This window comes from Panicum hallii, chromosome 7 (assembly GCF_002211085.1).
Source record: "Panicum hallii strain FIL2 chromosome 7, PHallii_v3.1, whole genome shotgun sequence".
NCBI lineage: Eukaryota > Viridiplantae > Streptophyta > Magnoliopsida > Poales > Poaceae > Panicum > Panicum hallii.
The window spans coordinates 26,906,618-26,977,575 of record NC_038048.1 but is presented as its reverse complement, the minus strand read 5'-3'; the positions used below and the strand labels follow the sequence as shown (position 1 = coordinate 26,977,575).

General features: G+C 43.5%; 5 protein-coding genes, 1 non-coding gene and 1 pseudogene across 9 annotated transcripts; 3 read left to right on the top strand and 4 right to left on the bottom strand.

Annotated features, from left to right (window-relative positions):
* The first annotated feature begins 9,035 nt into the window (after positions 1-9,035).
* Positions 9,036-12,145, top strand: LOC112898812 (UDP-N-acetylglucosamine transferase subunit ALG13 homolog). 2 transcript variants are annotated; one of them, XM_025967111.1, is made up of 5 exons: positions 9,036-9,251; positions 9,330-9,450; positions 9,599-9,787; positions 10,944-11,040; positions 11,207-11,463. In XM_025967111.1, exons 2-5 carry the CDS (start codon positions 9,337-9,339, stop codon positions 11,461-11,463), a joined length of 657 nt encoding a protein of 218 aa, XP_025822896.1. In that variant the 5' UTR covers positions 9,036-9,251; positions 9,330-9,336. The 2 variants fall into 2 exon arrangements, with proteins under 2 accessions (XP_025822896.1, XP_025822897.1); XM_025967112.1 differs by lacking the exon at positions 9,036-9,251 and having other exon boundaries at positions 9,258-9,450; positions 11,207-12,145.
* A 2,834-nt stretch (positions 12,146-14,979) lies between these two features.
* Positions 14,980-20,445, top strand: LOC112898922 (oligoribonuclease-like). Its single transcript, XM_025967236.1, has 9 exons — positions 14,980-15,142; positions 15,240-15,372; positions 15,992-16,102; positions 16,696-16,772; positions 17,374-17,455; positions 17,555-17,610; positions 18,047-18,133; positions 18,933-19,023; positions 20,070-20,445. Exons 2-9 carry the CDS (start codon positions 15,255-15,257, stop codon positions 20,183-20,185), a joined length of 738 nt encoding a protein of 245 aa, XP_025823021.1. The 5' UTR covers positions 14,980-15,142; positions 15,240-15,254; the 3' UTR covers positions 20,186-20,445.
* A 1,063-nt stretch (positions 20,446-21,508) lies between these two features.
* LOC112898921 (tyrosine--tRNA ligase, cytoplasmic) lies at positions 21,509-23,333 on the bottom strand. The gene is made up of 3 exons (XM_025967235.1): positions 22,770-23,333; positions 22,254-22,460; positions 21,509-21,922 (listed from the first exon to the last, which is right to left on the bottom strand). Exons 1-3 carry the CDS (start codon positions 23,217-23,219, stop codon positions 21,779-21,781), a joined length of 801 nt encoding a protein of 266 aa, XP_025823020.1. The 5' UTR covers positions 23,220-23,333; the 3' UTR covers positions 21,509-21,778.
* Positions 23,334-24,912: 1,579 nt separating this feature from the next.
* LOC112898920 (G-type lectin S-receptor-like serine/threonine-protein kinase SD2-5) lies at positions 24,913-28,629 on the top strand. Of its 3 annotated transcripts, none has more exons than XM_025967233.1 (2): positions 24,913-28,008; positions 28,168-28,629. In XM_025967233.1, exons 1-2 carry the CDS (start codon positions 25,545-25,547, stop codon positions 28,206-28,208), a joined length of 2,505 nt encoding a protein of 834 aa, XP_025823018.1. In that variant the 5' UTR covers positions 24,913-25,544; the 3' UTR covers positions 28,209-28,629. The 3 variants fall into 3 exon arrangements, with proteins under 3 accessions (XP_025823018.1, XP_025823017.1, XP_025823016.1); XM_025967232.1 differs by having other exon boundaries at positions 24,913-25,412; positions 25,538-28,196; XM_025967231.1 differs by having other exon boundaries at positions 24,913-25,412; positions 25,535-28,196.
* Positions 28,630-34,634: 6,005 nt separating this feature from the next.
* On the bottom strand, positions 34,635-35,343 carry LOC112900558. Its single transcript, XM_025969408.1, has 2 exons — positions 35,037-35,343; positions 34,635-34,954 (listed from the first exon to the last, which is right to left on the bottom strand). The coding sequence occupies exons 1-2, from the start codon at positions 35,341-35,343 to the stop codon at positions 34,635-34,637; spliced, it is 627 nt and encodes a 208-aa protein (XP_025825193.1).
* On the bottom strand, positions 34,730-34,868 carry LOC112901760. Its single transcript, XR_003230349.1, has one exon. It is a non-coding gene; the product is annotated as a small nucleolar RNA Z247 (small nucleolar RNA).
* A 9,712-nt stretch (positions 35,344-45,055) lies between the features above and the next one.
* LOC112900557 lies at positions 45,056-45,952 on the bottom strand (annotated as a pseudogene).
* Positions 45,953-70,958: the final 25,006 nt, after the last annotated feature.

Here is a 70,958-nt window from a genome sequence, read left to right as displayed (position 1 = left end):
TAAGCTTCAAAGATGAAGAACTGGCTCTGATACCAATTAAAAGGATCTCAAGATGCCTAGAGGGAGCGTGAACAGGCTAATCTGAAACTTAAAATACTTTAAACACTATCAGTAACACACATGTCCGGATACTCCTTATATGCGGAGTTTTCAGAAATATTCTCCAGAGAGTCCGGGTATGAAACAATGTACACACTAACAAGATATTTATGCTAGAATTTAGATCGAGTAAATTTAAGCAAATAGTAGTACCTTAAGAGCGTTTTTACCGGTTGTCTTGCTTTAGAGACATATAATTGTAGATCGATCTCAAACCCTAGAAAGTTAGTCTTACAAGCAAATACCTAATAAAACTAGTAAGGAGCACAAAAGAGAGATAGAATTTATTTCCTGAAGTTCACTCCCAAAGGAGTTACGTCTCCGTTGAGGAAGGATTCAAGAGACGGTGCTCAAGAACCCCTATGCTCCTCTTCCAAGGGTGAGACCAACGCTCAAACCCAAGGTTACAAACTTCTTATGGTGCTCATAACTTGCTTGAACACTCACAAGCGACGCCTAGCCGTCTAGGAGCTTGAAGCTCCAAGAGCAATAAACTTGAATCCACCGGCTAGACAAGGATGTTGTGCTCAAGAGATGGAATGGAAGCTCACTAATATGAATCTTTGCTCTGGCAACAATCTCATTTGAATCCCGAAAGAAAATCACTCAAGAATGAAAGAGAGGAAGTGAGAAAGCTCTTCTTTTGCTTGCTGGTATGTTCTGGTTCAAAATGAGCAAGAGACAGATGAATGAAGGGGTATGGGGGTATTTATACCCCCTCTCACAGAAAACTAGCCGTTGGGTAAAGGGTACCTGGATACTCCGGGTGTATGTCCGGAGACTCCGGATACAGTGGTCCGGAGACTTCGGTCATAGAGAAACTTCGGATGGATAACAGTTACCTGGAAACTCCGGGTGTTTGTCCAGATACTCCAGAGCACTATGGTCGGACATTTCGGACTATGAACCGGACAATCCGGATATAACATGGAATTTCACAAGAAGGCTGTTTTTTAGTGGTAGGTTTGATTCTCATGGCTTTTATAGGTTCTCTTGAGCACAACTACCACATCAATACCTGTGGATCAAAATCCCTCTTGATAGTACGGCATTCCTATACTCAATTTCAAAATAAAATCTAATTCTTTAAGTAAATTTGAAACATCGCTTTTCATTTCCCTTTTGAGGGATAATGTTTTTTAATACATTTTGCTTCATCACTCTTAGCCCCTGCACACATGCTCGATAACATGATTAGATATATATGTGCTTTGTCATCTACCACCAAAACCCACTAAGGGGCCTAGATATCTTTCAAAAATAGAAAATAAATAAAGATCTTCTTTTGAGCTCCATCACCATCTATCAAGTAAATTGGTATCTTTTCATGCAAATATTTTATTTCATTGAATTTTAACCTAGCCATAGCTCAATAAACACACTATCTCCTTAATTATGCATGTCATCAACACCAAAACCCACTTAGGGGGCCAAATGCACTTTCAATCTTAGAATTAATGATGCATTTTGTGATGAATTGATCATGGAGAGTCTCTTTTTCTTCATTTTAGGTCAATTTTCTCATCAAAAGTCATCATGAAGGCTCATTAAATTTTGAGGGTTGGACTTCACATACTTGATTCAAGGTATAGAACTAGCTATTTATGATTTGATTGTTGTCAAAATTATGATGATCGAAACGTAAAGGATCTTTCTTAATTAGTTTATAGGGCAATTCTTAATTGCGGTGACCAGGATGTAAAGGCTCTTTGTTAATTTAGAGGGTATTCCTTAATTGTGATGATCAGGATGTAAAGACTCTTTGTTAATTTAGATGGTATTCCTTAATTGTGATGATCGGGATATAAAGGCTCTTTGTTAATTTAGAGGGTATTTCTTAATTGTGATGATCGGGATATTTTTATATTTATTAAAGTATGATATTTCTTATAAATCTTGACAAATTGAAAATCTATATGTAGAGATAATATTTTTATTAAATTTATATTTTTTTCGTGCATATAGATAAACCAAGGATGGATGTATGGTATGAAGGCTGGAAATTTGGATTTTGTCGATGGTGTTGACTCGTTTGTACAGACCGCAAAGGCGTACAAGAACCTACAAGATCATGGCTACGTGTATTGCCCATGCATTGATTGCAAAAATCAGAAGCAGTTTGGCAACATTGAGAAGATCCGCTTCCCTCTGCTGTTTAGGGGGTTTATGCCAAACTATCAAGTTTGGAACAAGCACGGTGAGGTTGATGAGAACGAACCTACTCAAGTCTCAATGCACTCCATCCAAGAGAACAGGCATAAAACAATGGAGGAAACAACTATCCTAGAAACAGTGGAGGTAACTGGACATGAAAGCGTTAATGAAACCATGCAGGAAACATTAGTTGCTGATGATGTTGAAGATGCGCTAGATCAGATGATGCGTGATGGGGAACTGGATTTCCTTGATGAAAAGAATTTGATGAAGTTGGAGCAAGTGAGAAAGGATACATAAACACCACTTTACCTAGGTTGCAGCATGTCAAAACTTGAAGCAGATCGGAGGCTATTGGAGATGAAGTCCAAGTGCTATGTTTGGGGTAAGATATTTTGACGAAGATTTTCATAAGGGGGAAGACATAGCGTGGGTTGAATTCAAGCACTTGTATACTTGTATCAGTTCTACCAAAAGGCTACCTCGACGTCTCAATCATGAGCTTATGGACTATGTATGTATCCTCACTAGTGGTCATCTGGTGTATTTATCACTCGTTAGCATGTTTAACTTTTCATCATTCTTTCTAGAATGGAGTCACACAAATGCAGACAAAGTGAGATTAACGATGTAGGCTTCTTGGACCCTAGTGAGAAGACAGTCCACTTACTAGTAACTGTTAACTACTTGTACGATGCTATGCTCGTCATGCAGAATAAAAGATCCATACTTCTTTCATACAATTACTTGTAAGAGCATTTTTTACTTCCATACCTAAGTTGTGCTCACCATGTTTATTATTAATTTGTTTGGTTGCGTCTCATATGCAGCTACCATCATGTCCTACTCGATATCCGTGTAGATACTAGCCAACTCTTTGTTTTGGACTCATGAAAGAGGCTATTGTCAGCAATCCAGCTCGTCATTGATGCCCTCAACAAGTAAGTAAAGCAATTAGTTTTATAGGATATTTGAATATTATATATATCTTATTCAAGCAATTTTTTTCATAATTTCGCACATAGGGTCTTCGCTAGGTACCGTAAGAAAAGCAAAAACTATAGATTTTTCGGGGATACATCCATAAGCAGTCTTCGGCAATGATCACGGCAGGTTGTATGTAATGCATTACATGCACACCTACACCGGCGATCACTTCAGCAGCCAATATGAAATGGTTTCATATTAAGATATGTATGTTCTTGTGTCTTGAATTACCTAAGTTGTCTAATATCATATTATTGTGTCTCATATTTTTACAGAAGGTTGAGTTGCATACTTTTGAATTGCTCTTATCTGAGCTAGTAGCACTTCAAGAGCAACTAGCCGGATGGCTTGTGCACTACGTTATGAAGCCAGGAGCTGAATACAACATACTCTAGGTGTAATGCACAGGCCGTATCGATCGTTCTTATCAAACATTATAATATATTTGGTGTATGGACTCTTTGTTTTAATCTTGACGTATAGACTCTTTGTTTTAATATTGATGTACGGATCCCTTTCGTTATTCTCGATGTATGAGCTCCTTGGTTGAATTTTGCTACTATAATTATATATGCTGTAAAAAAAGTGCAATATTATTATATGAATATTTTTTTATAGGAAAATGGTCTTCACCGTTAGTTCAAACCGTTGGTGATGAGTGTGAGAACCGTTGGTGATGAGTTCTCATTACTGCCGGTTTGTGTCTTGAACTGGCGGTGTTGAGGTCACCATCATCGCCGGTCGGTGACACAAACCGGCGGTGATGAGCACTCATCACCAATGGTCCGCGCACTCATCACCAATGGTCTGCGCACTCATCACCAACGGTTTATGAACCGACGGTGATGACCCCATCATCACCGCCGGTTCGCCCATTACCAACGGTTTATGAACCCCATCATCACCGCCGGTTTTGGAATCGGCGGTGATGCCCCCTCCCAGCACCGTCGATTTAAATCCGACGCCCTCCAAACCGGTGGTGATATTCTTTTTGAACAGACGGTGATGGGGGACGCTAGAGTAGTGTATGTAGATGTTGTTGTGAAAGGTAGGCAGCATTGTTGGTGTTAGAAAATTAGCCTTCCCGATGACGAGCTACCTGTTAATCTCCACCAGCGGAAGCGACCATTGAATCTACCGAGACGAACTTGCAAGATTACAGATGACACCGGTGTTAGAAAATTAGCCTTCCCGGAGACACGATCTTTGTTGATGAGGTTCGGCTAAAGCCTACATCCCTAGGGCATGACTAGGGGCGCTCCTCCCCAATACCGCAACACCGGTCGCTCCAGGGTCCTGGCATCGTGCCGGCTCCCTCCTGCGACCATGTCGCTATATTGTCATGGTTACAACAGCAGCCCACCTCTCATATTTATGAGGAAGTCCGGGTTACCAAGTTTGACACGAACTCTACCCTATACTGCTAAATACAACTCAAGTCCTATCATAACCGGACTCATACAAATATTCAACACATATTCAACAAACTCCACCTTGATGAATATTCTGCCAAATTGAAGTCGTCATGCATGAACCTCTATGTACACCGGACTTGAGTTGTCATCTTTGTCGAGATCAAGAACTGCCCGAAGAAGCACTGCTATCCCTGCAATTCCCAACTCCGGGACTCCACCTGCAATAGTGCACCTTCTCTTCTATCACCATAATCTCTGCCAAACAAAATTAGATTCTGTTCCAGCTTAACAGCTAACTGAATCTAGCTAGCACCATGCTCTGTCTGACTGCTTGATACTGAGAACCTGATTGTCGCTATTTGAGTCACATAAAAGAATTGCCATTAGCATTGCTCATCCGTTTCCGCTGCCATATATACTACGCCTGACGTCTTACATCATAATCTCCTGTAGCCCTGGCAGATTACTCTAGTTGCAAGTATAAATATTCGTAGTCTATACTTCCTTCCAGTTCAACCTTTGAAGCTTCTTCGCGCCCATCGATCCACGCTTAAGAAAAAACACCCATGGCCATAACTCGAATCGATCCGTGCCCTTGCCGATTTGGAAGCACACAAACTCGTCCCATACAAACCTGCATCCCGAGCTCGCGCCGCGTGTCACCATGCCATAGAGAACAACAACTCCATCAACCGCCACGCTCTTAGGCTATCTCCAACGATATCCCCTAAATCTCATCCTCTATATCCATCCTCCATATCAACTTCATTCTCTATACCAAATCGAGCTCCAACAATATCCTCTATTTGCATCCTCCATACCCCACAATCTTATTTTTCTTTACTTTCTTCCAACGGCCGTTTCCACCGCCCCGCCGCCCCGCACGCCTCCGCCCGCGCCGCCCCTCCCGCGCCGCCCCTCCCGCCCGCGCGCCCCTACCCCGCCGCCCGGCCGCGCTCCTGCTCCGCCCGGCCGCGCTCCTCCGCGCCCCCCCCTCCTCCTCCGCCCCCTCCTCCTCCGCCCCCCCCCCCCCCCTCCTCCTCCGCGCCGCCGCTCCTCCTCCAGCCCGCCGCGCCTCCGCCCCGCCGCCGCCCCTTCCGCCGCCCCTCCGCCCCTCCGCCGCCCCTCCCGCGCGCCGCCCCGCCGCCCCTCCTCCGCCCCTCCGCCGCCCCTTCCTCCGCCCCTCCGCCGCCCCTTCCTCCGCCCCGCCGCCCCTGCCACACGCCGCCCTCCGCTCCTCCGGCCCGCCGCGCGCGCGCCCCGCCGCGCCCTCCGCTCCTCCGGCCCTGCTCCTCCGCCGCCCCTTCCTCCGCCCCTCCGCCGCCCCGCAGCGCCGGCCGCCCCTTCCAACGCCGCCCCCCCGCCGCGCGCCCGCCGCGCCCGCGCCCCGCCGCGCCCTCCGCTCCTCCGCCCCTTCCTCCGCCGCCCCCCCGCCGCCCGCCCGCCGCGCCCGCGCCCCGCCGCGCCCTCCGCTCCTCCGCCCCTCCGCCGCCCCTTCCTCCGCCGCCCCTTCCTCCGCCCCTTCCTCCGCCCCCCCCCCCCCCCCCCGCCGCGCCCTCCGCCCCGCGCTCCTGCTCCGCCCCGCAGCGCCGGCCGCCCCTTCCTCCGTCCCTCCCGCCCCGCAGCGCCGCCGCCCCGCGCGCCGTCCCGCCGCCCCGCGCGCGGGAGCCGCCTCGAGCGCGAACAGGGCGGGCAGGAGCGATGGAGGACGCCGCTCGCCGCTCCCTCTGCGCGGGACGCATGCCGCTTCCTCTATTTTACCGGACGTTTTGGAGTACACCGATGGAGCGCTAGCGGGCTACAGTATCCTCCGCGCATACCGAACCGAACGATTTACAGCGCGTCGCTGGAGATAGCCTTATGTCGTCGTCGCTGATCCTGTCGCGCCTCTGACCCGCGGTCTGACTAGCCTGTCGCTGCCTGTCTCTCCGCCATGCACCACGGTATGTTCACCCTCCAAGCGAACTGTCCGCCAGCCATCCTAGACTGCCTGCCATGTGCCCGCGAACTGTCCGGCCCAGTCTATCCATCACAGGTAGACCACCAGCGAGATGCTCAACACCTCGACCATGCCAGGTTGCAACCTGACTCCGTCGCTTCCGAGCACCCACTGAAACTGCTGTCGAACTCCTATGAGTCGCCATGTGCACCACGACCGAACATCGTAGACAGCCACACGCTCGTCGCCAACGAGCCACAACCCCGGCCTGAAGGTCTGGTCTGCCAAACGCTACCTCTCCTCCTTCGCCTGTTGCAATTTTCCATCAGCTTCCGCGACATCCTGCCGTGCCCTGTAGCTCCACTGTACGCAACACACCTTGCCGCCATACGCTGAACCGATCGACGTGGATTGCCGATCACCAGATCGACTGTCTCTGTCACAGTCCCATACATCATCGTCAAGTCATCTTGCGAGATCCTTGCTTTATGCCTGCACAGCGCCACCTGCTCGCCAGTCCGCATGCCCACACGCCAACAGCTGCAACTGATCCCCGGGAACACCGCTTGTGTTGTCCTGTTCCTCCTTGATCGATTTGCCTCGCTGCCCAAGAGTTATGTCTGTCCCCTACACACTACAAAAGACCACGCTATACATAGCGTGCCTCGTCCATCATCCAGACAGTGCCTCGCAGCAGCCCGAGGCGTCGCCGCACCGCACCAGCACTCACGTCCTCAAACTGCTTTGCGACGACATAATCTTCACCGACCTCGACGACAAAAAAACACGTGGCTAAAACTCGCAGCTGCCGCCGACGCTCATCGTCGACCCACCACGACGTATACGGACGGTCCCCGCTAAATTACTATAGTTACAGCAGCAGTCCTCCTCTTATATTTATAAAAAAATTTAGATTACATAGTTTGATACGAACTCTACCTATACTGCTAAATACAACTCAAATCTTATTTTAACCGGATTTGTTTAACACATATTCAACAGTTGGTCCATGTCGTCGAGACCTTGGCTGTCGGGTAATCGTCGCCCTGCCCAGCAGTCAAGCGGACTGCTGTTACGAGTAGTAGGAGAAGGACAGGGCCCATGACGCTGCAGTGGAAAGCGGAGATGGTAATAATAATAAGTCAGGAACAGCAACATGAAACATTATGAGGCAACAGTGAGTTGGTGGTCGTGGATGGAGATGAACCTGCAGAGAAGAAGACGTCACCAATCACTGAACCTGCAGAGTTGGTTCCAAGTACATGGGAAACTCTTTTTGGCAGTAGATTTGGTATGCATAGAGTTTTTAAAGCTCTAAATCATCACTGGTGAAAGATTATGGGTGGGCTAGAGAGCTTGATTGAAGATAAAAGAACGAAAGAGCAACGGCGAGGCGAGCTCCTCGGCAATGAGTAGAGCATGGGCAAAGGGTCTCCTCTTGGCGTAGGACAGCGTCGGTGTGGATCGAGTCGAGTTTATCCTTGAGGTGCTTGAGATGAGGAAGAAGAAGCTTGGGAATAGCTTTCTTGTTAGTCTCCGGCGAGGAAGGAGGGGTCTAGGTGGTGGAGAAGCTTGTCGGCATCGTTCCTCCGCTGGTCCTCCGACATACTCTGGTGAGGATATGGTGATTTTGGTAAGGAGAGGTGAATTCTTCCTCCATAGCTTGGTTGGAGATAAAGCAAGCGCAAGCGAAGGGAGAGGAGGCTTATTTGCGAGACGAGCAGTAGGAAGGGGAGGAGGTGTTGGATGAGGTGGAGATTGGTGGGGCACGGCGGGGGCACGTGGCACGGCTTCTTTGCACAGACGACAAGCACACAACGGCTTCTCGTGAATAGTCCGCGACATGTACAGTTCGTGGAAGAGATTAACGTTCATTCTTTACTCTATCCTCCAAAACTAATCTTCTAAACCTTCAAAAATTCTACAAATGTTTATGTTGATACAAGAAATCAAGAGAAATCAATTTTCTTTGGATTTACTAGAAAAGCTATTGTAAATTTGAAATGAAAATTCCTCTTGAAATGCTATTTTTTGATTTTCCGCTAAGCTGTTTGGCTTCAAGATGGTTTCTAAGATTCGGAAAAATCACCTAAATTCAATTTTTTTAAAGTAGTATTTTACTGGAATAACTTCCAACATAAGTCCTGTATGGAATTGTGCGTTGCTTCATAAAGCATGAGTTTTAATTTTATCAATAATTTAAAATTAAATTCAAATACATTCAAATAAAATATAAATTTTTTATAAATACAAATAAGAATGCTCATGATGCAACGCTCGGTCTTTCGTATGGAAGAAAAACTTCATAATGCAATGCGGTTGGGATTTTGGGAGGAAGATAATCCTTGACCTCGAGACGTGTTGAGAAGTAGTTCGTCTTATCTAGGCCTGTCAATTCATGGACTGCAGCCCAGCCCAAATATGCTTGGTCACGAGGCCAATCGAGTCCGTTACTGATCGAGTAGTCCCAGCAGGCAGCAACCACGACGACGGCGCCGGAGAGGGTATCCAACAAACCCCGAAACGCGCCGCCGTTGCCCTTGCGGCTCGGCTGCTCCCTCTTCAGTTCCCTCCGCAGCCGGCTCGCAAGAGCACCCCGCGGCGGTGGGAGGTGGAGTAAGTCTCCTCCGCGCGCCAGCGGTGGCGGATCAGTTGAGGTAAAGCCTGCTCTGAGTTTTAATCGTCGGATCAGATAGACGGCAAGAAACTCAGGATGCTATTGAACGCGGTAGTAGGAATTACATGCGTAGAAGGGTTCTGGGGTTTCAGTGTATGTTCCCAAATCTTGGCAGAGCAAGCCCTCGTAGGAGAATACCTCTCGGTACCATAACCATACTGCAATGGCCGACTGAAGTGGTAATTGGGTCTACTCATACTCATAGTCATAGGGGTCGATCAGTTATCTCTTCCAACTGTAGTTTATTCCAACTGGAACATAAGTGTCACTGTGCATTCTAGATTTCTAGTGGCAATTATGTTTACCTTATCACAGATACTTTTACAGAATTTATTGCGTACTGGAGAAGAACTGGGAAGCAGAGAAAGGCGAGTGGTGTTTGTTACCGTAGGAACTACATGTTTCGATGCTCTTGTCAAGGCAGTAGATTCCGACGAAGTGAAAGAAGCCTTACTGCATAAGGGTTATACTGATCTCCTGATTCAAATGGGCCGAGGCACATACATGCCATCTAAGGTAACAATTTTCTCTGTACTCTTGGCAAGTTCTATTATATAATGGAATACTGATCGACTAACATTTTGTAGCAGATGAGTTGAGACTAGATATCTTGTAGCTGATACCCTAGATGGTACTCGTTCTTCACATGTGGAAACAAATTGCATTAAGACGTTTTGATGATAAATTATGGCATCTGAGGAGAAAATGACGCGAAGAAAGAGAATAAATGCATTGGGATAAAAAAATACCAGAGGAAATTCAATCATCCAGACTTTGATTATGTTGCACTGTTTTAGTTGAGTTTGTGTAATCATTATATCTTAGGTTTATAGATGACAAAATTGAATTACGATCTGTTACATGGATAACTGGTATATATAGCCATAGGACATGAAAGAACATATCTACCAGATTGGCAGATTCTCTGGATTGTTCTGCATTAGGAGGTAAAAGTAAATTACTCTGGGATATTGAAGGATTTGAAGGAGAAATGACTTGCTCTTGTGATGTTTACTAGTTCCGATTGCGTATTAAAATTTCCCAGATGGCATTAGTTCTTTACAATCATAGAATTAGCTTACAATAGTAACATCATTTATTATTAATAAATCAGATTAAGGCATACTTACATGACAGTCCCCTTTGGCTGAATTATATTTTGCTAATCCAGTGTTAGTCGTATTCATAAAATGGCTTCATTATTTGACCATCTAAGGAGCTTCTATAAGTTCCCTAGGTATTTATGCAACAAATATTTACAAATTAAAAATGCTAAAACCATCACCTTACTGCTAAGTGCCACGCTATAACTAGCATTCACAATTAAGTTCCTCGGCATTGCACAATGAGCATTCACAAATAAAAATTCTAAAAGAACACATAAGTGCTAAGTGCCTTTGCTATTGACTACTCTGGTAAGGTAAACTTGTATGTGTCCCGTATAATGAAACTGACTATTGTTTTTCTTTTTTGTCAAATTAGGCCTTTATATTCGAGAACATTTTGTGTTTTTACATTTTCTTTATTTTCAATACTGCTTACCTGTAAATCTTTTGCTGACTTAATTTTATTTTAAGTGGTAGTGACTTGTACGGCAATCCTATTTGGAGTTTCTAGGCTCATTGCGATTATATGCATGTAAAAGTAATGAATTTATTCTTATTAAATATAGGTCTCAGGAAATTCAACTCTTCAAGTTGATTATTTCACCTTTTCACCAAGCATTGCCGATTACATAAGAGAAGCATCCTTAGTCATCAGTCATGCAGGTGATAATCAAATTATATAGTGGTTGTAGCTTCTTAACCCATTTATGTATTATCTGATTGTGAATTGACCTATTTATATTGGTTGTTCTAAGAATATTGAAGTAGATGTATAGCATTGAATGTTGACTTCTAGTCAGGTCAATGGTAACAAGCTTTATTTTGACAGGATCCGGAAGCATATTGGAGACCCTACAACTGGGCAAACCTCTAATTGTTGTTGTGAATGAAGATCTTATGGATAATCACCAGAGCGAGTTAGCAGAAGAACTTGCCAACAGGAAGCACCTTTTCTGTGCCCGTCCACAAACACTGCAGGAGACTGTTGAGGCAATGGAGCTGAATAATCTCCTGCCTTACATGCCAGGAGATGCCAAGCAAGTTGTCACACTGATCAGCAAATTTCTTGGTTTTCCAGTCGACTGATTGTCTCCATCATTTTTTACTCATCATGAAAATAGAGGGATCATGTGCGCTAGTGATTTAGTCAGAAAGTGCTGGGAGAATGTCAGCTCTAAGCTAAGAGCATTGGACTGCACACTTCTTTCATTCGATCATAAAAAGCTGAAATGAAGTGGCCGAAGAGCCATGATGATATGAAATGGACGGTATGGTGGATGGATCAACTGATCCTAACCCCGGGTAGGCGGGTACAGTGTGATCTGTTCTTTTGGTTCTACAATCCTGGGAGCAATTGATGTAGCTTGGTGGAAAGAGCAACCTTACCTATTGTTCCTATTTTGATACCCTTCATGTAACTACTTACCATCTCTCAGTACAAGGGAAATGTTTTCCAAATTGCATGAAATGTGCTTCCCTTGTTCTTTGATATTGGAGGGTGCATAGGTAGCTGCTCTCCACTGGGTTGCGATCCACTTGAAGGCCAAGGCATGGTTTGAGTTGAAAGATAGGAATTCAGTGCTGCATCGAAGAGTTGGTGAAAGCAAACCCATACGGGCCCTTTGATTGGTATTTGCTACATTCCAGAATGTAACTGCTGTAAGATCCATTTCATTAAACAGAACATTGTGGTTTTGACCTTGATTGGGGGCAGCCCCGTGTAGCAATCTTGCTCGTAGCAATATGCCATATTCTACCATTATTTCAATCCTTCTTGGACTCTCTGAGAGCCATCTTGGTGAGGATGTGTGCTGTACTCTTGCACTACCATCGATTTCCAAATTTCAGCTTTGTTTTAGGGTATGGAGGTTATTTCACGCATCCTCTTCCATGGTGAAGGTATGAAGGTAAAGGCGAAAAGCTCACTTTACTCCCTTGATGACGCATGCATCAGACCCGCTTAACTCCTTAATTTTGTTTTGGTATATTTAATCCCTGTCTCTTCGTTGAAGCGGTTAACGTAGCAGAAATGATGCGGAGCCTATCCTTGTGCTTCAACCGAGTTCTCTGCTTCTCCCAGCGCTTAACGCAGTGCATAGCCGTTTGAGGTGGTGTAAATACCTTTTAGGGGGATTTGTCTAATTCAAGCACACTCAAGTTTTCTTTTTTTTTTAAAAAAAGAAAAAGGATACGCAAGTGGCTTTCATGACTTCTCAGCCTGCTTCATGACTTGGGGTCTTCTTATCTATTAGGATTTAGCTAAGCCTAGTATTAAGTAACTAACCTAATAGCCTAGGTTAAACTACTAAATCTAACCTCTCTTGTAGTAGGGCCAAAGAAAAGAAACCCTAATACACAAGCGATAATTTAAACTATTCCTTTATTTATATCTCCCTGTTTTATAAAGAGTGCAATCCTATTTTTCGGATAGATTAGTAGTTGCGTGAAATAACCTCCATACCTTCATTTATTGACCGTATGCAACTAACAAAATTCCCTAAAAATCATGGATAGAAGTTAATTTTAATATGCAAATCAAATCTGACCAAGATCGTAATTGTTGTGCAACTCCTAGAATTGTACACTTTTATGATTTTTTTTCAAATGCTAGAATTGCACTTTTGTGGGACGAAGAGAGTATATACGATACTTATATATTTCCAACCTTTGGCCCTTCAAATAATTCTTAAGCTTAAGATAGTGTAGACTTTAGATTTACCAAGAGAAATTAAAGAGCTATGCCAATAAGAACTCCTCATGATGATGGTACTCTTTCATGAATTGCAAACCAATTTCCTTCATTTGCCACGTTCTGTCAGGACGTATTGACTCTCTACATTGGTTGTACCACTCTACTCTAAAAGATCCATTGTTTGTCTCTCTTTGTCGACATGGGTGTCATGACGCCCACTCCGCTATACCATATCGCCGTCGTCATATGTTCCCTATCCACAGGCTTACCAATTATCTCTATCAGGACGTGGGATCAACGCTACCTCTATCAACCGTTGTATACCATCTTTCTCAGATCTAGCGTCGCTCTTGATCATGTGAATCAGGTTGTGGAGCTTTGCCAAATATTTTGGTTTGTTGAGTTGGAGAATCAAAAATCCAAAAGGCTAAGGATCAAAAGTTTGAGCCATAACAAACAAGCTTTACGAATTAATGATATTTATCTATGGAGATACTAGTGTGGCCACTCTTCCATTTTGAAAAATCCAAATTGAGTTTTTCTAGCTACTTATCATACCTTGTTGCAATTATATGATACAATTGTGCTAGGATCTATCGGTTCATAAAAAGAAAGACTTTGCACAATCCGGTTTATTTTCGTTTTATTTCACTTTGCCTGCCTAAGTGATAGAGAAATTTCGATATTTGGTATCGAATCCGTGTGCCTCATTACTTTAGTATTTTAAGTATAACCCTCTGCCCGTGAGTTATTTCGATTTTGGAGATTCTTCTCCTTTTCTTAATTTTGAGATTTTCTTTTCCAATTTTTTTCACAGCGCAGGTAAACTGACCGTTTTACCCTCAGCTGATACATTCACATCCCGGCCTCTCTCGCTCGTCCGTCTCCCAACTCTCCCTCGCTCTCTTCCCGTTCTTCTCAAGCGCCGGCCTCCGCTGCTGCCGCCGTGGATGTGACCTGCGAGAACGCGCGACTGCGACGCGAGCTCATGACGGCTCCCAGGACGAACGCGCGAGCCTCCGCGAGGAGCTCCGGCAGGCGAAGCAGTGGCCTGGGCTCTCATATCGCAGGTCGCTGTGGCGCTCGTCCTGTTGGCCCCCCTCCATGAGCGACGCTGGATGACGGGGTGACACCAATGTGCCTGCTCCGTCGGCTCAGCCCGGCGACCGTGGTGCTCGGGCCGTGCGAGCACAGCTCGGCGGCCCTGTCTCTTTCTCTTCTCTGACTTCTCCAATCCGAGCTAGAAACAACAGGCAGCTCCAAATCCAAGCAGCCGCAGTTGTTCCCCTCTCCAATCCTACACGCCTGCTCTCCTCTCTTCATTTGATTTCCCTCTGATTTTCTTTCTACCGCAACAACCACCAGCAGCTGCATCTCTGATTTTTCTCTTCCTTCTCTGAATTTCCCACCGCCAAAACAAGCAAGACAGCAGCCAGCCACCTCCCATCGATCTCTCCTTTCTCCCTATTCAATCAACCAGCGCATATCTCTGTCTCTCCCTCACCGAACAGCAGCTCAAGCCTTGCCCTTTTTCCTATTTGTTTTCTCATCCACCGAAGCAGCAGCGGCTGCCCTCTCTCGGTGAGCCGTCAGCTCACGTCGCAGTCGCGCGTTCCTCCTGGGAGCCGCCGCCGGCGATTGAGAAGAATGGGAAGAGAGCGAGGGAGACATCTGAATGGATAAGGTGAGGGCAAAACGGTCAGTTCACTACTACGCTGTGAAATCAAAACGAAAAGAAAATTAAGAAATCAAGAAAAAAAGAAAAAATTCCTCGAACCGAAATAATTCGGGTTATATTTTGAAATGCTCATAATTGAATGTCAAAATAGATTGGACGTCAAAAATATCGAAATTTCTGCATGACGTGTGAGGTGAGCCCGTAACAAAATATCTGCGTAGCGGGCCTACCCGTTTCATCCCAAAGTAGGGCTTAAGTCTACGGCTCGCCGCCGCCTCCGCCCTCCCCCTCCGGCCCTCCCTTCCGCGGCGGCAGGCAGCGGCAGGCTGTGGAGGGCTGCCTGGAGCGGAATCAGCGGGTGGCGGAACTCATAGACAACGCCCTATTACCTGCCGGTAGGGAAACCAAGAAATGATCTCCATTTCAATTAATTCCGCATCACCCTCTCCGTCTGATTAACCTGTACTTTTTGATTGTTCATCTTGATTCCAGGGAGATTCGGAAGAAATGAGTAAACTCGCCAACATGTTTGCGGTCCTTAATCTGGACGCCGAGGACGACCGAGAGGAAGCGGAGGAACCAGCATCCAGCAAATCGGAAGCTGATGCTGCCCCCAGAAAGCCTGGTAAGAGCGCCCTTTCCTCTTTCCCGGCCAGAGGCTGACAGCATGCTCCTGAATGGACTTTATCGAGCGTAAGTAAGTATAGCCTCTTATCGAGCGTAAGTAAGTATAGCCTCGGTGGCCTTGCTGCTCTCCACCATGCTTCGCAGTTTGTGAAATAAGTCATCCATAATGTTACAAAATCCTGATCGCTTCACTGTTACCTGCTTACTGATTAGCGTCTGCCTTAGCCACCATCCTTTTGATAGGCTAAACCTTCAGGAGAAAATAATCTGCTTACAAAGTTTGTTACTGAAGTTTAATCTAACCAAATCAGGCGAAAAAACATCATCAAATCACGTTTCAGTTTTAGGAGAATTAACCGGTAGTTATATCCTCACAGCTAGTAGTCTCCATCCTGATCTACTGGGTCAGTAATGGAATCATGAAAGTCCAAGTGAATCTGTCCTGCAGGTTACTAGATAATTGAACAATGTAGTAAAATGGTAATTGAACTTCAGCTGTGTTCCACTTTATGTCAGAACTAAAAAGGATGTTTGTTTCCTTTTTTTCTAAATGGACTTGCTAATTTTGCTGATTACTGTTCACTTGATTATATTCAATAATCAATTCCACTTTTCAGAGAAAAGCAGCCAGAATAAAGCAATGATTGTAAATTATGATGGGGCAAACCTTGCTTCATCATCAAGTGATTACAGGATGCCATTGGTATGGATAGACTTGGAAATGACTGGTGAGTCTTTCATCCCTCCTATTATAAATCACATGTTGGCTGGAGCTTCTGCACCCGCTTCTATTTTAGCTGCTGCACTTCTACAAAATAGTCAGTCCAGATTCATATTGTTACAGTGTATGATATCTACTCTACCTAAACAATACTCCCTCTGATTCCACATGTAAGTTGTTTGGGACATTGACGCGGTCTTTAATATGACACAAATACAGAAAGTTAGATACCATGATTATCTAGTTATATGAACCATGTGTTGTCAATACATGTAACTTTTTCTATATTATAATGGGCCAAGTTAAAGAACTTTGACTGCCTAGAATCCTAGAACAACCTAAATCTGGAATTGGAGGGAGTAACTGCAAATTACTGATTTCCTTGGTAAGTTGGTATAATCAGCAATGAAAACATTTTTTGTACGGTCCAACATGAACTTTGTCTTGTGGGGATTCACGTCTTCTTGTTGGTGCTGCTGCTGCTCCTCTATATTGATTTATAGATACATCAAACCCATGCTTGTGCAGCGTCTGTTCAAACTTGTACTGATTTTACGCATGGTAATATAATGACTGATGGGCATGTTTTTGATTGTTTAGGTTTGGACATCACTAAAGATCGCATACTGGAGATTGCTTGCATTATAACAGATGGTAAACTTACCAAACGAATAGAGGTTGCTATTGAAACAAAGTATTTCAGTTGGTTTGGATGTTATGACTATTTCTCTCTGTTTTTTTTTGATTTTTTTGCACTCAGAGACATCATTTTGGCTGTATGTACTTCTTGGTTTTTAAGTTTTGGGGGTGAGCACATTAGGATATCTGTCTTTAAAGCTGATTGGTTGAAGGAGCACAATCTGTAATCCTTAATTAGCAGGCTGAGTTGTTGTTGACTCATAACAGAAATAATGAAATTCTTTGTCTCCTTAATCAGAAGGCAGAGTTATTGTTGACTCATAGCTTATATGAAACTAAGCTCATGGGCATTGAAGCAGCTCAAATCTGTTAAATAAGACTTCCAGGAAGTCCACCAGGGCTCTGTGATTGTTAAGCTATTTTTTCTTACAAAGTATTTGGTTTAAGAGCTTGTGCAAAGATAAAAAAGGGCAATTAGATTATGATGGAATACTATTTGATTTAAGCTATGTGTTTATTTGAGGATATGAATATAATGTTGCTTCATCATTTGCTTGTTGCCAACCATATGGTTATCTTCTGTTGGCATCTCATCCCCAGGCAGATCAACATAACTAATGTTACCTATTTGTTTTGTAGGGTCCAGACTTGGTTATAAGACAGAGTAAGGAATGCTTAGATGACATGAATGAATGGTGTCAAGTCCATCATGTGGCAAGTGGTAAATATCTTATTATTCTGAAAGAATCATATATATCTGTTGTAAAAATTCATCATCTGGCAAGTGGAATGCTTAAATCTGTTGATGTTTCCAATTTAGGACTGGCGGAACAAGTACTAAAGAGTGAAATTTCTGAGCATGACGCAGAGAAACAAGTATGTTATTCTTCTCCTTTTGTTACCTCTATAGTCTGAACTCTCTGAAGGTGCTCACTCTATTATTAATTAGCTTATACATTAAAGTGTCATTTTGTTGTCTTTATTTCACATAGCATATTGGTCACTTCAAATCTTTATTCTTTGCTTGTATGGCATGTTATATTGAGTGACTTTTTATGTGCCAAAACCTATCCTGGTGCTTGTGCTTTCCTGTGCATATATGCCTGTATGTGCCTGTGCAGGAGTGCGTTTGTGATGCTAATAGTTGTTCGATGTTAGTATTATGATAATTGAAGGTTCGTTTGCAGTTCTCTTTTTATGAACATTAGTATTATGTTCCTGAGAAGCATCCTATATGTGTTCTGATTCCTTTGGTGTTCAACTATCTAATGGAACATTTCCTAACAAGGTTTCTTGTGTTAGCTATTTTCAGGTGTTAGACTTTATTAAGAGGTATATAGGTTCTGCTACTCCATTGATAGCTGGGAATTCCGTCTATATGGATTTACTATTTTTGAAGGTTAGTAAGAGAACAGATTCAGTTATCTTTCTGCTGAATCTTAAATGGTCTTATATGTTTGAGGCTTTGAGATACTGCAATTTAGGGGCACGTGTAAGCTGGGACTTGGCATTCTGGTGATATTTGGAGTGAAACAATACAGTGCTTTCCATTTTGATGTGGTTTTATCCATAAAGAATGAGGAAATGGGAATCGTGCAAGATAGAACTGGAAAAAAAAACATATGCTGAAGATTTGAGTTGATCCTAACACTGACGATGCATATTTAGTGTACAGAAACAATGCTTGCATAATTTATATATCATACGTGTAATGGATCTCATTTGGCCTGAGGACCAATGCCACTGTTCACTTAGTATTCTGTTGAATATACTTAATTTTGTCCATTTGATATCCACGAAATTCTGTTGATCTATTCAGTGTCTCTTTGTCAATGAAAATGACAGAGTTTCAATACATGTATATAGCTTATTGTTAAAGGGAAGGTGATTCAGTTGACACTATTCTGTACAAAAAATAGTGTATGATAGACAAAGGTGATCCCATCCAGATAGTGAAAATGATAAAATTATTTATCTGAGAAGGAATCCTGAAATACCTGGCACACTGCCTATCCTGTTAAATATAGGTCTCACTAGTTTTGTTTAGAAAAGTACATAATTTTCCACTAGCTTATTCAATAGTCAGTTTCTTACTGTTAGTGCATCGGCATATTCTTTAGTACATAGGATTATAGAATAAGTAGCATAATTTATTTACCGTCTTTTTTGCTGACATTTCTCTCTTTTTTGCCCTCCAGAAATATATGCCACAACTTGCAGGCATATTCTCTCATGTGATAGTTGATGTGAGCAGTATAACAGCTTTGTGCAGCCGCTGGTTTCCGAAAGGTAACTATTCTTGTTACTAAACCACATTGCTGAGTTATCATTCGATTCCTCTGCATTTCTTTATCACTCCTATTTGTCTTATTTTTGGACCCCTCGCCTAAACTTGCAAGCAAGGCTAGCATTAGTCTAGACTTGATAAGCATGCATGCCTGTTTCAGTAGTCTAGACTTGCTTTTGTAGCAGCAGATATACACAAACTTTTAGCGTCCAGCAGCAAAGATCAGTTTTCTGGGTGTCTTTTAGCAGAAGTGACATATTTTGGGTGTCCAGTTGCAAATCATATAGTTGAATAAGAATAATAATGTTTTATAAATGACTTGACCTTAGCTAAAACACTCACTAGTCTAAAATGTATAAATGCAACGATCACTATCCTGAAACAAGACGATCATCTCCAGCACTTTACTGCAATTTTACTAAAGTATTTTTTATTTGTTTATTTGCATTTAATTTAAAGATAACATGGTAGCTACTGGCTTTATATGCCAACTTTTTTTAAGTAGTGGTCATCTTTAGTTTTAAACACATCTTGCTCATTTGGAGAGTATAGGTGAGCCTTCACAAGATTGCCAAACCATTGGGTTTGTAATATGATTTAGTATATTATAGGGTTGGGATGTTTTCCTCACTGCAGGGAATAAATGCTTAAATTGGGATGGGTAGTATGAAAGTAAAATAGTGTAAAGAAACTAAGAATGAATAGACCAAAAATTCATTTCCCTGCTTAGAAGAACTTTCAAGTATGAAGTATAGCACTGTTCATTAGAAGGTGAAATTGTTTCAAATTAGCATCTCATCTTCAGATCTGCTGCTCCTCAATTTTGTACAAAGCGTAATGGTATCAATTGTTGAAGAATCATTGAAGTCGTGATTATTTTTCCATCCTTTCCTCTGTCGTCAGCCTAGATAGATGTTGGTATTTTGCAGCAAAATATCCAAGGGCATAAAAAGTCTTAAACATCATAGCCAATAATTCAGTTTTCATTCTTATGCACAAGCACAAAATTCTGAATGGTGTGACTTTGCTAATGTTTGGCTGCATACAGAAAAGAAAGCTGCTCCAAGAAAGGAAAAAAACCATAGAGCGTTGGATGATATCAGAGAAAGCATCAAGGAGCTACAATACTACAAGGAGAACATTTTCAAGTCACGGAGATCTTAGTAGCTTATTGTGGTGGATTGTGAACACATCCTCAATTAATCATGTCACTTGGTGATTTGCTGAAAGTTTGTGCGTGGCGAGCTGGTACAAAATTATCGATAATTCCATGCTAGGGCCAATAGAAAATTTTAGTTTGGTCAATATATGATTATTGACCCTTGTTACGCATATTAAGAGAGTATCTTGGACTAAAAATTGTCATCTGACCATTGTTTAACTGCAGAATGCATGTTGTCATAGCTCTCTTTCGCAGTGACAAATGGCCGATAATGCTGCGCTGTCTGTAGGATGTATCATCTTGAGTGCTCATTCATTTGGGATATGAGGAAGAGATTGCTGGAGTTGTGATATCTTCACAGCTCAATTCTGTAAGTAGATCGGTGGATCTGTGGCTGACATCCGTTATTGAGCCATGTCGCTCCAGCTGTGCAATGGACGGTACAGAGAATTTGGATCTGTTCGGTGTAATGTTCGTTGGAGCCCAACCTCCTTTTGCTAGACATCGAGTCTAAAATTGATTGCCATTTGGTTGGATACCCAAAAGTTACAGAATTGGCAGCAAACTTGGCCATCCAGACTTTTGATTGTCTACGCCTTTGTTTACCTTTTTGTATGGTTATTTTTTATGTGATTCGCTGGGTACGGACGCACATTTCTTTGATCCTCTGATGGCAGCAAGAATTACCAAAGATGCTTTGGGTAAGCGGCACTAAATTTAGATTTAGCTCTCTCCAGTGGCCTCTGGAGTCTGGAAGCTGATGTTTGTTCGTCCTCTCGCCTCTGGAAGCTTGGAATATGATACTCTTGGTTTGCACAACATTGGCCTTTTGAACAACCAAGTCAAAGGCTATAGTTCCTGAATTTAAGATTGGTAAATTCTGTGCTTTGCAAACTGTGTTGAGACGATAGCTTAACGGCCTGATTGGTTGCCTAGGGCCCTAGCTTGGCTCCTACATGTGAGCCAAGCTAGATGCATGCAACGACACTGTTTGCCTGTACCTGATTATACTGGCTGAGAAGAATGGGCGTTTGGTTGACTACACGATAGTATGTTGCAAGAGAAAAAAAATGAAAACATTTTCACCAATAGCCAGGCCCAGAAGCTAGTACAGGCAACCACTGCATGCTATGGGCCTGGTTGGGGCAAATACAACCAACCAATCACGCCCTAAATCATTCATCACAGTTCACACAGGCATGGAACAACAGCAGTTCTGTAGGATATCTTTCAGCAAAATGGAATGCCTAACAAGTGATGGCTACATACAAGATAACCCAACTACCAACTACATACGTCCATTACAGAAAATACCAAACTTACAGTTTCGTAGTTCATGTGATCCTCCAAGATTCGTCTATCAAATTTGAGTTGAATTTAAGTACAAGAAAATAAATGTAAATAAAATACCCTGCAAGCACACAGTTGACATCAAAAGTGACTACTAGATGCCAATGACATCAAAATTCTGAGAGATTATTGTCAGAAGTTGGAAACAAAAATCTTTGCCAGTTGCTCTACTTGTGTAATTTATTTTCAGGGATGGTACACGACATAAGACACGGTGAAACAAAAAGGTGTTCGTCAACAAAGACTTATGACACTCTAGCACCCTTTAGCGATTTGCAGAGAACCGGGCCTGCAGATGTACGCATCGTATGCTCACCGAGAACTGCTATGCAGTTATCCGTTGTTTTAAGATGCGGCTGTACAGATTCCCAAATTTTCTTCTTTTGTACCTGAATGAAAAAGAACGATGCATTAGGCATTGCACAATTAATTTCAGCAATAAGAACCCAAGTTTATTAGTAGAGAACTAGTTCCACACAGTGAATATCACTTCACGCTAACATTGTTATCTTCAAAGGAATTAACATAAAGCACCCATGTCACTACTATATATAGTTTAAATTGCTAGAAAACTCAGAAGGTAAATAATAGCTGGAACAGCTACTAGAATTTTTGAAAAAAGAACATACAGAGAAATCAAGCGCAATAGTATGCATATCACTAGAGGCATTAACACAATTGCCTAGACAAACGACTTAAATCTGCGTTGTCAAGTGATACCTGATTTGGTGATGCAGGGTCTGATTGACGATCCTTTTCTTCTTCGGAACCAAACCATACTCTTTCACCAGGAACAGATCCTTCCGGAGGGTTGAGCAGCTCAACATTCTCATGTGAAGCATCAGAAGCAGCCATGAGCATGCCATTTGACTTGATGCCACGCATGTTCCTTGGTTTGAGGTTAGCAAGAACAATCACGCTGCTGTCCTGCACGGATCATATGCCGTGGCTAGCACCATAAGTACCATGGAAAAAAGTAATAATTATAAGCTATCTTATGACATGGATATAACCATGAAAAACTCCATATGCTCTACTTGTTGGATCAAGTTAACTTGATCCCCAAATTCTCTGGATGTTGACGGATCAGTCTGAACTGGCGATAATTGAGTTCGAATTTAGTGCCTTGGGCTATGTTTTTCATCTATTATCTGATGTCTAATCTCAGAAATATGCCATATATAACAGTCAAACATAAGCAGATATTCTCTGACACAGACGCATTACGCATTGTACCTGGAGCTCTTCAATGGGGAGGAAGTTGACGAGGCCACTGCAGATGGTGCGCGGCTCCGCCTCGCCTACGTCCACCTCCTCGACGTAGAGCGTGTCCGCCTCCGGGTGCCTCCACGCCTTTACCACCCGCCCGACACGGATGTCCAGCAGCCCCGCCAGCTCCTCCACAGTCGGCTCCGCCTTCTCGTCCCCGCCCGGCGCCGGCGGCTTCGTCTCCTCCACCGCGGCCTGCGGGGGCGGCGGCGCTACGCCGGCATCCGTCTGCGAAGGCGTCGAGGAGGAGCAGAAGAGCGCGAGGTTCCGCGAGGATCTTGCGGCTGCCGACGGCGACGGTGCGGGAGCCAAGAACGAGACGGCGCCGGCGCGGGCCTTCACTAAGGCGAGGGTCGAGGGAGAGGATGGGAGCAGCCGGGCGCAGGAGGTGAACGCCATTCTCGCCGCGGCCAGCATCACAGAGGCGCGGGTGCGGTTGGGGCGTCGGCCGCCGTTCTCCGCCGCAGAGCGAGCAGCGGCAGCAAATGGGAGACGAGGAGAGATTTTCTATCGGATGGGTAGGGGGAGGGAAGGATGATGGGCCTCACCACGTTACTACACAAGGCCCAACTGGGCGCCTGTTTGTTTCCGCGTTTGTTTTAGTACATGAAACTCCAAATTCTTTGAAATTACTTGAATTCTCACAAAGAACATCTTAGAAATTCTTACTGAGGTCAATCCCAATGCAAATACTTCAAAGTAGTTTTAATGCATCTCGTGTTCATATACACATCACTCTAGACACTATGGTTCCCAATGATTCATGTCTATCTATAGCACAAGTAATTAGGGTTAGTTTGTAGAGCTTAAGCTGCTTCTGATTCTTATGGAAGCTGATTCTCTATAATTAACATTATAAAAAATTAGATCCTATGTGAGAGGTGAATAAGAAAAATCTACTTTTTTCCAGCTCCTAAACCCTTTAGTTCATTTTAGAGGATCACTTCATAAAAATTAGTATAAAATTATTTCTCTCTGAAAAATTATTTGACAGAACTTTTCCTAAATTCAGCCTAGAAGCTGCTTCAGGAGCTCTGCCAAACAGGACCTTAATATGCACTCTTCAATCAATCATATTTGTTCTTCATATATCTTATATCTTGGAGGCACTATCCTCCATTGTAAAAGTTGACAGTATTTAGTTCATAGGTTTTTGCATTAAAAATGAGCCTTGCATGAGACCGATTTGTTCCTCTCTCCATTCTCTCTCATTTAATGTAGTACCACACAAATTAAAATTCTTAGATGGTTATGTAACTGATGCCATAGAAACTATTCTAGATGAAGAATTGGGACTGTCATGAGAAGTCTAAAAATCCAAATCTAACTTTGCATGTTTGCAACCCAAGAGCGACACATGATTGTTGTTGACACTTGACATATATAATATTGTTTATTTAAAAAATATCATATGCAGTACTATTCAATTATAAAAGAATTTTGGTGAATAGAGTCTAACTCAGGTGGTTAGCGCTTCAACTATCCACCTAAGTTCAAGTCCATCATAACGTTCGCATTTTGCTAGATTTGGTCTATAAATTAAGGATGTTATTATTTTAGTGATTGATGATGTTACTTTCTACAACGACATCTGTGATATGTGTTTGTATTCATAAGGATGAGTGTGACTATACATGTACATAGTATGTTTAGAAAATTTTGTAGTAGCTGGTAGATAAATAAAGCTTCTCATTGTTATTTTTATATACTTACTAACTACTAATTGAACGGTACTCGTGGAGTTCTATGGCGATGTGCTACGCATGATGAAAGTTTAGCATGCCAAAGTTTTTATGGTGATTCCTCTACAAATTGACAGCATAAAGATAGCAACATGTGTGGCGGATCAAATAGGAGAATTTGCAATAGTGTGTGGTTTGCCAAAAAAAGAAGAAGTCTATGTTTCCAAAAAAGGGTGTCTATGCAACACATTAGTCTAGAGCTAATAAAATGAGACAGCCTACATTTGGAATGATGGTATACATTGGTGAAGCGCTCCCTGTAAGATACAAGCGAAACTTGGCCACAATTCTGTAAATTGTCCCGTTCGTTTTCAAAGCAATTGTGCCGTCAAAAGAATTCAATAATAATGTAAGATTCCTCCGTCAGATTTCTCATAGTTTCAACTAAAATTGTATCGTATTTTTACATTCCAATTTTAAAATACAGAACCCAACTTATTATAATACATGTGTCTTGTAATGTATAGCCCATGCAGATACCGAGATATGCAATTTGGAGTAGTGTTGTACAAATGGCTTAAAATATGCCCAAAACAGCAAGCGAAACGTCAAAAATCTGGATACACCGTAAACAATGGGCGAGGAGTCGAAACACGAAGCAAGGAAGGAGACTACGAGTTGGTTTACGACGTTGACACCACATACGGGCCACCCCACCAAGTCTTTGCCCGGCACAGACAACCAGTGTGCCCTTTTGAACTAGTCAAACCAATCCAGCTACATAAACCGCGTGCACATGCTATGGCGCTCAGCCTCAACTCTTTGTAACGGAGAAGAGGCAGAGGAGGACGGAGACTGGTTGACGGCCAGCTCGGCGCCCAGGCACTTGCCGGCGGCGAGTCCGGCGCCCCATCGTGCCCGTGGTCAGGTGAGTTCTTCTTCGCTGTAAACTCATCTCTGCAAAAGTGAAAGCCCAGCCCCCAGCTTTCTTGCTGGCTACTCGTCAAGAGAACAACTCACCCTTACCATCTCCACTTTCCTTTCAAGTAGCAGCTGCGCCATGGCTCCTTCCAATCTTCTCCTCTTCCTCCTGCTTGTAACTGCAAGTCCGTTGATCACCGGGCAGCCCTTCGACTACCCGACAGCTAACTTCTCCATGCCGTGGACCAACAACAACAACTCCCTCGAGCACAGCGTCACCTATAACGATGGCTCAGTCGTCCGAGCCATTGTCCTCCGGTCACCAAAAACACTCTACGGTCCGTCCTTCGCTGCAGGGTTCTTTTGCCCCACTGCACCCTGCGATACCGGCACTTTCCTCTTCGCCGTTTTCATCGTGTACACCAACAGCGGCGGCAGGATCACTCTGCCAAACAATGGTCTTCCTCAGGTGGTTTGGTCCGCCAACCGACTCCACCCTGTCAAAGAGAATGCTACCCTCGAGCTTTCTGGGGATGGCAACCTCATCCTCCGTGACGCTGATGGCGTCCTTGTCTGGTCAAGCAGAACTGCAGGCAGGACTATTGCTGGTATGGCGATCACAGAGCTCGGCAACCTGGTGCTGTTTGATCAGAGGAATGCAACGGTATGGCAGTCGTTTGATCATCCGACTGATGCATTGGTCCCTGGGCAGTCACTGCGGGAAGGTATGAGGCTCACTGCAAATACATCTGCAACAAACTGGACTCAGAATCAGCTGTACATGACTGTTGTACCCAATGGATGGTATGCCTATGTTGAATCCACACCACCACAGCCCTACTTCTCAAAACTGGTGGACAAAAACAAGACAGGAAACCATCCAACGCAGGTTACCTTTACGAATGGCAGCCTCAGCATCTTTGTAGAGTCCACGCCACCAAATCCAGATTCAGGCATCACATTGCCAGCAGCCAAGTCTGCCCAGTACATGAGATTTGAATCTGACGGGCACCTCAGGCTGTACGAATGGTCTGACACCGAAGCAAAGTGGACTGTCATGTCTGATGTGATTAATATATTTCCTGACAGTTACAACTGTGCTTTCCCGACGTTCTGTGGGGAGTACGGGGTATGCACGGGAGGGCAATGCAGCTGCCCCTTTCAAAGCAACTCTAGTTCAAGCTACTTCAAACTTATCGATGGGTGGAAGCCAAATGTTGGTTGCGTGCCATTGATTCCAATCTCCTGTCAAGAAATGCAACACCATGAGATCTTGACCTTAACTGATGTTTCATACTTTGATACAAGCCACACAATTGTAAATGCAAGAAACAGAGATGCCTGCAAGCAAGCATGCCTGAAAAACTGTTCCTGCAAGGCTGTGATGTTCAGGTACGGCAATAATGAGTCCGATGGCGACTGCCAGTGGGTGACGAAGGTCTTCTCCATGCAATCAATACAACCTCAGATTGTTCATTACAACTCCTCTGCTTACCTCAAGGTGCAGCTTAGCCCCTCCCCTTCTGCATCTACTGCAAACAGAAAGAAGGTTATTACAGGCACTACAATTGCCAGTATTATTGCTATTGTATTGATTGTCGTTGGCATAACTCTTTATGTACGAAGGATGGGGAAATATCAAGAGATAGAAGAAGAATTTGATTTTGATCAATTTCCAGGCATGCCAATGAGGTTTTCTTATGAAAAGTTGAGAGAATGCACTGAAGACTTCAGTAAAAAGCTTGGGGAAGGTGGTTTTGGATCAGTTTTTGAAGGGAAACTAGATGAGGAGAGGGTCGCAGTAAAGCGTTTGGAAAGCGCTAGACAAGGGAAGAAAGAATTCTTGGCAGAGGTTGAGACTATCGGTAGCATTGAGCACATTAATCTTGTCAGACTGGTAGGATTCTGTGCAGAGAAATCACATAGACTTCTAGTATATGAATATGTGCCCAGAGGTTCCCTTGATCGGTGGATCTATTACCGCCACAATAATGCACCTCTTGATTGGGGTACCAGATGTAGGATCATTCTGGATATAGCCAAGGGGCTATGCTACCTTCATGAGGAATGCCGGCGAAAAATTGCTCATTTGGACATCAAACCACAAAACATTCTCTTAAATGAGAACTTCAATGCCAAATTGGCTGATTTTGGACTATCCAAGCTAATAGATAGGGATCAAAGCAAGGTAATGACTGTGATGAGAGGCACACCTGGGTATCTGGCACCTGAATGGTTAACATCGCAAATCACTGAAAAAGTTGATATCTACAGTTTTGGAGTTGTTGTCATGGAAGTGGTATGTGGAAGAAAAAATATCGATCATTCTCAACCTGAGGAAAGCATCCAGCTGATCAATTTGTTAAGAGAAAAGGCTCAAAACAACCAGCTGATTGATATGATTGACAAGCAAAGTGATGACATGGTCGTACACCAGGAGGAAGTTATCCAAATGATGAAGCTTGCAATGTGGTGCTTGCAAAATGATAGCAGTCGAAGGCCTTTGATGTCAACGGTGGTCAAGGTACTGGAAGGTACAATGACTGTAGAAGCTTGCATAGATTACAGCTTCTTCAGTGCAGATCCAGTATTGTCGATTGAAGGTAATCATTCAATATATTCAGCTCCACCACCAGCATCAGTCTTATCTGGTCCAAGATGATATGTGTCTGCAATAAGCAGAAAGAAAATCCATATTATACACTTTGGCTTTGTAATTGCTTTTGTACCTTATCTGGTTCTAATTTGAATGTACATTTTAGATGGCATCAGAAGAATAACTTTCAATCAAGTCTACATCTAGAAAACAAAGGCAGTGCACTTTCCATTTTCAAGAATTTCAGAAGTTCACATATAGAGCTTTGAACTTGCATGCTAAATAGTAACCGGTAAAAAAATAATGGAAATATGCTTTGCAGCTACCATGGTAAAAGTGTAACTGTATTTACATGAGCACTATGTTACTGTATCCAATAATTCTCTCTAGGGAAGTTGCTGTCTCCTCTGATTTGAGGTACAGATTTCTTCCACATTGGCGATCTTTAGCATGAACGTAATTATGAATGGCACTCCCAGGTACAGATTTCTTTCACATTCGCAATCATATTCTATCAGCCCCCCAGTGGTAGTGTGCAAACCGGAAATGGCACTGGCTTTGGCATGTCTAGCTAGCTTTCGAACTGCATTTTATTAATTTCTACGAGCAAGCACACAAATGCAGCACTGGCAGAGCACCCTATTGGCCCATGTCCTATTCACCTTCCTCTCAGATGATATCTCATCGTGGAATGAAATCTATTCCTCGAGTGAGCCAGGTGCTTTAGAATACTATATTTGTGCGTTTTAGGGGGCCATCAGGTTGGGGGCATCTAATCGTCCACAGAAATGCCAGAATGCTGAATCTTCATAGGTATAACAAATACCGGCATACCAGATTAACACCTCGGTAAGGATTCAAGGAGCCAAAAATAGTAGAAACTTGGGCAGAACGAGGAACTTGCCCTGAGGTCTGTTGGGGGCTCAATGCATGCAACACAGCAGCTATGCGCAGCGGCCACACTACCCTGCAAATTCAGCTTGGCAGTTTCAAGACTCATCCTTGCATCGCTTGCTTAGTCACCCACCACAAAGGAAAGCAGACGGCCTCTCAACCTGCAAGCTGCAAAGTGCAAACAACTCCAATAAGGACTAAGAGGCATATCGTCGAACGCCTTCCGGGCGGCCGTGCCGGCTCGGTGCGTCACCCAGAGGTGGAAGAGAAACAGAATAGCTGACCGGAGTGCTCCAGCATTGTTCGGCAGACCAACCCTGCAGCCGCAAGGATCACGGGGAGCCGGGTGGCATGCCTTGGTCAATTCACGGAGAGTGGGGTTACTGTTGGGCAGTATGTGCGGCTTTGTCTCGTTTCCATCTGTTTTTGCAGGGACGGAGGCAATGGGCCAAAGGGGGACCAGGAGAGGTGCCATGGCTCCCATGATTGTACAATTCTACTGATTTTTACTCCACCCGTTCTAAAATAAATGTTTGTTTAACATTCAAATTTTATCAAATAAAAAATATTCTTTTAGCTTGTAATAGGATCCATCTAAATCTAATTAAATCAATGTTAAATACTAAGAAAAAATTATATAGACACATAGAGTTAATCAAATACTTTGTATATGCTATTTTTTTTCCCAATGTATATATATGTATTGAGGATCTAGAAAACCAAATAAACAGCACAGTTTTCAATCACAATTAGTATAAGCAATTGAGAATAATAAAATTATTTTTTAGAATAAGTAATGTGTCTGAAATTTTCTAAAAAATAATCTTTTCGGAACGGAGGAAGTAGCTCTTTAGGTTACTAGGTAAAAAGATAAAAAGCATTCCTTACCACCATTTATTATTTACATTAACTCTTTGGCCTTGAAGAAATTTCCTGACTTAGTCCCTTATTATTCAATATAAGACGCCATTCTTCGTCGCATTTGCCATCCTAATCTACTTTTCGGTAGCTCATGAGATCCTACATGTCCTGGGGGTACTAATCTCATAAGCAAATGATTATTAGATTCACATCAGAAATTTATGTTTGGCTACCGTCTACTTCATCTGTTTCAAATGATAAATTATTTTAACTTTATACTAAATCATTTTATCTAGCCTTGATCAAATTTATAGAAAAATACACAAATATCTATCTGAGATTTGTTACTGTGCTCGAGAGAGCCAGGGGTTCTTCCCATCGTAATTATTCTTAGCCATTGATCTAAAGAGAGAAAATTTATTATTAATAAGGATAGTTTAGTAACTTTTATCCCTCTGAAAATTAACTTGACACCCGTTATTGTCGCCGCATATGGAAGGAATCCTTCCCTGCGCCTGTGCAGGGGGCTCGCCGCCGGCTGCCGGCCTTCCAATCTGGCGAAACAGACCCACCACAACCAAGCAGCCATCATCTGACGCCGCAAAAAACAGTGCCCCTTCTCTGATGAGCAGCAGGTGTTCACCGTCCAGGCGCTTACACGGCCCCGGGGTTCGCCGGCCAGGCTAGCGCGAAGCAGCCCTTCGCTGGCCATGGATCCCAAAAATACCAAGGCCGATGTGTAATTTAAACATCGCCCTAAGCAAAGATACGTGAAGTGAAGCTGTTGGCATGGTTCTACGGTAAAATATTGCTTGTTATAGTATTTTTGGCGGATGAGATTGTACCAAAAATAGGGGGGGGGGTATGTGTTTGTAGTGAAATTTTGCTGGCCTATTTATTTAATTGGCCAAATTGTTTAATTGCTGGCAGTCAAGTTGATTAGTTCATATAGTACTTATTTAACAATGGCAGCAGGACAGAGCAGTAGAGCCGGAGGTCGTCATGAGCAGAAAATTATTTCACCAGGGCAAGCGTGCATGTCTATGGAGGGTTCTGCATGAAAGAAATCGGAGGTGCGGAAACGTCGGCCTCAAACTCAAGGTCATGACGGGTGTATGTTTATACGAGCGTGGCAGCATAAGAGTTTGCTATATGTCTGGTTCGGCAAGGAGTTCTAGAGTGCGACAAGTTTACAACAGAAATATCTAAAAGATCTATCTCCAAGCCAATCCGACTAGAACTTCACGTTTTTAGAGTTTTCTCGTATACTATGACACGCCTCCTCAATCCAAACTGCTAAGATTGAGATTGTTCTTGAATAATTCCATATGTCTAACAGTCAAGGATTTTGTAAACCCATCTGCAACCTGATCTCCTGAAGCAATGTATTCAATCTCAAGGAGCTTCTTTGACACACGTTCTCTCACAAAATGATAATCCATTTCTATATGTTTTGTTCTTGCATGAAACACTGGGTTTGCAGAGAGATATTTTGCACATAGATTGTCACACCACAATCTTGCAGCTCTTGGACTAGGAATCCTAAGTTCATGTAACAGCGTTTGCATCCACATAACTTCAGTTGTGACATTAGCTAACGCTTTATATTCTGCCTCCGTACTTGACCGAGACACTGTTGCCTGTTTCTAGCACTCCAAGACACCAAATTATCTCCTAGAAACACAACAAACCCACCAGTAGAGCGACGATCATCGATGCAGCCTGCCCAACCGGCATCCAAAAAAGCACTGACCAGCAAAGAAGATCTACTGATTCTAAACCCCAGTTTTACTGTGAGCTTTATGTATCTGGAGATCCTCTTTACAGCCAATGAACAGTTGTCGGTGCATGCAAGAATTGACAGACTTTGTTGACAGCAAAGGAAATATCCGGTCCAGTAACTGTTAGATATTGTAAAGCCCCAACTACACTTCTATAATTTGTTGCATCGTTTGGTCCAAGAGGATTACCTTCATGTGCAGATAATTTTTCACTTATCGAAAGAGGAGTTGCAACTGGTTTACAATCTGTCATGCCCACTCTTCTCAATATATCTGAAGCATATTTCTCCTATGTTAATAAAATGCCATCACGAACTTTGCTCACCTCAATGCCAAGAAAATAATGTAAATCTCCCAAATGCTTCCTTCAAATTTTGCAACAATGCTTCAGTAGCCCTTTGTGTTGAGCTAGCAACAAATAATGTCATCCACATAAATCAAGACAAAGACATCCACATAAATCAAGACAAAGACTGTAACCGCCCCTTTGTTATAGAAAAATAAGGACGTATCAGCTTTTGATGATTTAAAGCCGAGAGCTAGAAGCTTTGAACTCAGTTTTGCATACCATGCCCTTGGGGCCTGCTTCAACCCATAAATTGCCTTATCCAATTTACAAATATAATTTGTGAGAGAAGGATCTTCATACCTAGACGGTTGTCTTATGTAAACATGCTCTTCGAGAACACCATGTAGAAACGCGTTCTGTATGTCTAGCTGACGAAGGCTCCATCCTTTTGAAATAGTAAGAGACAAGATGATTCTGATGGTTGCTGCCTTAACCACATGACTAAACGTGTCTTCATAGTCTATGCCATATCTCTGCTTAAAACCTTTAGCAACAAGACGCGCCTTGTATTTGTCTAGGCTACCATTAGACTTCCTTTGAATCTTGTATACCCACTTGCAATCAATAACATTAATACCTTTCTGAGGAGGAACAAGATACCAAGTATTATTCCTCATTAGAGCCATATATTCTGCATCCATAGCTTCTTTCCAATTTTTATTTCCAAGAGCTTCTTCTAAACACCGTGGTTCTCCAGAAGTGGCAAGAAAAGCATTCCTCCCATACTTGATTGTTCCATCAGTATAGATCTTCTCTTTTCTTATGCGTTTTTGCAGTCTTGTGACAGGCCTGGTAGGCTGAATTGGAGCCACGGAAGCTCCCTCACCTCCAGTGGGTGGACCAGGTAGAGGATCTGCCATCGGTTATGTGTCTGGTGTCGAGAGCCCGCCATTCTGCGATGACGTAGAAGCCCGCAACTTGTCCCGCAGGCGTCGTGGAGCTGTCGGGGAAGCAGCACCGGTTAGGGACGCAGCGCCTATCGGCAGCACTGAAGGTGAGGAAGATGCTGGCGACCCCGACTCTGGTGCAGCAGTAGCGGACGAAGACAGATCATCTCCGGGTTCCGTTCCAGCACTAGTTTCAGCTTCTATATCACCTGGAACATCATTTTGTGTGCTGTTTTCTGCAGGCGCTTTATCAATTTGGTCAGTAATATTATGCAAATCAGACACGTGATCATCTATATGTTCTCCCCCATGATTAGTGCTCAGATTTAGCAAACTTTGAGGGAGAAGGAAAATCTCCGAACGAAGGCGAGCGCCGGCATTAGAGTGGAGTTTGGAGAAGGGAAAAACTGTTTCATCAAACATGACATCACGTGAGATATACACTCGGCCGGAGGAGATCTTAAGACATTTGAATCCCTTATGAAGAGTACTAAACCCCCAAAACACACATTGTTTGGACTGGAATTGAAGTTTGTGCTTGTTGTAGGGACGGAGATTCAGTCAACAGGCACAACCAAACACACGTAAGGACGAATAATTTTTTTGGCCAAACAAGCGTTCTAAGGGAGTTCTAAATTGAATTACTTTACTAGGTGTTCGATTTATGAGATAGGCAGCAGTAAGAAAAGCTTCATCCTAGAATTTTAATAGCATAGAAGCATAGGCTAAGAGAGAGAGAGAGAGAGAGAGAGAGAGAGAGACCAACTTCAACAATGTGTCTATGTTTTCTCTCGGCCGAGCCATTCTGCTGATGTGCATGGGGACAAGAGACATGGTGTGAGATGCCACATTTAACAAAGAAAGAGTGAAGTTTCTGATATTCACCGTCCCAGTCAGTTTGCACAGCTATAATTTTTCTGTTAAACATTCTCTCAACGAGACTTTGGAATTCATGGAATTTCTGAAACACTTCTGACTTATGTTTAAGGAGGTAGAACCATGTGAATTTACTAAAGTCATCAATAAAGCTAACATAGTATTTTTTCCTCCTACTAAATCAAGCGCAGACCCCCATACATCAGAAAACACAAGTTCCAAAGGATATTTAGATTCACTAAAAGATTTTGAATAAGGGAGTTGATGACTCTTTATTTGACTCAGCTAAACATGGCAAGTTGTAATTGCTAACAACTTTAGAAACTATGCTAGGTGAAGGATGACCCAAGCGACCGTGCCACCTTCCGAACGAAGGTCTGGTGACACCAAAAGCTTGCTTTAGGGATGAATTGCTTGGAAGAGAGTAAAGTCCCCCGCGACATGGCCCTCTAAGGATTGTGTTTTTCGTTGCCTGATCCTTGACCAAAAAGAAGTTGGGGTGAAATTCAAGGTATGCAGAATTATCGAGAGCAAAGCGATGAACGGATACAAGATTTTTTCTAGCTTCAGGGGCATAAAGGATATTATTAAGATGCAAATCACGATTATGGGTTTGAACAATAGAATGACCAACGTGAGTGATTTCCATACCTGAACCATTTGCTGTTTTGATCTGATCCTTGCCACCATAACGATCACGAGTGGAAAGTTTTTCAAGGTCTCCCGTAACATGATCAGAAGCTCCAGAATCCACATACCAATTTGTGTCCATGCCATAAGCAGAAGTTGCACTTTTGTTATTTGCGCCACAAGACTCATCGAAACTTTACCAACACTCAATGGCTGTGTGCCCCTTCTTGTCACAGACTTGGTAGGTTGGTCTTGCGTCATTGGATGTGGTGGTGTCGGTGCGGTAGTGTTGCTGCTGTTGATGTGGTGCACCACCATGACCATGGCCGCCACCATTAGAGTTGCGACCGCGACCTCAATTGCCGCCGCGACCATGCATGCCACCACGCCCTCCTCTGCTAGCTAGGTTAGCAGACGAAGATGATCCTCCTTGCTGTAGATCAAGCCGTGTCTCAAAACTTAATAGTTGAGAGAACAACTCAGACATGGTGATCAGCTCTACTCTTGTAATAGGAGCAGATGTCACGGGATTGAACTCAGCATCCAACCTGTTCATGATGTAGCCGACCATCTCTTCGTCGTCGAGGGGCTTTACTGCAGCCGCCATCTCATCGCCGAGCCCCTTTGTCTTGCTGTAGTACTCGGTGATGGATATGGATTCCTTCTTGGTGGTAGCTAGGGCAAGGCGCACGTTGACTAATAGTGCGCGAGATTGGGAAGCATGCATCTCCCCAATTGCTCGCCATGCTTGGGCCACCGTTGGCGATCCTTGTCAACACGTCCTTAGATGCGGACATGAAGATAAGTCCTAGAACCTGCTGGTCCCGGGCATACCACTCCTCATATGCCGGATTGGAAACCTTGACAACCTTGTCAGCTTGTTTCTCGTCGATCTCGGCTTCGGGAGCGACGACCTTGCCGGTGACATAGCCTTCAAGACGAGCACTGCGGATGGCCGTGAGAACTTGCGCTCGCCATAGCACAAAGTTGTTCTTGGTCAGCTTCTCAGTAACTTGGATCCCAAGGAGAGGGTTGGAGGAACCAGCGCTGGAGCTTGACGCCATGGAGGTTTGATCTAGGTGGAAGAGATGGCTTTGATGACCATGAAAGAAATCAGAGGTGTGGAAATGTCGGCCTCAAACTCAAGGTCAGGACGGGTGCATGTTTATATGAGCGCGGTAGCGCAAGAGTCTGCTACATGTCTGGTTCGTCTAGAGTACGACAAATTTACAACAGAAACATCTAAATGATCTATCTCCAAGCCAATCCGGCTAGAACTTCGTTTATAGAGTTTTCATCATATACTCTGACACTGCATATGTTGTTAAGGAGACAAATTAGGTGTACCTACTGCCAAACAGGTTTAAGACAGCATATTAGCTTGGATTTCACGAGAGAGAGAAGGAAGCAAAGCTGAAACAGAAAAGGTAATATTTGGATTGAGGTGGTTATTTGGCAGGATAAATAAAAGTGGAAGACGTGCTCGTATTGGACTCGGTTGATGTTGTTTACGTCTTTAGCTGTATGACCAAATAGATTAGGAATATTTTAAGATTGCATGCAAAAGAGATACGTGATATTTATGTGTGCGTGTATATGAATCCTTCTCTGATTTGCCCAAGACCAGGCATGCTCATATATATATATATATATATATATATATATATATATATATATATATATATATATATATCATGGGTATGCGGCCGATTGTTTTTTCCTCAACACAATCGACATAATACAAACTCTTTACTTTTTCATCTACATTATTTTTTCCATCACAGTCGTAGCTTGTAGTTCCTGCCGAGCCGTAGCAGCCATATAGGGTTTGGTTGATCTTTGCCGTTTTGCGCTGAAAAATGGTCGGTCCTTCTCCACGGAATCTTTGTTGCTTTGCTTGAAAACCAATCGGTCATCGTCAAGAAAGCAAGATACTTATCATGGTGTTGCGCGGATCAATTTCGTGCGGCAACACAGTGCAAGCTAGGTAGTTGCTGCACTGATTCATTATGAATGTTACGGAAACCATAGAAGAATAATGGTTTCATTAGACATCGTGAAACCAATTTGATTACCTTTGTTTGTTTATCCCATACATGTTAAAAATATGGATCCCCACGAAAATATTGTCCATCTGAATTAATCATGAGTTTCACTACTAGAAAACGGTCTATCGGTACCAGCACGTTAGTGCCGGTCAAGAACGAGCCGGCACTAACGTGCCTCAACAGTGTAAGGCAGGCACGTTAGTGCCGGCTAGAAATACCAGCCGGCACTAACGTGCCATCCCCCCAACTGTCAGGCGGCTGCCACAACGGTCAAAACGCACGTTAGTGCCGGTCGGCATATCTAGCCGGCACTAACTTGGTCAATTACAAGTTAGTGCCGGCTGTATGCTCTAGCCGGCACTAAACATACACAGTTAGCGCCGGCTAAAGCCACTAGCCGGCGCTAACTTGCCCCGTATATACCGGCCACTCCATCCCCAGCCCTCCATTTCATTTGGCACTCCTTCTTCCCAAGCCTTCAACCGAGCTCTTCTCACTCTCATGGCGTGTTACAGGGGAGGTGCTGCCCATTTTTCCCCAAATTTGTGAGGATTTCACCCATCCAAGTGCACCAAAGGTTAGTAGCTTCTTCCACTATTCTTTCACGGTGTTTATTCTTTGTTTCATGCTTTCTAGATAAAGAAAATAGTGATTTTAAGGTTGAGGAAAAATGAGCATCATTTTCCGATTTGTTCATTAATTTGAGCAAAATAGAATCGATTTGTTACTTTTTAGAGAAGATTTTCTAGATAGTTTGACTATGACACATTTAGAGTAATTTTTTTGAATTATTTCACGGGGACATGTGTATATGTTACTATGCAAAATTTTAGAGATTTTAAGGATGAGGGACAATGAGCTAATTATTGATAAATTTCCTGCTATAGTGATAAATTTGGCTTATTTAGCTAATGAGCTAATTATTGAAATAATGGATCTGATTACACCGAAAATACGATTTTGTTAAAGAAACACTATATACCTAACTAGTGAAACAGAACAAAGCCACTCAAGAAAACTCGAAATAAAAGGACAGAAAATACTTTGGGATTTGGATCATCAGCATCACATAAAGCACCAGCTAGAGTAGTATAGTTATCAGCTTCTATATGCTCCCAATTGTCACCATACACTGTCAGTAGCTTCTTCAATTTTCGCACAACAGTTTCCTTTGGGAAACCCATACTGATCATGGATCTGACCGCATCATTAAATCTTTCCTCCAAAGCGTTTGGAGCTGCCATCCTACTAGCAATGAAGTAAGCATCAAACATGATATAAATACATATTAAAAAGGGAATAATTTAATGAATACTATTGAATGCAAGTTGATAAAGATTTGGTGTATTTCCACTCAATATACATGTCCTAGATGTATTTCTTCCTATCCAACAAAAGGAATGATGCCATATCTCATTGGGTTGATATTGCTCCCAAGTCCCAATCAATTCGAACTCAAATCAAAGCAATGGTATGGCATATATTATGAAAAATTGCACAATAACCTTAGATGTCACTACACTGAATAAATCCAAATGGCTGCAAACAAAACTTTCTCAAAACGATATATATGGATATTATTGTCATAATGCAAGGAGATTTATTACTTAATACATAAGAATGGGAGGGTGTGAAGTGGGCACATGATTGTATTATAAATTTTTAAGAATCATCAAAATCCTTCCCAAAACCATATTTAGAGGTTTCGAAAATGACATCCAAAAACATATAGAATAGGTGATCTTACATAAGCTTGCAAAATTTTAAAATTGAGTTCAACCTCATGGGATATGAAGTTGACAGATAGCAATATGTATCTATTTCATCACTACTCATGTAGCCATCTGCTGATTTTCATATCTCAAAAATGAGATTGAGTTTGATCATAAAATTTTGCAAGCTCCTATTGTATATGTCTGATTTTTTTAGAATTTCCAAACCTTGGATATGCCTCTGGAGAGTTTCTCACAGTTTCACTCTCAAAGCTACTCCCTCCATTCCGTTTCAAATTATCAGTCGTTTAGACTTTTCTAAATTCATAGTTTTTCTATGCATCTGCATATACATATATATTACGTCTATGTGTATTGTAAAACCTATAAATCTATAAAAAAAAAGTCAAAACGAACGGAGAAAATACCACGGACAAAAGCCACCAACAAACTCGCAAAAATGCAAGTCGTCACGAGAAAGCAACAGGGCAGTTGTAAAATAACAGAAACGACCCGGAACAACCGCCACCACGAACAAAAACCACCAACAAACTCGCAAAAACACAAGTCATCAACAAAGCAACAGGGCACTTGTAAAATCACATAAAACGACCCAGAACAACCGCAAATTAGAACTCGCAGTACTCGCCACGATTTAGGGTGTGTTCATTTTCTGAGGCATAAAGTTTAGAGGGGTGACATGTGTATATGTTACTATGCAAAATTTTAGGGATTTTAAGGATGAGGGACAATAAGCATGATTCATTAATTTGTTCATTAATTTGAGCAAGGTAGAATTGATTAGTTGCTTTTCAGAGAATGATTATTATATAGTTTGACCATCACACATTTAGAATAATTTTTTTGAATTATTTCATGGTGACATGTGTATATGTTATTGTGCCAATTTATTTTGCTATTTAGTTTAAATTTACTAGATAGGTGGCCTATGACACATTTATATTTTTTTTTTGAATTACTTCATAGTAACCTGTTTTTAGGGATAATGAGCATGATTTTTTTTTTAATTTGTACAGATGGACCGGCAATGGATGCATGGAAGCCGGAGCACCTCGGCATGGATTCAGGGTTTAGATTCTTTTCTCAAGGCAGCAATGGCAAATAGGTCGCCAAAGGGTTTAATGTGTTGTCCATGCAGTGTTTGCGAAAATAAAAAGGAATTCCGGAAAAGAAAAACTCTATGGAATCACCTGGCCTTGAATGGTTTCATGAGTAACTATAGCCTTTGGACTAAGCACGGCGAAGTTGGAGTTATGATGGAAGATAATGAAGAAGATGATGATGGTGATAACAATCTTTCAGATTGGGCATGGGTTCATGAAACAGGTAGCTTTCAAGATGAACCAATGGACGAGGGTGAAGCAAATGTTGCACAAGAGGAGCCACCTGACGAGCTAGGTCAGGCGTTGCTTGATGCACAGAAAGACAGTGACACTGTGAAGGAGGCATTAAAGTTTGAGAAGATGTTGGAGGATCACAAAAGGCCGTTGTTCCCTAGTTGCAAACTGGAGCAGAAGAAGTTGGGTACCACGCTAGAGATGCTGAAATGGAAGGCAACTAATGGTGTCACCGATAAGGGATTTGGTGAGCTATTAAAGATTGTAAAGAACATGCTTCCTGAGGGTAATGAACTGCCGTCAACAACATACGAAGCTAAAAAGATGATTTGCCCTCTTGGATTGGATGTGCAGAAGATTCACGCATGTCTTAACGACTGCATCCTGTATCGCGGCGAATACGAGAACTTGGAACCTTGTCCTATTTGCAGCGCATTGCGGTATAAGATCAGGCGAGATGATCTAGGTGATGTTGATGGGGGGAGCCGGTAAAGAAGAGAGTTTCCGCAAAGTTGGTGTGGTACTTCCCTATAATACCACGTCTGAACGCTTTTTCAAAAACAAGGACAACGCTAAGTTGATACGGTGGCACAAAGAAGACCGTAAGGAGGATCACATGATCAGACACCCAGCAGATGGGTCCCAGTGGAGAAACCTTAACCGAGAGTATCCTCAATTTGACAACGACCCAAGGAATATAAGATTTGCTCTAAGTGCGGATGGAATGAATCCGTACGGTGAGTTTGGCAGCGCTCATAGTACATGGCCCGTGACCCTATGTATGTTCAACCTTCCTCCTTGGTTATGCCTGAAGCGTAAGTTCATCATGATGCCGGTGCTTATAGAAGGGCCAAAAGAACCTGGCAACGATATTGATGTGTTCCTGCAACCCTTGATGGATGATCTCTTACTGCTCTGGAAAGAAGAAGGTGTACATGTGTGGGATGAGTATAAACAGGAGTCTTTCAACCTCCGAGCTTTGCTTTTTGTATGCATCAATGATTGGCCTGCACTTGCAAAACTTTCAGGACAGTCGAACATGGGATACATGGCCTGCACCCACTGTTATGATGAAACCAATAGCATTTATTTGAAACACTGTAAGAAGTGCGTATACATGGGCCATCGCTGATTCCTTCCTACCGATCACCCCCTAAGAACCGAAGGGAAGCATTTCAAAGGAGAGCCCAAAACTCGTCGTAAGCCTCTGTTCCGTAATGGAAAGCATGTGTTCTCGATGATCAAGGATGTGAAGGTAGTATTTGGAAAGGGTCCCGGTAGCCAACCTGTTCCGAAGGATGACCAGGGACATGTTCCAATGTGGAAGAAGAAGTCTATATTGTGGAACCTACCTTATTGGCAAGTCTTACCGGTTCGCAATGCAATTGATGTGATGCATCTATCAAAGAATCTTTGCGTCAACCTACTAGGCTTTCTGGGAGTGTATGGTAAGTCAAAAGACACATTGGAAGCAAGGCGCGACATGTGGATGCTAGCTGGACGACAAGGCTTGCAACCCGAGAAGAGAGACAAAGGACGCCACTATTTAAAACCTGCCAGCTATAATCTGAGTAAAGAGGAGAAGGAAAGCATGTTCGATTGCTTGAACAGTATCAAGGTCCCGTCTAGGTACTCCTCAAATATACAGGGCATAATAAATGTGAAAGAGAAGAAAATCCAAAACTTGAAGTCCCATGACTGCCATGTTCTGATGACACAATTACTTCCGGTTATACTGAGGGGTGTTCTACCAGAAAATGTGAGATTGGCAGTTGTAAAGCTTTGTGCATTCATGAATGAAATTTCACAGAAAGCAATTAATCCAAATAATCTAATAAAGCTGTAGAAAGACATTGTCGAATGTCTTGTCAGCTTTGAGATGGTCTTCCCACCTTCCTTCTTCAATATTATGACACACCTTCTAGTTTATATTGTGACAGAAATAACTATTATGGGTCCTGTTTTTCTATACAATATGTTCCCTTTCGAGAGGTTCATGGCAGTATTGAAGAAGTACGTGCGTAAACGTTCTCGTCCAGAAGGATGCATTGCTAAGGGCTATGGAACCGAGGAGGTCATTGAGTTTTGCGTTGACTATCTTCCTGATCTCAATTCGATTGGGCTCCCCGTGTCACACCATGAGGGGCGACTAAAGGGAAAAGGCACACTAGGAAAGAAATGTAATGTGCACATCCCTTGTAGTGAATTCAGCCAAGCAAACTTCACGGTTCTTCAGAATTCATCCAAGGTGGCTCCATATATTGATGAGCACATGAATATTATACAGTCTGAAAATCCACAAAAGAATCTTTCTTGGATTACACGCCAACATATAAAAACTTTTGACGGCTGGTTCAGACGAAAATTATTGGGCAACAATACAGTTGATCAAGAACTTCAATGGCTGGCTAGGGGACCATCAATCACTGTCCAGCAATACCAAGGGTACGAAATCAATGGGTATACATTTTATACGAGAGCTCAAGACAAAAAAAGCACCAACCAAAACAGTGGTGTCCGTATGTGTATAGTAAACAGTAATGGAGAAAAGAACAACTACTATGGTATCATAGAGGAGATATGGGAACTTGAATATGGACCCATAGTTGTCCCTTTATTTCATTGCGAATGGGTGGCTGGAGGAGGCGTAACGAAGGACCGGTATGGGATGACCATAGTTGACTTTAAAAAGATTGGATATAAAGATGAAGCATTTGTTCTAGCCAAGGATGTGACACAAGTGTTCTATGTGAAGGACATATCGAGCAAACCGAAGAAGAAGTCAGATAAGACGTCTGAAGCAGACAAGGCTGGAAATGAGCCGAAACGGCACATAGTTCTTCCAGGAAAAAGAAAAGTTGTTGGAGTTGAGGATATTTCGGACAATTTGGAAGATTATGACCAGATTGATGACCTTCCTCCATTCTCAGTTGACGTTGACCCTAGCATCTTCTTATCCAAAGAGGACACACCTTACTTACGCTGTGATCACGCTCAAGGCACTTTCGTCAAAAGGAAGATTATCAATGTTCCAGTAGATAATGATAATGAGTAGTAGTTTTATATAAATTATGTATTGAATTCTCTCAATCAGTGATGTAATGTAACGCACCGCATCGTATTTATCTCAATTCTTGATACTATTTCTCCAATGATGACATAATATCATCTTCAGATAATATTATATTTTTGCATGGTATAAATATTATTTACATTCACTAATTTTGCATTACTAGAAGCATTGAAACATTAAATTACAAACAAATAATCAAGTAATATGCGAATTGATTATATCATTGTATAGGCTACTATTGAAAAGTTTTTTGAAGAATTTTGCATGGATCAAAATGAAATGTTTTCGATTTATTATCAATAACAGAAACATATACACATATAAACCCTTTACGCTACACATAATTGATAATGGTTGCATATTCGTTAATTTACTTCAATTACTATTATTATTGTGTACATATAATTACTATAATTATTGTGTAGCTAAAAATAAGATATAAATTTTTGTTATATTATTCTAATTATTAAGCCTATGTTGAACAAATTTATGAATACTAAAAATTTAGTGTAAATGGGAACTGGCGTGGCCAGTTCCCGCGCGCCAATTCCCGCGCGGATGGTACACGTTAGTGCCGGCTGGTATTACCAGCCGGCACTAACTTGAGCACGTTAGTGCCGGCTAGTACCACCAGCCGGCACTAACTTGTTCTTCTGATGTCACGTGGGCGTGTTAGTGCCGGCTGGTAATACCAGCCGGCACTAACTTGAGCACGTTAGTGCCGGCTAGTAACACCAGCCGGCACTAACTTGTCCATCTGATGTCACGTGGGCGCGTTAGTGCCGGCTGGTAATGTCAGCCGGCACTAACCGCGCCATCCCCCCAACAAATTAGCCCCTTCGCCCTTTCAGATCGACGTCGCCCCCAACTTACCCGCCGCCCCGACGTCCTCACGCCATTGCTGCTGCCGCCCGAAGCTCCGGCTGCCGCGCACGTCGTCGTCCTCGCGCGCGGCCTGTTCCGCGCAGCCCGGCCGCCCGGCTGCCCCTGCCGCCTCGGGGTCCTCGCGGCACTGCTCTGCGTCCTCGCGCCCCATTGCTGCCGCCGCCCGAAGCTCCGGCCGCGGCACACCTCGTCGTCCTCGCGCGCGGCCCGTTCCGCGCAGCCCGGCCGCCCGGCTGCCCCTGCCGCCTCGAGGTCCTCGCGCCACTGCTTGGTGTCCTCGCGCCATTGCTGCGGCGCCCGAAGCTCCGGCCCCCACCGTCGACCCATCCCTCCTCGCCCTCCGATCGCAAAAATGGATTCGCGGTGAGCACCTTGTCCTCTACAGGACATTTTTCACGTTTCCATAGATGCATCATCTTACATTGCAGTGAGTCATCAACTGATGCAAGGGTCCTGGTTTAGGTCAACTTGTTTATGCTAATTGACTATTCTGTTCCTGATAAGTTTAGGTCAACTTGTTGAATTTGTCTTGGGGATAAAAGGACCATAGATGACTGAATGGTTAGGAATTTATCAAAGTATCACGGAAGCAAAGATACAAACAATCAGCTGGCCAAGATTAGCACTAACTAATTTTCAAAATGATCAATTCAAGTGCTAACTAAGAGGTAGGCAGATAAGACTGAAATCTTACTAGCATTAATTCTCCATGAACTAGTATCTACTCATATGATCCCCAGAATAATCAAAGCCACAGTAGTAACAAGTCAATAGCATTATGCCTCCTTCCCACGGGTATACACTTCTATTAAATCAAAGGAAGAAACTTTTATCAGTATGTTATATTGCACATGAATAGTCAAAATGAAAACTGAAAAGGTGTATAAACAACAGCTTTACTGTTTTGTAAGTATGTGATAGATGTTTACTTAGGTAGGGACATACAAGTGTGGAGCGGCCTAGCGATTACACATATATCAAACACAGTTGCATGTTGACCAGAAGTAGATACTCATCAGTATATCAAGGTTAAATAATTTACACAAGAGCAGTGAATCCAATGAAGCATCGAAGTTTTTTAGCACACAGTTCAGACCGGTACAGTTATGTCCATTAGAATAGAAACCCATCAGTGCCCCTTCTGAACTAATACTAATAATGTGGCACGTAATCTTCATGCCTAAAGTAGCTCAATATAATTTTAGCTAATAAACAGCAGATGTGAATATATCATGACTAAATAACAGTTATCTACAGTTTACACACACTGAACTTAATCTAAACAACTTCAGTTAGTCTAAGTTTATATATTATGTCTGATATCATATTCATAAGTCCACTTTGAATTATTGTCAAAGTTTTAGACAAGAGGCTAATATTTGAAACATTCTTCACAGATAATTTTGTTTAGATGAAACTGCTTGTAACTTGCACATTGTTGCTATCATGTGGCTAAAGAATTAACCTTGGAACTTGAAGGTAAACTATATATTTGTGGCTTTCAGTGGTATGTAAATAATGATATCAATTGTACTTCTGCAAGGTTCAGTTCACCACTGGTTGTGGGGCAGAAAAAAAAAGACAAAGTTAGAAACTTAGAACAACTGTATGAGAATGAAAAATATAGAATAGAAATTATTATGGAAGGAAAATGGAAGGTCAAGAATCTGCCAGGGGTTGTACTGGTTAGTGTCATTTGTCTACTGTAGTATGGTCTTAGTCTGAACCTAACCACAAGCATAAAGTTCAAGAAACCAAGTGGGTTATAGTAGGGCAAATATATTATATATGTCTCCAGAATATTTAGTACAAGGACAACTCAATATAAGCAAACACTAAGAAGCAAGAATCGAACTAAAGCATACCAGACAATCTGCCCATCCTTGAATGCATGAATAACAGAATCGGTGTCCACATGGTAAGATGCCCCTTGTAGAAGAAAAATCTGTCCAACATATCACGCATGATAATTCTTCTTGCCTTTCTAAATTAGATGATTTTTCTTGAGTTTCTTGTCGTATCCCAATTCATCATCACCTAGAGTGCCAAGGCTATATTTGTCTTTTTGCTCCTGAGTACAGAAAGCTGGTTCCTGTCCAGACAAATCATATGGAGGCAAGGTTGTTGAACTCTCCCTTAAGTCAGCGTTTTTTAGCTCTTTTCTTCTGTCTGGTTCATGCCTACTAGTTTCGCCATATTCGTACAATGAATCCAGGGTACTTTGCCGAAGGGATGATGATAATAAGTTTGTCTTGGTAAATTTTCTTCCCGCTCCTATAGACAGAGTATCCAAAGTCTGAGGTTCATGAAAGCTGTCAGACAAACTATCACTTTCTGTGAGATCGTTCCTTTCTCCCTTCTGTTTCGATGTGCTCCTGGACGTTGTGTGACTTGACTCATGAAGGTGTTGTCTTGCCTGTATTGTCATTTTGATACAAGCATATTTATGAGGAACTGGTTAGTGTCATTTGTTCTGGATACAGCTAATTTATTCAGGGGGATACTGAATTAGTGATTAGATGAGGAACTGGTAGTTAGGCAGTGATGTCATGCTTGTTTTGGTGATCCCTGGTGGTTGTGACTTGATTGTTTCCTTCTGAAAGTCTTGTTTGTAGATGATGATGATGATGATATGTGCCTTTTATTATGTGGCTGCTCCTAGTCTCATTGGCATGTTAATGATATCTATAATCGGTTAATTTTCAATGAACCATCAATTTGATGACGCATTCAGTTGACTTTGAATCTGTCTTTGTACATACTGTATCTCACTTCACTCTTAAGTGCATTAAGACAAATGCAGTCTAGAGAAATGCACCTTCAATAATTTATGGTATGAGTAATTTATCATGGAACAGGCACTACTAGTGATTTGCTAATGCACTATAATCATGCTTCTTTACTTCACTTTCAGCAACTGAGCACACCTTCAAGAATATTCTGACCAGCCTCCCCAAGCCTGGAGGTGGTGAATAGCAGAATTCTGATGGAACCCGGGCGCTCATCAATTCAAGGCATGTGCTCCATCCCACTGAACTGCCCTGCCATTCAAGCCATTCAGTTACCACCTCACAACATCTGAGATGCCATTCAGTTGACACCGCCAATGATAATAGTAGTGCTAATAGAATTGTGTTACTACTTCCAGTCATGGAAGATAATTGATGTTTCAGGGTCTTTGCTCCTATATAGTCTGTTTGGTTTGATCTATCATAAAAGATGTGGGCATGACTTTTGTTCATATGTGCTCCATATATGTAGGTCAATTTCAATAATTTGCGCATGACTTTTGTTCATGTGTGCATCCTAATTCACATGTTTTCCATCCAAGAATCTTGCAATATGTGGGCAATCAAAGACTAAACTTTTGGGCACAAAATATGCCCAAACCTGTAACAATAAGTTGAGAACTTGCAATGATAGTCTGTGATTTGCTTTTCTGTTCCAGTGATCAGTCAGCATAGTATGGCATCTACAATGCTGATTTGCCCTGAGTTTTTTATGTTCTTTGTGAATGCTGTTGATCTTCCGGCAATGCATTGGCCCCGATTCGCACACGGGAGGCCCGAGCATGGAGGCGGGGCAGGCCGGGCCGTCAACCTCGCGCGGAGAGGCGTCTGTTAATTGTTACTAAATAATTCTTTTCTGTATATATAAATTCAGGAATTTGTTTTGTTCAGTTGTAAAAGATATTAACTGTTTCCTTTATGATTATGGTTGCTTTGTTTACTCAGTTGTAAAAGATATATAAATACATACATTTTATTAGTACTAGAAAATACTTAATGTTTTTTTATTGTTTCGGGTAGTGGAAATGGATCCTACGGACAACCAAGATGAGTTAATGCACGAGCTCATTTGTGGTAGTACTGGGCACATAGCTCCAGAGTTTCATGAGGACGAGAATGATGGCAGCCAATTTTTAAACTTGCATTATCATGGCGACGAGGAGCAAGATATTAGTGGGGAGGAAGAAGAAAATGTCGAGGAAGCCGAGGTATGAAATTTAGTGATTCTTTCAGGCATCAGGATAAACGTTTTGTCAATACCTGCCGCGACGTCCACTAGTTGCTAGCAACCCGCTTGATAAATTTGCGATTCTTTCAGGCATCTGGATCGAGGAAGCCTAAACGGAAACGTGGCTCCAAGAGGAAGATGGTAGGATGTACGACCATCACGGAGATCAACGAAGCAACCGGCGAGCCACTAGCCCCTGGTCAAATTAAGAAGACCTTTGTAAATCAATTGGGATATCTTGTTAGGGAGAACATCCCCATAAAGTACAAGCTTTGGAAGAGAAATAAAGTCTCTGATTGACCTGAAGATATCATGCCAGATTCAGAGAAAGATTTGTTATGGAAAGAGGTGTCGTTGCACTTCAACTTTCCCCCAGGCAAAGCTGACAAAGTAAAGGGATGGGCATTTAAGAAGATGGCAATTCAGTTCGGCTCGTTCAAGAAAAAATTGGTGGCAAACTTTGTCAACAAGGGCCTCACACCATATTTTGATAAAGTCTGGAAGAAGCAACGAGAGTGGTGGAATGAATTCGTGAATTACAAGCGCAGTGCTGACAGCATGGCAGCCTCGATTCAAGGCAAAATGAATGCTAGCAAAAAGACAAACTTCCATAGACTTGGGCCTGGAGGTTATAAGGTTGCTGTTCCGAAATCGGAAAAGATGGAAAATAATTTAATTGCAAAAGGAATCGTACCGCAGACCTTGAGTTGGCCCAAACGAGCAAGGTATTACTTCTATGCTCATGGAGGCACACTAGACCCCGACACTGGAATGTTTGTGACTAGCGACGTATTAAGAGAGGCTGCCCAAAGACTTGACGACGCAATGAGGCGTACGGAAGAAGGAACCTTCCAGCCCAACAGAGAGAATGACGAGCTGACTTACGCTCTTGGGAATGCGGAACACACTGGATGGACCCGAGGCGTGGGCGTAGTTCCATGGAAATATGGCTTTTCCGGAGATCTCGAAACCTACCGAAGCCGTTGCAGAAGCAAGGCAGTAGTGGTAGAGAAGATCTGTAGCCTAGAAAATCGGATAATGTCACTTGAGGCAGCAGTTGGGCAACGCTCGGACCAACCAGCTGCCAATGTGGAGTTCAGCACCCCTTCTCAGCGTCGTAGCAGTGTTGCTTCCATAGAGCACCCTACTTTGGGTCCCGACAGGATGAGGGACCCCATCGACGACATTGCCGTTAGGACCCAGTGTGAGCTTCTGGTTCTTTATGGGAAAAAGCTCAAAGTTTGTGCTGAGGGTTATGCGGAAGTCCAAGAAGAAGGCAGGACAATACATTGCCAGCCAATTCCTAAAGGATTCGCCAGAGTCTTTGTTGACCGAATTACTGAAGAACGCTGGGAAGACTTGGACCTCCCGATCCCTATAGGTCTTGAAGAAACAGAACTACAACATGCCGTACACACATGGATTACGTGGCCAAAGCGCGACATAAGATTGGTGCAAGCAGCCACAGATTCCGCTCAGTGCTCAAGGCAAAGATCACCAACACCAGCTGATGACAGGAATCCTAGTGTTGGCCCACCTTCTCCACCGCCTGCACGGGACCCCAGCATGGATCCGCCATCACCAGCCGCACAAAGCGAGCCAATTTCGGCATCATCACCAGCCGCACAACAGAATCAGAGTCAGCGACAGAAGGCATACACGGTACCTTCGGTCCAGCCATCTCATAAGCAGCAAAGAAAGAAGAAAGCGAAGGCTCCAGAAGAGAAAGAGGCAGAAGAATCATTTGAAACCTTCTTGCTGAAGCGCAAGCTACTGAGGGAGGCTGCGAACAAGAAGCCAGAAATAGATCCGGTTGCGAAGGCACACTTCATTAAACACTTCATTAAAGATCCCACCAAGGAGAAAGAAAGGGAGTCGGATTATGCTCGGCAGATCAGAAAGTGCTACAACAACCCCAAGAATTGACGGATCAATGCAAAGACCGTTCCCCAGCTCAGAGAGCAGTCCAAACAATCGATCCCTCCGTTGATAGTGCCGCGTGAAGAATGTCCTGATGAATCAAGAGATCCGTTGACCATGGCTGGGATGATATTGCAAACTGATCTAACAAGGGCTCAATTGCTTGGGGAGGCCCTACAGAATGCCCGCGGCAGGAAAAAGTTTGTACTTGGTGAACCTTTGATATGGCCAGAGTTGCTACCATTCCTACCAACGAGAATGGCCGAGTTACACAAATGGTATGCCGTGCAATCTAAAGCTAATGAATTAGAGATGTTCCCAGCCCGGATTAAAGATGAGCATTTCTGGCGGGGGGCAGGTGAAGTATATATCGAGTTTGAAGCACTTTATGATTTATACCATCAAGATGCCCTTGACAAGTCCCTCGTGAGTGTATGGTGCATGTGAGTATTGTCTCTCGTTTCATTATTTTTAGCCTTGTGTGTTGACTGATCCCCGTTTTTCTTGTGTCCCGTAGGTCAAAAATTCAAATTTGCCGAAAAAAGAACTTCCATAACGTCGGGTTCTTCGATCCCGATATTATACACGAGAAAACGGTAGAGCAAAACCCTGAAGAAATAGTCAATATTATATACAGGGGGTTGCGTAAGAATAGCATGTGTCCCTTCATTCTCTTGCCATACAACCATCAGTGAGTCGTTCTTTGTTAGCCTCTTTTTTTCAATCCCTTCGTATTAATAATACTATTTAATAACTATTTTAATCAACATTAATTGGTTATGCGTATGTATATGCACAGCTTTCATTGGATATTGCTTTGTATTCGGATTGACGAGCACAAGGTCTTGGTGTATGACTCGTTAAGGCAAGATAAATCAAAGTACCAAGATCTCATCGAGGTGGTAAATACTGCATGGCGTCGCTACCTCCGCAAACACATAGGCTTGCCCATAGGTGAAATCGAGCCTCTTTGTTGGGTGACTGATTTTGCGGTATGAATATACTCTCGCTACTAATGTCATTCGCAATAAACATCAGAAAAATTCTATATCTTAACCTACATTTGTCCATAGTCTTGGAGACAGGGACAAGGAAATAACTTATGTGGATACTACGTATGCGAGTGGATCAACACTTTTGCAAGTGAAAAAGGGCAAATGACAGTGGAGGCATTCAATGTACGTGAGCACAATCACATCTGCTCATCATTTTAATTTATTATCTTTTATTCTCATGTTTTTATCAAAAAATATGACAGCATTGGCGGATGAAAGAAGAACTCATTGAAATGGCTCGGATCAGGGCAATTCAAGAAGCTATATGCGGATTCCTGCTCGATGAAGTCATAAATCCTAAGGGCGAATTTTATGGCGATGTCCGTACAAGCGTCGCCGAAAAAGATCCGACGACGGAGAAGCTGATAAATTACTATAGTTGATGTTCTTAATAATTTGTAATATCTCAAGTACTTTTAAACTCCTAAGTGTTCCATACATGATGAATATATATATATAATATTAGTGTAATATGCTGTCCTAATATTACTGTGCAATGCAAAAAGTACGATTATATAGTCGCATACGGTAGAAATACGCATAGGCATACGGATAAAAATGAAAAACAAAAGATAAATAAGAAAAAAGATTTAGTGCCGGCCAGTTATACTAGCCGGCACTAACCTTGCTGCCAGGAGCCGGGTCGGGTCGGGCACGTTAGTGCCGGCTGGAATTACGGACCGGCACTAACACTCGCCATTTAGTGCCGGTCAATATAGCCGGCACTAACGACTGTCACGTTAGTGCCGGCCATTTAGTGCCGGTCACAGGGACCGGCACTAAAGCTCCCTATGACCGGCACTGATGTGCCTTTCTCCGGCAGTGTTTAAATTGTTACATGCATTATTAATTCACTGCTGGTACCTTATGGGCACGAAACCATTGGTGGATAGTTGGTGAAAACTTTCCGAATTGATTACTTAGGGCCAATGAAATTACAAGATGCAAAGTAAATTCACGTGAACACCTAAATATGTCCATCCAATTTGTGTGTAGCTTCCTTATCATATGTTTTACTTGATGGAAATATGGTCCAGCAGGAAATAGTTGGTGTAATGGGTGTGAGTAGTTTCTTGTGGTATAGCTTGGTACTTTAATTTCACCGTTAATTCATTGCTTAATTAGTGAAATCAATTCCTTATTTCCACATTCGATATGTAATGCAGAGTAAAAATACATGTCTGCATGGCGAAAGGGCATGTAGCCTAGTGGTTACAAGAGCCTCAGTAGCAGCTCACGTCCTGGATTCGACTCCCCGTGGGAGCGAATTTTTAGGATTTAACAGCGTTATGCTTTCATTAGTAGGCGACATTCCCGTCGATGGTGAGTCGCATTTGGTGACTTCATCAATCTCGAGGATTTGCTGGCTCAGTCTTCGAAGATGCTCACAGGGGTATGGTTTGCGTACGTGCATTCATAGGGGTGAGTATGCGTGCGTTGTGAGTGTGTTGTGAGTGTCTGAGTTATACTATATAATCTTAAAAAAAAATACATGTCTGCGTGAACTGGCTGGTTTGAGTACCTTTCCATGCTTCATTTGGCTGAAGACTGATGAAATTGCCAAATACATAGATAAATGTACGATGGTATTATGCAGTAACGATGTGGTCTCTCCTCAAAGGGATCTCTCTATTTTCATGTCTAGGATAATTGGATATATGCCATTACAATTGTTACGCTTTCGAGATACACCATTACTATTCGCGACATCAGAAGCATACCATTATAATTTCACAGATGTTCAACATATACCATTACTTATCCCTTCAACACTGAAAGAACATCTAGGCCTCTAATTTGATTTTGGCCATTAATGACAACATAATCATTGCAACTAACGTATGTTGTGCAGCGCCAATCTTAAGTTAGTGCAATGATGGGCTTTCATGGTTATCTTGGCCCCCATCGTTGTGGTTTTCATTGTGTTGGTGCAAAGGATATGCGCAAAGAATAAGGATAAGCTAGTTCTAAGTGTCTTTTGGCGTTGAGAGACACTTAGAGAAGTTTAGGATTTTGTTTTTCCTTTGGCCATACTATAAAGGGGGGTATGGCGTAGTAGCTTGACCTAGACAAGTCTAGAGTTAGGTGTGGTGCACACTTGTGAAAATCTAGCGCTAGGTAGCTCAGATGAAGTCATGAGAAGCAAAGATACGAGTTAGAAACTCAAAGGTTTTGAATTGGACAAGTTCATACAACTCAGGGCAGCTTATTTCAACTGACCCATTATTTCAACCGAATCAGCCTGTGATCCTTGGTTCTAGTGCACCTTGAAAATGCATAGACAGATTAATTCGATGCTTAGTGGAAGAGTGCTGACCGAATCGGTCGGTCATACTGTGCTAAAGCAGTTGAAGATGCATTAGGGACAAATTAGTTTGGTGCTCTCAAATGCATCTCACCGAATCGATGGTGTTTGTTGCTGCAGACCTCTCTGGATTGACAGAAAGATACGGTGTGTGTGAAAAAAAGCTATGACCGAATCATTTGGACAGCAGTCAATGACCGTTGTCCTTGTTTGAAAAGGTATCACCGATTGATACGGTGAGACAAAATTTCCCTGACCGAATCAATTTGTCAATGCTGCTTGAGCAGAAAAAAATGGCGTGTTCTTTGGAGTGGCTCTATATATATGTGTTCACAGCTCCAAGGAAATTCTCTTGGCACCAAGAAGCATTCATACTCATATTTGGTAGTCAGGGCAAGTGAAGCACTAGAGTGATTTGCAAAGTTCTTAATTGAAGATTAAGGACATCATTAGTGCTTAGGGAGTAGCAAGTGTGCATCCACCCTTTCTCTTGGTCTTGTGCAAGTCAAGTGAAGTCTTTGCTTGTTACTTTTGGTGATTGGCATCACCTATAAATGGCTTGGTGGTGGTGCTCTTGGTGAGCTCTCAAGAAGGAGTCTTGTGAGAAGCCCCAAGAAAGTAGTGCTCGGTTTGGAATCTGCCGATTCGGAGTTGGAGAATGGATATCCACTAGAGAGCATTTGATCCTTGCGTGGATCAAGGGGGAGCGATACCCTTGCGTGGATCAAGGGGGAGCGATACCCTTGTGTGGGTGCTCCAACGAGGACTAGGTGAGAGTGCTGACTCTTCGATACCTTGGAAAAAAATTGGTGTTCTAACCCTCTCTTTAGGCCTTGTTTGGATCCGGCAGGGCTAAAATTTAGCCCTATCACATCGAATGTTTAGTTGCTAATTAGGAGTATTAAACGTAGAGTAATGACAAAACTAATTGCATAACCCCTAGGCTAGATGAATCTATTAAGCCTAATTAATCCATGATTAGCCCATATGATGCTACAGTAAACATGTGCTAATTATGGATTAATTAGTCTTAATAGATTCATCTCATGAATTAGCCCTAGGCTTCTACAATTAGTTTTATAATCAGTTCATGTTAATTGACTGTTGGTGGAGGGTACCATTCGGAATGAAGAAGCACCACAACTGTGGCAGAACCGCCTGAATTATTCCGGCTCAAGTGCGCCAATGATCACCGTACAACTGCAATCAGCTCAACGCACTTCAAACGGAACAATCCCTTGGTCTGTCGGGTCTCCGCCCGATACAACCACGGTTCAACAGGATCGAAGCAGGTTTACCTCGCACGAAGGCGAGTTCACATCACAGAATAGCTCATCAACTTTTAATTTACAGACATTCATACATTATTACAAACCGGGTTCAAACATAAGTAAATTTATACAAACGGTGCTTAAACTGACAAGCGTAACAGCTTGTCCAAACTCACAGCAGAAAGAAAAGTTTACGCGACTACACACGTCACGAAGGCGGACACCAAGCTTAGCCCAGGGCCTGGTGTCACTCCGGAGGGTCACTGCCGGCCGGGGACGGGTCCCACTCCACGGACCAGCCATAAGGAACGGACGTTGGCCACACAAGGTTGTCCGTGGGATTCTCGAAGGTCATACCTGAAACAGATATTGGCAAGGCTGAGTATTCTAATACTCAGCAAGGCTTACCCGAGTTTGGGTATACATTAACCCGTAACTAGACTCATGAAGGCATTATAAGGGGCTCTGGGTTTATTTTCAGCTGAAAGGCAACAAAGAGTATAAACTACTTTCGAGTTTTAGCTTTCAGATTCTAGCTTGATTAGCCATTCTAGGTAAGCACCTATACTAAACAAGCAAGGTATAGATTATCATCCATCAAGATTATTCCATCAACAATTATACTTTTTACTCGATGTGGCAAAAGGGATAAGCAGTCTCAATCCTCGTGAGAGGCGGACGATCCGAATCGAATTTAACCTTGCAAGGTAAACCTAACACACACGCTTGGAACATCCAATGATCATTCCGAAGCAACCGTTTACCTTTCATTCCGGGTCGTGGAACAGGCCACCACAAGCGACTTGCAGGACCGTACGCACACCCTATATGTGCAGGACATACGTCTGTAGCGCGACAACAAAACCCGTATTCCTGTCTGCCATGCAGAACGTACTCCCACAGGTCGGTGCGTGAGAAGAACCAAATTAATCGAGTGGTGGAAGGTATGTCCACTTGCCGGGCCGATTGGTTACTAGGCTTACCGCTTACCATATTTCACGGCATGTGGCTAGTACTTTCAAACGCTTAGCCACCACTACCACACGCTGCGACCTTATCCACTTTTAACAAAACAGACAGGGTAAACCTTCAGGTCATGATACAACACATGACCCTATCCGTCATCCTTATAGTGGTTGCAGAATTGTAAACAAGCAACTCCGATATCGCACGAGTGATAGGAAAACACCCGACTTTTACCGGTCCTATTTAGCAGAGCATCTAAACGATAAGGACTCGGGTACATTACACTGGATCCCTAAGATTTTATGCAACTAGGGTTTCATTTCAACTTCTAGACATAATGCAAGATATATAATATATAAGGTTGCGTATTGTAGTAATTTGAAATACTGGGTCATGCATCGGGGCTTGCCTTCTTGAGTGGGGTTGGGGGCAGGAGTGTCAGAGGCTTCCGAACTTGGGTTCGGGGCTTCAGTTAGTCCTTCGACGACTTGCGCTGGGTCTTCTGAAAAGCCTTGGTCTTGTCCTAAGACCAACTCATAGTCCCCGTCGTCGAGCGTCGTTGATTCTATATGAGATGCAATAAATTAAGTAAGGTAAGATTTAAATTTAAGCTTTTACATTTCAAATGTTATAACTCATCAAATTAACACACAAGAGTTCATAAAATAAAGAGAGTTTAGGTTTGAAACACGATTTATAAAGGAATCATAAAGATATTGCTGAATTTGTTGCAAACAAGAACTAAAATATTTAAATTTGAATTTGAAATCTTAATACAAGGTTACATATAGCTTATAGAACATACATGCCAAAAATTCATAAGCAACAAGCAAGAAATGTAGAGGTTAAGTACAAACTACTCTTTAACCTTAGATTTAAAATAGAGGTAAAAGCATTTGGTTTCAAACTTTACTTCATTAGCAAAAGTTATAGGGTTTGAAATCTAGTTTACAACAAAACTAATTTTGCCATTTTTGGATTTTTTTGTTAATTGCTACGAATTTTGCAAGACAGAACATACACCCACATGAAATAACAACCACCCCTTTTACAAGTCAGTCCTTGGATTTAACAGAGAGCCCCCTGCAAAGAAAACAATCGATGCAATTGAGTCTAAGGCAATGGCCGGCGGTGGGAGCTCGGGTCCGGCCAAATTCCGGCCACGAGGTTCGCCGGCGGTGAGGGGCAAGGGGAGGGAGAGCACGAGGGGATCTCAGGCTACCCACCGGTGGTATTGGAGGGGCTTGAGGTGGCCGGAGGTGGGCTGTCCACGGGAGACCGAGCCGGCGGCCGGGGGTGAGCGGCGGCGGCGGTGCTCCAGCGTCCGGGGGAAGGAGGGGCCAGGCTGGGGAGGTGCAATGGGGGCCGGGGAAGCTGAAGTTGCTACCAGTTTGGAGAGGGAAAGGGCGGAGGAGGAAGTCCCACGATGGACCGAGCTCGAGGGTGCTAATGGAAGGGCGGTGGCAGTAGGGCGCGCGAGCAGGACCGGGGCGGCTCTTTATAGCCAAATGGGAAGAGAGAAAAGAGGCGACAGCAAGTAATGCGTCGGTTTTGAGCCGCTATGGGGGGAAAGAACCGGAGGATCATGGCGGCGGCAGAGACGCTGGCGAGCGGCGCTTGCAGGACCGCAGGCGGCGTGGCGCTCGGGCGAGGCGCCAGCAGAGGGGGCTAGGGCGGTGGAGGGATAGTGAGATGACGCGTGGGCGAGGGAGGAGCAGGAGGTGGCCGGCGGCGGCCAAGAGCAGTGCACTGCGCCGGCGGCAGGGGCGCCAGAAGGGCAGAGCAGAGGAGCAGAGGCACAGGGAGGAAGAAGGGGGAAAGAATGAAGCCGAGGACTATTTTGCAAAACCAAAGAAACATAGGGACTTTACTGAAAAGAGCTTATAACTTTTAAACCAGTGCTCAAATGGAGATGGTCCAAAAAGCAAAAATGCATAGTTTTTCAAACTCTACAACTTTTCTTTAAGGTTCATCTACAGTTGAGAAATAGTTTTGAAGATACTATAAACTTAGTAATATTTTCAAATTTTATGTAAATCTTATAGATAAAATTACTTTTACACATATATCCAAGGGTAATTTCTCATATTTTTGCAATTTAACCACAAGTTACCATCTTTTGCAAAACAAACCTCATGCTTTTGAACTTTTCCCTCCATATCCACCCATTTTGCACAAAAGGACCTCTAGTTAAAAGTAATTATATAAACAACACTTTTCCTTAGCATTGCACATATTAAACACACCTTTGCCATACTTTGCTCATAAAAACATACCAAAACTCTAGGGTGTGACCATGCTATTTACCTAAGTGTCACAGCCTTCCCCCCTAAAAAGAATCTCGTCCCGAGATTCCGGAACAGAATGGAATGGAATAATCAAGCTCGGAGGTTGGCTTGGAAGAAGTCGGGGAAGTTATGCTGAAGATAGGATTCAGTTTCCCATGTTGCTTCTTCTTCCGTATGATGGTTCCACTGAATCTTGTACATTCTGATGGTTTCTCTTCTGGTGCTTCTCTCTTTAGTGTCTAGTATCCTGATCGGATATTCTGTATAGGTTAGATCTGGTTCGATTTCAATAGCTTGGGATTCGATGATTTCAGTAGGAACCTTAACACACTTCTTAAGTTGGGATACATGGAAGATATTATGGATGGCTGCCAACTGAGAAGGAAGTTGAAGATGGTAAGCTACGGGTCCATAGACTTCAAGGACTTCAAAGGGTCCGATGTATCGAGGAGCAAGTTTTCCTTTTACACCGAACCTTTGAATACCTCGAATAGGAGATACTCGAAGATATACAAAGTCTCCAACTTGAAACCGTAATGGGCTTCTTCGTATATCAGCGTAGCTCTTCTGTCGAGATTGTGCCGTCTTGAAATTTGCCTGTATAATTCTTATTTTCTCTTCTGCCTCACTGACAAGGTCGGGTCCAAAGACTTTACACTCACCAGTTTGCGACCAATTCAAAGGAGTTCGGCATCGGCGACCGTACAATGCTTCAAATGGGGCCATCTTAATGCTTGTCTGATAGCTGTTATTATAAGAAAATTCTGCCAGTGACAAGCATTTGTCCCAATTCTTGCCGTACTGAAGAACACAGGCTCTAAGCATGTCTTCCAGAATCTGATTTACTCGTTCAGTTTGTCCATCTGTTTGGGGATGATATGCAGAGCTTCAGATTAACTTAGTCCCAAGAGCATTTTGGAGTTGTTCCCAGAACCGAGAAACGAATTGTGCTCCGCGATCGGAGATGATCGTCTTAGGTACTCCATGAAGATGAATAATCTGATCCAAATAGATCTCAGCATACTTTTTAGCAACGTACGTTGTATGCACGGGGATGAAGTGTGCAGTTTTGGTTAATCGATCTACGATTACCCAAATAGAGTCATGTTTCCGAGAAGTATTAGGTAGTCCAACAATAAAATCCATACTGATATCTTCCCATTTCCAAGAGGGAATGGTTAAAGGTTGGAGGGTACCAGCAGTCTTCAGATGACTGGCTTTGACTCTTTGGCAAATATCGCACTCTGAGACATACTTGGCAATTTCTCGTCTCATACGGGTCCACCAAAAGCTTTGTTTCAGATCCTGGTACATCTTCGTACTGCCCGGATGTATAGAAAATTTGGATAGGTGGGCTTCGTCCATTATTTGCTTTCGGAGTTTATGGTCCTTAGGTACCACAAGACGTTTGTTGAACCACAAAACTCCCTCGGAATCCACCTGGAAATATTTGTACTTTTTCTCTCCCTGTATTAGCTTCTGCTTAATGATGCCAACTCCTTCACTACGCTGCTGAGCTAGAATAATGTCATCCCTAAGCGTGGCTTCAACCGAGAGATGGTTTAAGTCACCTTGGGGAATGATTTCTAGATTAAGCTTTCCCATTTCCCAACAAAGAGTTTCATTGAAAGCTTCGACAGATAGGCAGGAACAACGTGCCTTACGACTGAGGGCATCTGCAACAACATTAGCCTTGCCCGGATGATAATGCACTTCCAAGTCATAATCTTTAATCAGTTCTAGCCAGCGTCTTTGCCTCATATTCAAATCTGCTTGGGTAAAGATATACTTAAGGCTTTTGTGGTCAGTATAGATATGACACTTTGCACCCATTAGATGATGTCTCCAAATTTTTAAGGCATGGATGACAGCTGCTAGTTCAAGGTCGTGTATAGGATAGTTCTGTTCATGAATTCTAAGTGCCCGTGATGCATACGCAATCACTCGGTGGTCTTGCATAAGAACACAACCAAGTCCAGTTCCTGATGCATCACAATAGATATCAAAGGGTTTTGACACATCAGGTTGAGCCAAGACCGGAGCAGTCGTGAGATGATTTCTAAGAACATGGAATGCATCATCGCATTTTTGATCCCAAGAAAACTTAATACCTTTCTTCAGTAGTTCGGTCATAGGTTTGGCTATTCTGGAGAAATCCGGAATGAATCAGCGATAATAGCCTGCTAGACCAAGAAAACTACGGATCTGATGGACTGAGGTTGGGGGTTTCCAATCCATCACTTCTTGTACTTTACTGGGATCGACGGATATTCCGTCACCAGAAATGGTATGGCCCAGAAATTTTACTGTATCCAACCAAAACTCACACTTGGATAATTTGGCGTACAGGTGGTGGTCTCTCAATCGCTGAAGGATAACATGGAGATGCTTGGTATGATCTTCTAGAGTTTTAGAATAGATCAAGATGTCATCAATGAAGACCACAACAAACTTGTTGAGTTCTTGCATGAAGACGGAATTCATGAGGTACATGAAATAAGCTGGAGCATTAGTGAGACCAAATGACATGACAAGATACTCGTATAGACCATACCGGGTGGAGAAAGCTGTTTTTGGAACATCACTGGGCCGAATCTTAATTTGATGATAGCCGGAACGAAGATCAATCTTGGAGAACACCTTGGCTCCGGCTAGTTGATCGAAAAGAATGTCAATGCGGGGCAAGGGATACTTATTTTTGATAGTTACCGCATTGAGAGGACGGTAATCAACACACAGCCTTAAGCTATTGTCTTTCTTTTTCACAAACAGGGCTGGACAACCCCATGGTGAGGCACTGGGACGAATGAAACCTTTGTCCAAGAGGTCCTGGAGTTGAATTTTCAACTCAGCTAACTCATTAGGAGGCATGCGATAAGATTTCTTAGAGATAGGGGCAGTGCCAGGTTGGAATTCTATAATGAACTCGATATCCCTGTCTGGGGGCATTCCAGGTAAGTCATCTGGGAAAACATCTGGATATTCACAGACAACTGGAATATCCTCTAGCTTGACTCCAGATGTCGCATAGGTGCAAGAGTTGAAGGACTTTGGTTGTGGGAGATAGAGAATGGTAGGCTCATTTTCTGGCGAATTTATCTCCACAGTTCGAGAAAGGATATCCAAAGATACATGGTATTGGGTCATCCAGTCCATACCTAAGAGAACATCCATTCCCGTTAAGTCCATTACTAACAGATCTGCTTTGATTGGGTAACTTCCCAATTGAATGGGTACCTTTCTACAAATTTGATTGGATAAAACCTTACCACCCAGAGTTATAATTCTATAAGCTTCATTTGTAGGATAGATGTCCAACCCTATTTTAGTCCCACAATTCTTACTGATAAAACTATGGGTGGCACCAGAATCAAATAGAACAATAACGGGATGATGGTTGATAGAAAATGTACCCGTCATTATCGGTGTCCCCTCAGGAAGTTCGGAGAGTGTGGTAAAATTCACCCTCCCTTGACGGACCTGCACCACTTGCTTTTTGCCTTTTCCCTGGTGGTTCGGATTAGATGCCTGCCCTTGGAAAGATTTCCTAGGTTGAGGGCAGTCCTTGATGAAGTGGGACGGGCTTCCGCAATTGAAACAATGATAATTGCTGTTTCCTGGAGTAGCTGGCGGAAAGCTCGGCCGCAGACCTTGTCGCGGTTGCTGTTGATTTTGTGGCAGCGGTGGTCGGTTGAATTGTGCCTGTTGGGGAGGTCGGGCTACCCATCTGCCAGGTAAATTGCCTCGAGGCGGAGCTCGAGGGGCGTTACTCGGAACTAACCGATACCTTGGCGACTGTGAAGTTGCAGGTCCTGTAGGTGCCTTCCGTTTCTTTTCTGCTCAGTGGGCGGCAATACAATCCTCTTGAGTAATGGCCATATTGACCAACTCATTAAAATTGTTGGCCTTCACCAAATTCAGCCATTCTTTAAGTTTGGTGTTTAGGCCTCGGCGAAAGCGATCACATTTGTGGGCATCAGTGTCCGCATGAGATCCCGCATTCTGGCACAGGTGATTGAAAATCTGTGCATATTGCGTAACGGTGCGGGTACCCTGGGTCAAACTCAAAAATTCATTGAGCTTCCGCTCAATGAGTCCCGCTGGTATGTGATGTGCTCGAAACGCAGCTCGAAACTCGTCCCAGGTAACGACATGATCGGCGGGTTGCATAGCATGAAACTGGTCCCACCATAAACGGGCAATGCCTCGGAGTTGCTGGGCTGCAAAGAGCACTCTATTCTCATCGGAACATGGAGCTGGTAGTAAGGTGAACTTGGACTCAATAGTTCGCAGCCAGGCGTCTGCGTCCAAAGGCTCATCGGCCTTATGGAATAATGGAGGTTGAGTGCTGAGGAAGTCCTGGTAACTGGCCGACAGGGGTTCACCTCGGCCTCGAGGTTGCTGCTGAAAGTGGCCCATTTGAGCTTGTACAAGTTGATTAAGAAGCTCAGTCTGCTGGGCCATAACCTCGGCTAGGTTTGGAGGTGGCGGTGGTGGTTGCTGAGAACTACCAGGCTGACCTGCCCGGAATCCTTCCGGGGTTCCTTGAGTAGCTCCAACCATCTGAAATAAAGGAGACATCCATTATCAACTATAATCTTACTCCAATTTCAGATAATATGCAATTACCAAACGGAAATGTAATGCATATGCTCCATTCAATCCACTTATAACAGATATACGGATATTGAACCAGATAACCAAACACAGGATTTAGATTACTATACAAATACTAATATCCGTACATCTCATATCAACACACTCAAACCATTACAAACTTTCACCTAACAGCACTTGCCACATATACAACAAGTGGCTCTCTATCTAGATAAACTACATACCACCTATGTCACACGTTTTCCTACTGATGACTGACTTCCAGAAGAGGAATGATGGGGACTGATGACAGGATCCCCGTGCTCAGAATCAAGTTCTGAGACCCCTTCAATCTCCTCTAGATCTTCTTCTTCAGCCTCAGGTGCTGCAGGTGCAACGGGAGGAATCGGAGGCTGCTGCAGCTCTTCAATCTGAGCTTGAGCATCATCAACCGCAAGGATCAGATCTTGGACTTGTGCCTATAGAAATTCAATAACAGTATCACGCTGAGTGATTATGTGATCAATCTCATTGATCTGATTTTCCCGATGGTGGATAGTCTCGTTTTGAGTAGCAATAATCCCATCCTTCTCAATCACCACAGCTCGAAGTTGATCCACCTGGGTGATATGTCTAGCAGCTTCCCCATGGAGACCTCGTGCAGCATTAATCAAATGGCCTATCTCACGATGTAGCAACGAGTGATAATGGTACTGCACACTCGTGAAACGCCTCATCCCTCGTAGAACTTCTTCTTGTGAACCTTCCAATCTATGACTCTCAGGAATTACCCTGAGGTCCCATTCTGACTCACCAGGATCTGTTGTAGCAAACAAACCAATGGGTTGTCCTACGACTTCCTCAGGATGTTGACTACAAAAGGCATAAATGGCTTCTAGTGCCGCCGCTTCGATAGTATCCACAACTCGATAGCCTATCATGCTGATCTCAATAGGCTGCCATTGTGAACGAAAAAGATGCTGAGGAATAGTCATCCTAACATGAGCTCTATGAATTCCTTCTTCCAAATGTTCGACAGCATCATACTGGGGAGGTTCTGTATAATGGAAGGTCTGCAAAGACTCCCAAAGTAAACGGGGAAAACCCTCCCAATGAAGGGCATTGGTGTGAAGATGCCCTTCCGGATCCCAGAAGACATTAGAAGGTGCTGCCATCTGCGACAAGAATGCAAATGGTGAAACTTTTTATCTTGTTAAGAGAGTACAAGATAAACAGAACAAGATGGTCAATTCTGATAACAGCAAGGACTGAAAATCAGATGAAAAACTAAGATTCTATATAAGATACCCAACCTAAAACTATCCTTAGAACTCCATTAGCCTATTCCAAAGACAAACAACATATTCTTCATATATGAAAACCCTTTTGTTAACAGATTATGCATGCACGCACTACTCGTCCTCACAACCAAAACAACTGCCGAATATGTTCGGACTTACGTAGTTAATTCTGGTGGCATAACCATACGTCTCTCACTATATATAACTAATCGATAAACCCTACGCATCCTAATAGCGTAAGCGTGGTCAGTGTACCTGCAGAAGAATACACACACACACACACACACACACACACATATATATATATATATATATATATATATATATATATATCATGAACCTTTCATGGCAGCACGACATGAAAGCGTTCCCAAACACTACTGTTCACTATAGAAACAGCATCTGTATAATTACCGCCGTACAGACAACGTTAACATACGTTATCGAAACAACGTATTCACGGGGGGTACCGCAAAATGCGGGGGTATGAACAGCGATCGCCATACCCTGCGCCGAACCATATACTCCCAATATAATCAACCTAAGTTGGTATATTGGCAGCATCTCAAGTAGGCCACTGCTTGAGAAACAGCATTCGGTTCGCATCACCGACAGGAAGGCCAAGCTCCCTCAGTTCGCTGAGGATCCTTACCTTCTTACCTCACGATCGTAGGTGTCGATACGAAAAGTAAGGTTGAATTATACAAAAATTTAAGTTTTGACAGAAAGTAGTGCTGCAAGTCAGAACTATCTATACATATATAGATACTAATAGCCACCTGATACTTTTCCCCTATAAATCCCTAGGGCTTTACGTTCTAAACATCAACCTTAACGAATCCAACGTACTTTGTAAACTCATTTGTTGGCAAACTTTTATCCTGAAAACACTTTTTAAGAGCTTTTCTAGATGTAAAGGTAAACCTACAGCTCTGATACCAGCTGTGGTAGAACCGCCTGAATTATTCCAGCTCAAGTGCGCCAATGATCGCCATACAACTGCAATCAGCTCAACGCACTTCAAACGGAACAATCCCTTGGTCTATCGGATCTCCGCCCGATACAACCACGGTTCAACAGGATCGAAGCAGGTTTACCTCGCACGAAGGCGAGTTCACATCACAGAATAGCTCATCAACTTTTAATTTACAGACATTCATACATTATTACAAACCGGGTTCAAACATAAGTAAATTTATACAAACGGTGCTTAAACTGACAAGCGTAACAGCTTGTCCAAACTCACAGCGGAAAGAAAAGTTTACGCAGCGACTACACACGTCGCGAAGGTGGACACCAAGCTTAGCCCAGGGCCTGGTGCCACTCCGGAGGGTCACTGCCGGCTGGGGACGGGTCCCACTCCACGGACCCGTCCCCAGCCGTCCGTGGGATTCTCGAAGGTCATACCTGAAACAGATATTGGCAAGGCTGAGTATTCTAATACTCAGCAAGGCTTACCCGAGTTTGGGTATACATTAACCCGTAACTAGACTCATGAAGGCATTATAAGGGGCTCTGGGTTTATTTTCAGCTGAAAGGCAACAAAGAATATAAACTACTTTCAAGTTTTAGCTTTCAGATTCTAGCTTGATTAGCCATTCTAGGTAAGCACCTATACTAAACAAGCAAGGTATAGATTATCATCCATCAAGATTATTCCATCAACAATTATACTTTTTACTCGATGTGGCAAAAGGGATAAGCAGTCTCAATCCTCGTGAGAGGCGGACGATCCGAATCGAATTTAACCTTGCAAGGTAAACCTAACAGACACGCTTGGAACATCCAATGATCGTTCCGAAGCAACCGTTTACCTTTCATTCCGGGTCGTGGAACAGGCCACCACAAGCGACTTGCAGGACCGTACGCACACCCTATATGTGCAGGACATACGTCTGTAGCGTGACTACAAAACTTGTATTCCTGTCTGCCATGCAGAACGTACTCCCACAGGTCGGTGCGTGAGAAGAACCAAATTAATCGAGTGGTGGAAGGTATGTCCACTTGCCGGGCCGATTGGTTACTAGGCTTACCGCTTACCATATTTCACGGCATGTGGCTAGTACTTTCAAACGCTTAGCCACCACTACCACACGCTGCGACCTTATCCACTTTTAACAAAACAGACAGGGTAAACCTTCAGGTCATGATACAACACATGACCCTGTCCGTCATCCTTATAGTGGTTGCAGAATTGTAAACAAGCAACTCCTATATCGCGTGAGTGATAGGAAATCACCCGACTTTTACCGGTCCTATTTAGTAGAGCATCTAAACGATAAGGACTCGGGTACATTACACTGGATCCCTAAGATTTTATGCAACTAGGGTTTCATTTCAACTTCTAGACGTAATGCAAGATATATAATATATAAGGTTGCGTATTGTAGTAATTTGAAATACTGGGTCATGCATCGGGGCTTGCCTTCTTGAGTGGGGTTGGGGGCAGGAGTGTCAGAGGCTTCCGAACTTGGGTTCGGGGCTTCAGTTAGTCCTTCGACGACTTGCGCTGGGTCTTCTGAAAAGCCTTGGTCTTGTCCTAAGACCAACTCATAGTCCCCGTCGTCGAGCGTCGTTGATTCTATATGAGATGCAATAAATTAAGTAAGGTAAGATTTAAATTTAAGCTTTTACATTTCAAATGTTATAACTCATCAAATTAACACACAAGAGTTCATAAAATAAAGAGAGTTTAGGTTTGAAACACGATTTATAAAGGAATCATAAAGATATTGCTGAATTTGTTGCAAACAAGAACTAAAATATTTAAATTTGAATTTGAAATCTTAATACAAGGTTACATATAGCTTATAGAACATACATGCCAAATATTCATAAGCAACAAGCAAGAAATGTAGAGGTTAAGTACAAACTACTCTTTAACCTTAGATTTAAAATAGAGGTAAAAGCATTTGGTTTCAAACTTTACTTCGTTAGCAAAAGTTATAGGGTTTGAAATCTAGTTTACAACAAAACTAATTTTGCCATTTTTGGATTTTTCTGTGAATTGCTATGAATTTTGCAAGACAGAACATACACCCACATGAAATAACAACCACCCCTTTTACAAGTCAGTCCTTGGATTTAACAGAGAGCCCCCTGCAAAGAAAACAATCGATGCAATTGGGTCCAAGGCCATGGCCGGCGGTGGGAGCTCGGGTCCGGCCAAATTCCGGCCACGAGGTTCGCCGGCGGTGAGGGGCAAGGGGAGGGAGAGCACGAGGGGATCTCAGGCTACCCACCGGTGGTCTTGGAGGGGCTTGAGGTGGCCGAAGGTGGGCTGTCCACGGGAGACCGAGCCGGCGGCCGGGGGTGAGCGGCGGCAGCGGTGCTCCGGCGTCCGGGGGAAGGAGGGGCCGGGCTGGGGAGGTGCAATGGGGGCCGGGGAAGCTGAAGCTGCTACTAGTTTGGAGAGGGAAAGGGCGGAGGAGGAAGTCCCACGATGGACCGAGCTCGACGGCGCTAATGGAAGGGCGGTGGCAGTAGGGCGCGCGAGCAGGACCGGGGCGGCTCTTTATAGCCAAATGGGAAGAGAGAAAAGAGGCAAGAGCAAGTAATGCGTCGGTTTTGAGCTGCTATGGGGGGAAAGAACCGGAGGATCATGGCAGCGGCAGAGACGCCGGCGAGCGGCGCTTGCAGGACCGCAGGCGGCGTGGCGCTCAGGCGAGGCGCCAGCAGAGGGGGCTAGGGCGGTGGAGGGAGAGTGAGATGATGCGTGGGCGAGGAAGGAGCAGGAGGTGGCCGGCGGCGGCCAAGAGCAGTGCACTGCGCCGGTAGCAGGGGCGCCAAAAGGGCAGAGCAGAGGAGCAGAGGCTCAGGGAGGAAGAAGGGGGAAAGAATGAAGTCGAGGACTATTTTGCAAAACCAAAGAAACACAGGGACTTTACTGAAAAGAGCTTATAACTTTTAAACCAGTGCACAAATGGAGATGGTCCAAAAAGAAAAAAATGCATAGTTTTTCAAACTCTACAACTTTTCTTTAAGGTTCATCTGCAGTTGAGCAACAGTTTTGAAGATACTATAAACTTAGTAATATTTTCAAATTTTATGTAAATCCTATAGATAAAATTACTTTTACACATATATCCAAGGGTAATTTCTCATATTTTTGCAATTTAACCACAAGTTACCATCTTTTGCAAAACAACCCTCATGCTTTTGAACTTTTCCCTCCATATCCACCCATTTTGCACAAAAGGACCTCTAGTTAAAAGTAATTATATAAACAACACTTTTCCTTAGCATTGCACATATTAAACACACCTTTGCCATACTTTGCTCATAAAAACATACCAAAACTCTAGGGTGTGACCATGCTATTTACCTAAGTGTCACAACAACAGCCCGCGGAACGAACTTAGACGGTTCGAATGAAGAAGATAGACACCTTTGGAATGGGACAATGATTCTCTATTCAACAGGGATCCGTCCCATCAATTACAGTTACAGGGGTATTTATAGGGGGCGGTTCACCTATCCTTTACTATTATTACACCTTTTTACCCCTCAACAACTATATTCCTCGAATATTCTAGGGGCATACAGTAATTTCCTATCTAATCCCCCTTTACAGCTCATCACACCCTTTGGGCCCATCTCAAAACATCAATCCTCCTCCATGCAGACCTTCGGCTCTCAGGCTTCATCTTGTCGTCGGTCGCCTAATCAGATGAAAACCCCAGAATCGACTCCGTTTTGCCCGCTCTTCAGAAGAGCTTCATCTTCTAGAACCTTCGATTCAAACTGAAGTCTTCGCTCTGTTTGTGGGGCCGCCCGGGAGTTTGGTCCATCCCTTTTTCCTTGGACCCTTCGGCGTGATCCAAAGGTGGCGCCCCCCAATAGTAGCCCCTCGAGGGTGAGGGCCTTCCTTGGAAGCCCCGAGGCCTGGACCATTCTATCACGTGCAGCGCAGCCTGAAGTGCCACCCCTCGGATTGCCTACGCAAGGTGGAGAGATCCGTTGAGTTTCTACGACAATAATGAAAATTATAGATAAAAAATGGTAGAAAAAGGAGATTGGTGAAGGAAAATAAGAGGATGAAGGTGAAGGGACTGCTAAGCCCCTCAGCTGACATTGAGGACCTATTGGCAACGATAAGATTTGAAGGGCAGGAACATCTTTTTGCAATGTTGATGCACTGGCTTGCCATATACAGGCAGCGCCTCCCATCTCTTTCCTTACACTCACCTTTCTCCTTGCCACCTCCGAGCTTCGGCCTACATTTTTGGAGCAGGACGAGGTCGTCATCTTTCTGGACTTCTTCACTGCGGGACTTTGTTTCCCTCTGGACCTAGTGTTTGTGGAAACCCTTCAGTTGCACAACATGTTTCTGCATCAACTGACGCCCAATTCCATCGCGCGCCTCAACTTATACTTCTGGTTGACGAAGACCTGCAGCTTCCAGCCTTTGGCCAAAGGCTTCGCCTTTGTCCATCGCGTGCACTATCAGCCCAAGATGATCACTGTGCTTACAGCTGATGGCACTGAAGGTGAAGCTGAAGCTCAGTATGGGTGCTAAAACTTCACCTACTAGGAAATAGTTTCGAGTCCCGTAACTGCTTACAGGAACAAGTGGCTAGTGGATGGACTTCGTACTGGTTCTATCACAAGGTCCCACTGGATGCCACTACCCACAGCCACCCCCTCATCACCGTCAGGATTCGGAACTTATGCAAGACTCCTCGAGTTGATGTCGAAGACACAGAGGATCGACTAGCCTTCGTTGCCATGGTTCGAGAGGTGTCGAAGGTGTATGGCACCCGTGACATCACCGAAGAGTATGTCGCATGCCGCTGTTGGCCGTTGAAGGCCGGCTGGTCTATTAAGGCCTGGTTGCCGAAGGCGCAGTGCACCGGAGGGATTCCCCTACCGGATTTTGCTGCCTCCTTCAACCTCAAGAAACACCATGAGTGTTCTTCTTGATGCTTCGCTTTTGCTTGTCCACTTCATTTTGTGTTTTGACACTAGTTCCTTTGCACATAGATCAACACGAACTTAGTGGAGAGCTGGGCCGATGACATCCTGGGGCCCGAGTCCATAGGTGAATACAAGGCCATCTTCCAGAAGTTGGTTGGGACTCACACAAATCATGTGTTCCAGGCCTTCAGGATCGAGGCTCTGCAGTGCATTGCTGCAATTAGGCACCAGGCAGTCGAGGAGAAGCGAAAGAAGAAGAAAGAGAAAGTCGAAGAGGTGCAACTTGTCAGTGGTGACTCAGCCATCGCGCACCTTGAACAAAAGAAGTGGAAACTTTGCACGAAGGTGAATGGTTCATTGAAGCGGACCCGCGTCGTGGATATCTTGTTTGGGTCCTCTTCGCCCTTGAAGGCTAAGGGAGACTCCGAAGATATTGTCGATGTGGAGCCAAGCCCCCTTGCTGCTTCTCCGGTGACATCCGCACTGCCTGCTTAGGTCGAGCCGAAGGTATTTGCTGGTGGTTGCAGTGGGCTCCCCGATTTAGATGTCAGCGACCAAGAGGCTGAGAGCGAAGAAGATGGCAGTGGACACATCAATATTTTGGGCTCGCTAGGCGGAGGCATGGAGGATCGCGACCTCGTTGTCGCCGAAGCAATTTTGAGCCTCCGCAAGGCGCTGAGCAGCTCATGTGGTTCCTTGAGCTCGCCGTCTTCATCTGGCGATAGGAGAAAAAGGCATCCTCCATAGAGGATGACGACCAGGAGAAGGCCATGCATGCCCCTGCGAAGGCTAGCTATAGCTCCTTGACCAGCTCTGAGTGTAATGGCTACTTCATCAGCCCAGAGGACCCTGCTGTCGTTGCTGTCGAACTCGAGGCTTCAGGAGCCAAGCTGATGAGTGGCAATGTTATTGGCAGCCTTCAATTCGAGAGCCAAGACCGGGAACACGAGTTCTTGTCTCAAGCTGGTGCCTCATTCTGCTCCCCTCTAATGGAGAAAGAGTTGATGAAGAGCGGCATGCCCAACATGCTTGAATGCGCTCAAGACTTGGCGTTGAAATCTTTTGTGGCTACATGGTGCGCAACTTGAAGCTTCTTTCAGCTCCCGTGTGGCTGAACTAGGAGAAAGGATTGTTGCTCTAGAGCGTGAGAAGCTAGAGATCCAAAAGTCTTGCGAAGCTAAGGACACGCAGCTTGCCACCGCCCGTGCCGAAGCCAGTGATGCGTTGATGCTCAAGAACAAATATTCTGATGATATGGCTGAGGCACAAGTGTGGTAGAACCGCCCGAATTAACTGGCTCAAGTGCACTAACCATCATCCATAAAGATGAACTTGCTATCATGCACTTCAAACAGAGTAATCCGACAGTCTGTTGGGTAAATTCTGATGCGACCACTTAATATTTCGATCGAAACAAAGCGTACACAAAACTCGCACGAAGGCAAGTCCAAAGATTACAACATTCCATAGCTTTTATCGCACAAGTCTGAAATCAATTATTACAAGTCGAGTTCATCAAACGAGTACTTTAGAGTTCAAACATAGAAATTTTATTCAAAGTTTACAAGCAGCGGAAAGAAAATATATTCATCTATCATCGATTCGGATACAACGATGAAGCCCATACGTGGCATCAGAAGGCAGAGTCATTGTTGGCCGGAGATGGATCCCACTCCACTGACCAACTAGTCGGAAAAGTACTCGGCCAAGCCAAACCAGCCGGAAAAGTACTCGGCCAAGCCAAACCAGCTATCATATCTTCAAAAGAAATACCTGAAAACATTGCCACAAGCAAGGCTGATTATACTAATACTCAGTAAGGCTTACCCGACTGGTGGTATGTAAATACCGACCCCTAAACATGCATGGCTCTAAGGTTCTAGAGTTTCTTTTTGCTGAAAAGCAACAAAGAGTAAGTTCTTAATTTTATATTTTAGCTTTTAATATTCTAGTTCATTTAACCATTCT

Bases quoted from the DNA above. Each gene is read 5' to 3' on its own strand.
- LOC112898812 (XM_025967112.1), top strand. From the start codon at position 9,337: ATGCGTAGAAGGGTTCTGGGGTTTCAGTGTATGTTCCCAAATCTTGGC. The intron at 9,451-9,598 runs GTAATTGGGTCT...ATACTTTTACAG, and splicing joins TGCAATGGCCGACTGAAGTG to AATTTATTGCGTACTGGAGA. The intron at 9,788-10,943 runs GTAACAATTTTC...TATTAAATATAG, and splicing joins GCACATACATGCCATCTAAG to GTCTCAGGAAATTCAACTCT.
- LOC112898922 (XM_025967236.1), top strand. From the start codon at position 15,255: ATGAGTAAACTCGCCAACATGTTTGCGGTCCTTAATCTGGACGCCGAG. The intron at 17,456-17,554 runs GTAAATATCTTA...TTTCCAATTTAG, and splicing joins AGTCCATCATGTGGCAAGTG to GACTGGCGGAACAAGTACTA. The intron at 18,134-18,932 runs GTTAGTAAGAGA...TTTGCCCTCCAG, and splicing joins TGGATTTACTATTTTTGAAG to AAATATATGCCACAACTTGC.
- LOC112898921 (XM_025967235.1), bottom strand. From the start codon at position 23,219: ATGCTGGCCGCGGCGAGAATGGCGTTCACCTCCTGCGCCCGGCTGCTC. The intron at 22,461-22,769 runs GTACAATGCGTA...TGATCCGTGCAG, and splicing joins TCCCCATTGAAGAGCTCCAG to GACAGCAGCGTGATTGTTCT. The intron at 21,923-22,253 runs GTATCACTTGAC...TTTTTCATTCAG, and splicing joins ACCCTGCATCACCAAATCAG to GTACAAAAGAAGAAAATTTG.
- LOC112898920 (XM_025967232.1), top strand. From the start codon at position 25,545: ATGGCTCCTTCCAATCTTCTCCTCTTCCTCCTGCTTGTAACTGCAAGT.
- LOC112900558 (XM_025969408.1), bottom strand. From the start codon at position 35,343: ATGGCGTCAAGCTCCAGCGCTGGTTCCTCCAACCCTCTCCTTGGGATC. The intron at 34,955-35,036 runs GTGGCCCAAGCA...GCCTTGCCCTAG, and splicing joins GTTGACAAGGATCGCCAACG to CTACCACCAAGAAGGAATCC.